The sequence below is a fragment of the Camelina sativa genome, chromosome 13 (assembly GCF_030686135.1).
Source record: "Camelina sativa cultivar CO46 ecotype springtype chromosome 13, ASM3068613v1".
Taxonomy (NCBI): domain Eukaryota; kingdom Viridiplantae; phylum Streptophyta; class Magnoliopsida; order Brassicales; family Brassicaceae; genus Camelina; species Camelina sativa.
In genome coordinates, this window is record NC_141892.1 from 25,880,645 (window position 1) to 25,933,603 (window position 52,959).

Sequence of the window (52,959 nt, forward strand, 5' to 3'; positions counted from 1 at the left end):
TTTTATCAAGCTTGAACAATGTGATTTCTGATCGTTAAAATTGACATATGTCACGATCTGATGAGTTATTAACTTTGAGATGTGATTTTAATCGTTAAAATTGACACTTGTCACGATCTGATGAGTTACTAACTTGGATATTTAATCGTTAAAACTGACACATGTCACGATCTGGTAAGTTTTTAACTTTGATTTCCTTAAAACTAACAAATGTCACGATCTGGTGAGTTACTAACTTTGAGAACCAATCTTTATATAATAAGATTAGATTAAGACCCGCAGGAAGTGCGGATTTTAAAATTATTTAATAAAATTAAATTTTTGTAAGTTTAATATATTTTCTGAAATAAAAAGATAGATATTTTTAGTTAGAGAAAAGTTTTTATTTTAATTCACTAATTTATATTTTTATATATTAAAATTATTGTTACAATTCTTACAATAATCTAACCTAAATTATCGACCACCAAAATGTTTTTCAAATAGTAACCATTACAAATATTATTATTGTCAAATTTCAAAACGTTCAACAACTTATTCACAAAATATTTTACATGCAATCCACCGTCAAATCGTCATCTTATTAGCATCCATGTACAATTTTACTCTATGTTTTATCACTAATAATGTGTTCTTACACACTAAAATATTTTATTGTTAAAATGCGTTCTTTATCACCACCTATAAAATGTATCTGTGAACAAATTAAATAATAATTTCACTTTGACATAGTTTTTTTTCACCAATAAAATTTGTAGCGACAATTTACTTAACCATTAAAACTTTTTACTCAAAAAATATTTTGGATGAAAAACTGAGAACAAATATCTACATGATTGCTAAGGGTGTCAATCGGGCTGGCCCGGTCCGACCCGGCCCGAAACCCGTAAAGACCGCATATGTTTGAGCCTGGCCCGACCCAACCTGAAATATTTCTGAACCTATATTTCAAAGCTCGAGCGCGGCCCTAATAGGGCTACAGGGCTTTTCGGACTTTTTCGGGCTTATCTTATTGATCAATAATTCAAATTATAAGTCTTATAAAGCAGTGTTTAAAGATACACCGTAAAACCAAATCAATCAAAATTTTAATAACTCATCTATATTCACTACAACCAACTTAATTTTAAAGAAAAAGTTTAAAACTAAAATTTTTTTTATACTTTAACCAAATAAAATAATATATAATTTATATAAAATATCATAGATAAAATTTTTTATGGTATTAAGCAAGATTATTAAGTAAATATGAAAACTATGATTAGAGTTTTAAACTTTATTGACAATAAATCATTAATGAAATATTGCAATCAAATAAAATTGTTAACAAAAAAATACAAATATATTTGTTAGAGGGCTTTTCGGACTTGTCCAAACCCAGTCGGGCTAAGCCCGGAAAACCCTGTAGCCCAAACAGGTTGAGCTCGAAAAGCCCAATTTTTTCCGGACATATATATTTAAGCCCGAGCCCGGTCTTTTTCAGGGCCAGGCTGGGCTAACCCGCGAGCTTTGGCCTTAATTGATATGCCATTGATTGTAATGAGTTAATGACCAACCCAATGAAATTTGAGAGATCAAAAGACTGTTAAAAACTAAAAAATTATAACCAAGATGATATAGGAGTTTAGATAATTTATAGATATAAAATATAAACTTAAATAAAAATTCTAAAAATAATACAACATAAGAAATTTAAAATATTTATTTTAAAAGGAATAAATAAATAATCTTACATATATTTAACTGAAAAAATAAAAAAGAAACTCAAAATAATATAGAAAAATTTATTTTAAAATATCACGAATTTCTAAATAATAAAATCAAATTTAACTAAATAATATAACTGAAATCTAAAAATACTATAACATAATTAAATTAAAATATGAAAAAGAAGGAATAAACAAATCCTTTATCCTATAAAGCACAAGTCACATGTCCAATAAGATTAAGCCACATCATATTCTCTTTTCTATTTTTAAAAAATAACTAAAAAATAATACAACAAATATGCAAAACATTAGAAAAAAACCTGAATTTTCTTGAGTAACTGTCCTTCCACTCCTGCAATTTCAAAATAAAACCACTGTAAAATTATAAAAAAAAACTTAACAATCATCCAGACCATTCTATTTTTTTACCAACCATCGACACCATCTTTGTTTATTTTTTCTGCAAAAAAAAGGCCCTCAATGATTTTCACAATAGATCTTTACTCAACCCTTTAAATTCATCCAATAAGATAATATCATAGATGCCTAAGGAATCTGAAGCAATTGACAAGAGCTCAAACTTTTTTACGGTAACAAACTCACGCAAACTTCCTCAACAAAAAAAAAGCAATTACATCAGCTGAATTTATGGTTTTTTAGCAGGTGCGTCAACTAAACATGATGTTTTTTTCATCTACCGGAACAAGAATTGTTGAGTTTGGTAATGTAATTAATTCTGTGTTATTTAAATGCCTACTAGAATTATCCGATCATGATAAACATAAATTTGACTCTAATTTGCAGTACAGTATTTTCATTTTGTAATATGCGTAGGGATTCTTGTTTTTTTTTTTACTTTGCTATACTATTTGTGTATGTACGTTGATCTCTTGAAGGTGGAAAATTAACTGCTACATACATGCAAAGCACAATGGTGTAGATGGAAAAGTGATGAGAGGTTTAGGAGATGCACATGATTCTTATGTCTAAGCTTTTTCCGTTACAAGGTACGGGTCTAATACTAGTATAATATAAGTCTTTACCACCTTCTAAGTTGCGAAGTTGTAATTTGGAAACCCTGTATTTTGGTAAATAATGTTAGACAATAAAAATCAATGAAAATTTTAAAATAATACGATGTTAATTATTCATAGATATGAAAATAGTTAGATAGGTGGAAGTAGTCGAAGATATATGTGTAGCAGTATATAAATATTGTACTTAGACTATCTACAATCTGTTGAACACTTTAATGCCTCCAGTGGGGGTGTTGAATAAAATGAAAAATCTATGTAGATTAATTTCAGTTGAATACATTCAACACGTTAAATGCAAAAGAAACGGGGCCTTCAATGATAATTGTCACGTTGTGATGGGAGAGAGTAGTGAGAGATTTTTTTTTTGTGCGACACATTTTGTTTTAATTTGGTTATCTAGATTTTTGTGTCTTTTTATCTCCTCTCAATTATTTATACTCAATTATTTGGTTGTTATCAAAAATTTTAAAAAAGAAATTTATATCAAAATTCATAATTTTTCAAAGTCCACATATAGAGACTACTTTCGTTTCATTTGGACATAAGAAAAAAAACTTCATTTCTCACTATAACTTTCCCCTATATCTTCCTATCAACTCTTTATATTTTTTTAAACAGTTTTTTTTGTTTATGTGTTAAATGGATCCCAACAATAATCCTTTTAACACTCAAAATTTTTCTAATCATCCGTTCAACTATCCAAATCCCAACAATTATCAGTTTCAAAACCAATCTGCAAATCAACCACAAAATGTACCAAATTATGGGGTTTTACCAAAAAATTTCATGTCATCAACTGTTCCAAACTATCCTCCATATTTTGGATCAATGATGCGATATCCATCTCAAACACCTTCTAGTTCTTCTACTCCAATAGGTAATGTTTCAAATGTTGGTGATATGCGCGGTGGTACTGAAGCCACACCAAATACAGAAGATTCACTCCAACTCACCGGAAATGCCCCAAATGGACGATTTAGTATAACAAGTATGGGCGAAATTCAGAATGTTTCGTGATTAAAGAGATGTTTATTTTTCTATGTGTGATTTAAGAGTTTTATTGTTTGCCATTTGAGTTTTTTGTTCTAATTAAGTTGTGTGTTTTATTAGTTGTCTCGTGTACTTTTATCATATTGCATTTGAAGCATTTTTTAACTTTGTGTCTTTTAATAATTATTGTTTTCATTTTTGTATTTTAAAAAATTAGTTACAAAAATAAATTAAAACATAAATAAAATTATTAACAACAATTTATGTATTTTCTAATTATAATTTTAAAAGGTGGGTGTAAAGGTTAAGACTGAAATGAGTGTTGAATAATGAGGTGGAAGAGAAGATTATGTGAAGTGTTAAAAAGAAAAGGTGGGTGTTTAATCTTTCAACCATTGTATATAGTCTTACACATTGATTTAGTTCGATGTAGTTAAATCTAGCCTTATATGAAGTTGATCTGCAAGTGTCTTTTAGATCATAGTAATCTGATCATCACTCATGATATCCTGTTTTCTTTTGTTACCAAGGTTTTCTGATATTTCATGGTTCGTATTTGTTTTTTTTGTTGTTTATGATTTTCTAGCGTACTTAAGTTTTTGATTTGATATAGGATACCACTTAATATACATCTTTATAGAATAAGACATATGCTCTATTTTCTGACGGTGATAGGTAAATATTTTCATTTTGTTTTTGGATTAGTTTTTTTTTGTTTGGTAAATATTTTTTTAACTTTTTTTTTCTAGCGATTAACTTAGACATGTGTCAAAATCTAAGATCGTTAATTTGACACATGTCGCGGTCATGTTAAGCAGTAATCTGGACACATGTCGACATCTTATTGATACTATTGACACGTGTCACGATCTCGCTAATGAGTAACTTTGACATCAAGCTTTATATAATAAGATTAGATTTTAGTTTGATTTAATTATTGAGTTAAATCTTGTTAATTTATTTGGACATTGGTTCGGGTTGGTTCAATGGATTAAATCATGAATATTGATTTGGTATATTATTGAGAAATAATATTCGACTGATCTAAACCATCGCAGACCGAGGTTGTTGTTAAAGCGAAATTTATTGTCGCAAGTGCTAAGCCGAGGATGTGGCTAAGGCGAGAACTAGTTGGTGTCTTCTACATAATCATATGTGTTAGGATAGTTGTTTAGTCTAAGGTTAAGCTGAGTATACCTACGAGTTGCATATATTATGAGTAATTGTATTTGTTTGTTGAGTGTACTAATATTTATATGTATATAGAATATATTTTTTTATAAAGTATAAGAAACAAAATTATTATCTTATATGTAACACTTCCACCTGAGATTAATTTCTTTCACAATTACTAAGTTGATAATGTACTCTTCACTTGTAACTCATGTTATACAATTAGCTGGATAACAATTGTACGTTGATTATGAGATTTCAAAGGCTAATATATGGAAAGTTTTCTAGATTAGTACAATTCTAAGACTTTTGCAAGCATTTTTGCAACAGGTTTTAAATGGGTTTGTTTCTTTTTACCAGTTTCAACAGTAAGCTTAATTGTTCTCTGTACCTTCATCTTTTCAACTTGGAAGCTTAAAGTATTGTGGGTTGCAAGGGTCAATTCCTGATTTGAGAAGGATACAAGCAGTGCAAGAAGCCTCACTTGGGAAACAGAATGGAAGAAGCCTCCTAAAATTATATATTTAAATTACTTAATTTCATACTCCGATTTTGGCTCATAGTCGGTACTACTATTTTGGTTTGGGTGCAGTATCAAATTCGTGTTAATTATAAATTTGGTAAAAAAAAATTTAAAAACTCAACAAAACATGTATTGACCCATGATCTGGTATTACAAATCGATGTGATCATGTTTAGAGATTTGAGTATACCAAATTTAAAATAATGTTTATTTTTAATATTAACATCATTATAGTTATTGGTATAGCATGTTAGTATATATTAAATTTATATGTGAAAATACAATTAGATTATGTATATGTATATTGTCAACATTATATACTTAGTATTGTTTATATAGTGAATATCGTGTATAAAAAAATAAGTTTGAGCCAGTTAAATAGTTTGTTATTGTTTACTAAAGTTTCTGAAACAATAAACAGAATCTGTTAAATTTCATTCAATAATTGTGAAAACATTGTTTTATTATTTTGTAAACAAATATAAACTTTTACTTTGTTAGTTATTAGATTAATTAAAATGCAATAACATTTTTCATAATATGCCACATCAAAACTGGTTAAAGTTCTAACAGCATTGCTTAAATAAGTATATAAAGATATTTTTAAAATATAAGCAATATTGTATCTTAGTTTTAAAATATATTTGTTATTATTAAACGATTTAGATATGCGAATATTTAATCTTAGTTTTATAAATAAAATTAAGTTTATAATTGTTTTAAATAGTTTGTTATTGTTTCCTAAGATTTCTGAAACAATAAATAGAATCTGTTAAATAATTTCGAAAATGTTATTTTATTATTTTATAAACAAATATAAGCTTTTCTTTTGTTAGTTATTAATAAATTAAAATGTAATGGTATTTTTAGTTATATGACACATAATAGTAGAGTTAAACTTTAACAACATTGCTTAAATAAGTATATAGAGATATGAAAGCATTCAATTAAAGCTATAATATAACAACTTACGATAGCATACTGTAACATCCGCGAACCGGAATCCCGGATTAAGGGATCCATCGGTCGATGCAAGGTTGGTTCTTTGCGGACGCGTTTAAGTAAAAGGCTGCGTTTTGGGTTAGGAAACTTTTAAATCGTGTTTTAAAAGGGAGTTTTGTCGCCATTAGCTAGTTTAGCCGGTTTTGAGAGAAAAGAAAGAGGAAAAAAGAGTTCTTGATGTTCTTGAGGTTTTTGGGAGTTTTGAGGCTGTTCCGGTAGAGATTTGTACATGGGATCGTTGTAGGAGCTTCCTAGGAGTGTTGTTTTGCTTGTTTGGTGTTCAGAATCTTCTTGGCAAAGGTAAGTACTTACAAAAAAATAGTTTATTGCATCATTTAAATAGTATCACAAATGTAAATGATATTAATTTAAATGACTTACTGATAAATGATGCATAACATGTGGTTTAGTATCAATTGTAATTATTGATGTGGTAATCGAATAATTTGACATCAGTTCAATAAAAGTGACACAATTTTATTTTTAACTTGCATCACTTCAAAAATATTTAGCAAAAATATAAATTTACATCACTTAATATAATGATGCAAATTAAATATCAATTAATAAATGATACAAAATTGATCTCATAATAAAATATTATTAAAACAATAAATCAAGATACCACAGATCATTTCCATAAATTCATAATTATAAACATATATTTTTTGTTTGGATTCCAGATGTGGTTTTAATATTTAAAATACCGAAACCTGTTTCTTTTCTTTTTTAAATTCCTCACTTTTTATTTGTTCCAGATGTGTTAATTTTTTTTAAAAAAAAAATCTGAAATTCATTTCCATATTACTCACGGTCTTTGTAACTTCCCAAAAAATATAATCTTTGTGATTATTTAAAGGTGAAAGTGGTTATCCATTAGCATAAGTTCTTCTTTGCATAAGACTACTGGTGAAACAAATTATGCATCTACAACACATCTTGAGCATATTATCATCACATCTAAGAACATTTGAAGGTAAGTGTAATTTTCTTCTCCATATTTTTTTTATCAATTTTTTATTATCTCATGTAGAATTATAACTTTTTCTCTGTTATTTTTGGTTATATACTCAGAAAATCTCAAGATGAAACAACAATGTTATCAAGAATCTTGAAAAGAAAGGCATGGAAGACAAGTAAATGTGTTTCATATAACACTTAAGCATGGAGAAATACATATAACACTTAAGCAAGAAAAAACCATAGCTAGGTTATGAATTTATGATCTAAGTTCATCTTACTTTTTTTTTTCTTTTGTAAATCGATGATGAATCTATAATATTTGGGTTGTTATTTGTTATTTGTTTTTACTATTTTTGTAAATAACGATTTTAATAAAAGATATTAGTAAAAATTTGAAAAGATTTTAATAGATATCGAAAACAATTTCTGCATATTAAAAATAATTTCGAAAATATTTAATGTAAAAAATCTGTTATTAATTTTTGTATTACTAAAACAAATTTTTTTTATTAGTATCGGTTATTCATAAATGATTCCAAAATTAAAAATCATTTACAAAAAACTGACACAAATAATTAAAATCATTTGTTATAACTGATTTAATAGAGCATCAATTTGAAATAAACTGATACAAATTATTTGCATCAACAAATAGTAAATCATTTTTAAAAGTGATATAAGTTATTTTTACATCATTTAAATCTGATGCAAAAATATAAAATAAATGATTTAACACAATAGTTTTTTTGTAGTGAGTGCATGACCATGGTCTATCTAAGCTTGAGATTTCTCTGATCTGCTTGTTTATGTGTTGTGTGGCTTGTTAGAACGTTAGTTGAGGCTTTGTGAGGCCTTCTTGTGGCTTCGGATCGAGTTTGTTGGTTGTAGGAATGAATATCCGGTGAGAAGCTTTGGGGAAAACGGTGCTCGATATGTGTGTCGGTTGATGCACTTTGTGCGTCGGTTGATGCACTTTGTGCGTCGGTCGATGCAATTCGAGGATGGCGCGGATTGACTTAGGAACATCGGTCGATGCCATGTGGAGGTGTCAGTCGATGCAATTAGGGATTTCATGTAATGTTGAGCATGCGTCGGTCGATGCAAGTGAACATTGTGTCGGTCAATGCAAGCTTGTGTCGGTCGATGCATGGTTTGGTGTCAATCGATGCAGAGTCCTGGTTTGTTGTTGTTTGATTATTGATTGTTGGTTGATGGTTAGAGATGTCTCTATTGCTTGTGTGTATAGCCCAATAGATGGGAGGATTGCCTTACTGAGTGGTTATAAAATACTCGTGCATCTCAATTTGTGTTTGTGGTGCAGGTAAAGGCAAAGTGTGATCGTGAAATCAAGGCAATGGAGAGAAGGATGTTCTAGTGATTCATTTGGTTGCTGTCTGGCTTGCTAGGTTGCTAGAGTTGAGTCATTAGAACGTCGTTGCTTAGGTTGCTAGTTCTTTTATTCATGATGTTTGGTTAATCGTTATGAATTATTATTGGATATTGGTATTGGTTATTAATTGGTTTGATGCTATATTTTATGGTTATCTGTGGTGGTGTGGTTGTGGTTAGGTGGCTAGTGGTTATGAGACAACTATTTTAGAGTATTTATTATTATTATATTTATTATTTATTATTTAAAAAAAACGGATCGGATCGTTTCACATACAAAAAATGATATTGTATGGGTGACCCTATAGCTAGAGCACCTATAGCTCTTGATAATTCACTATCAATGATATATAATAGTATTTTTTTAGAGTTAACAGAACCCATATTAAGTCCTTGGGACAATTGTTTTTAGAGTTGGTAAGTATGTGAATCTTCCTCCTTTAGGGCAACTATTCTTTTTAAAAATTCTTGATGATTTTTGTTCATATTTCCCTTGCTAGGACTAGAATTTTTTGCGTGATCTTTTTTTTTTGCTGGGGAACATGTATATTTCTTATCTCAAGCACTGGAATATTTTATATTCTATTTAAATGATGGTTAATTTTGAGATCTGTTATAACATTTCATTTTGTGATGGCTTTCGCAATTCAATCGCATGTCCTTCACAATTTGTTATAGATGTGCGAGAAATTTTATTTTCTTTGATAAATTTGCAGCAGTTTTGCATAGACATTTTCCTTCGCAATTTTTGCGAGAATTTGCTAAGGAAGTGACATTTGTAGTAGATGCCTTGCAACTCCATCACAAATTTTTCAGGAATCATTTTCTTCGCAAATGTCTCTAATAAATTGACTATTTTCTTGCAGTGTAATTGATATTTATTTTTGCCATAGTCTACTATGAATTTAAAATATCTATAATCTATACTATTAATCGGGGAGTACAAAAGCCAAAAAAAAAAAAAAAACTTTGCAAAAAATCCCATATTATACCCCTACAGATTAAGCAAGGAAGAAGAGAAAAAAAAATTAAGGGCAACAAAGTCATTATATTAGGTTATGGGACGCGGATCCTTATGGTTTGGTATTATTCCATTCGGATCCTAGATATAAAAGATGTGTATCCAAACACTATCTTTGCCTTCCCTTAAACCTGTATTAATTACAAACGACATTAAAATCTGCAACTACTAAATAAATACCAACTAATCATATGCAATCCCTTATTATTCTCTACCGTAATAGATCAATCATCAAAATCATATCAAAACATTAACTACAAATATTAACAATTTATCACAAATATTCTCTTTTCAAAAAATCACAACAACCATTTAGTATATATTACCTTTTGTTCTTCGTTATGTAATGGTGTATATCAATCATCAGAACAAAAAACAGAAACAGTTGGATCGAATCCCGGTTCTTAATATATTATATCGTATAAAACCCAAAATCAAATCAACAAGAGAATATCTTATATTCATTGCATCGAATATTCTACAATTCTACCAAACCCAACTTCAAATACTATATAATCTATAGAATACATTGGAAATCTTTAAACTCATCAAACATACGAACAAAGAGAATAGGAATTCACCTTGGTATAAGTCATGGCTGCCACCGATGGGTTCACACAGCTTTCTGATCTCAAGGCCTTCAAAACAACATGGAAAATCAGAGTGAAGATCGTCCATACATGGAAACAATACACGACATACACTAGAGAAACAATTGAGATGATTTTGGCTGATTTTGAAGTAAGTTTAGATTATTCTCCTTATAACTTATAAACATATGTTTACCAAAGTTTACCAAAGTCTACCCAAGTTTTAATTAATATGTTTATTGTGTTAATATAGGGTTCTCTCATTCATGCTACTATTAAGAAGCAGCATTGGAACAAATTCCAAAGGCTTATTGTTTTTGGTGAGTGGCGAATTATTGAGAACTTTCAACTGTCAAGATCAACAGGGAAGTTTCGGGCAACCAAACATCAATACAAGATGACCATCATGAACTCAACGCACATAACCCGATGTGCTTGTGTTTCAAACGATTTTTATTTGGATCTAGCTTCATACGAGCACATACTCGCTGAAGATGGTTTGAATGAAAATATTTTGATTGGTACGCTAATACATTGTTTGTTTTTATATAAATAGTTTGAATTTTTATTCTATGTTATTAACTGCATAACATAATTTCCCCCTATTTTAGATGTTCTTGGACAGGTTGTTTCCATTGGCGAAATGAAAACATCTGAGCTTAACGACAAACCGAAAAAAAGATTAGAGGTCATCCTGCGAGATACAAGGTAATGAAACCATACTATCTCATATGTGTACTAACTAATCATCTCATTGACTAATCACATATTAAGCACTAACATGTGTATTTATTTTGTTGTATTACAGTGACCAGCGGTTGTCATGCACTCTTTGGGGTAAGTTTGTTGACAAAATGTGGACAGCATGTCATGAGGCAAATCAGGGAATAGTCACCTGTTTGATCCGCTGTGGAAAGATTAACACATACAATGGTATGTATTTAACGAATTGTATTTGGTATTTACATTGTTATGTGTAGGTTTCTAAATGTTGTCTACATAATATGTGTAGGAGATAGAAGAATTTCAAATGCCTTTGATATGTCGTTGCTGCTCATCAATGCATACTACCTTGCTGTTCAATGTTCAAGATTTTGTTATCCAATACTATTTTACATCCCCTAATTTATACTATTCCATGAATGTACTATATTTCATACAAAAACTAAAATCACTGTTTATGCAATTGTTGACTGACTACTAAACATGCTGCCACAAGATGATTTAAAGATTACTTTCGGGGAAAGGAACTGTGATTCTCTAAAGTTTAAACATGAGAATGATGATTACGTGAACCAGTTCCCACGAAGCACTATATCAGATATGCTTGAAGTTACTATGGTAATTATGATAGCTTAATAACTATATGTAGTTCTGATTTCAAACATTTCTGATTTGTTATTCTGTGTTATAGGAGGGGAAATTCAAAATCTATTGTAGTATCTACCACATGGATATGGATTTTGGGTGGTATTACTTTACCAGTGTTAAGTGTAAGGGAACATGCCTTCTAATACCGAAAAAAGAGAATGAAATCATTACCAAAAACAAAAAAAAAGTCTCTTTGAGTGTAAAAGTTGCAACCAAGATGTGTCGAAGGTTGTATTGAAATGTCTATATTTTGTCTCTGCTAAACATGTTTTTGTCATGCATTTAGTAAGGATAGCTAATTGTTTTGCATAAATTTCTAGTCTCTTTTGTACACTTTGCATATTTAGGTAGTTCTTGCATTATCTTCGCATACATCGTGCATTTTGGAGTATTTCAGGTATTTAGGAGACTTCGGAGTCGTGCCGATCGAGTCGTGCAGTCGTGCCGATCGAGTCGCGCAGTCGTGCCGATCGAGTCGCGCAGTCGTGCTGTTCGAGTCGTGCCGTTCGAGTCGCGCTGTCGTGCCGTTCGAGTTGTGCCGTTCGAGTCGCGCCGTCGAGTCGACTACCGTTCGAGTCGACGTCACTCCACTCGAGCCAACGCCATCACTCCACTCGAGCCAACGCCATCACTCCACTCGAGCCAACGCCATCACTCCACTCGAGCCAACGCCATCAGTCACTCGAGCCATTACTCATTCGCACATGTCAAGAAGACGTTCCATCTTACACGCTTCAGGAGATTCCCAAACCGACTCCTCATCTTGTCGTTTTAAGTTTTAGGGATTTTATGTCTTTACTATAAATACATTTTGTTAAGTCTTGGCGACATCATCTTAGTTTTTATCTCGTTTTCTTTTGTAAGGTTTCCCTAGCCACCAAAAACGTACTCTGATTTTGTATCCTGAGATCTTTGAACTTATTCAGTATTTTGATTTGATTCCTTCTACAAAGTTGTTCTTCACATTTTTACTTATCTAAGAATGCTTGTTTCAATGTTTTCTGAGTTTGTATTGTTGATGATGATTTTCGGATCTGAGTAGTGCGTTAGTTCTTGAGGATGGGATAGATTAGGTGGAGGATCTTAGGATGTAGAGTGTTTAAGCGTTGATTGTATGATTCTCTTCTGGACTAGAGTAAGAAATACTAGTTTTTCTCTGATCAATTGGGACTAGGTTTGAGACATTTCCACACCCAAAAGGTGTTTGATGAAATGTCTGACCAACTAGTGCCAGAGACTTACGTTCCTAGCCTAAGAGATTAGTTGTCTAGGATGTTTGTTGATGTGAATGAACTTGTTTTTCATGCCATGCTTGATCATGTTTCTCTAGCGAGAGCTAGGTTTGGAAGTGGTTGAGTTTGAGTAGCTTTTGTCAAGAGATTGGATTAGCTAAGAAGTGATGTTCATTGTCTAGGGATAGATTGCTTGTGGCATGTTAAACACTTTGTAGACTAGGATACTCCACCGACGTCAATTACTCCCATCCTTAGGACTTCTTTCTTTCTGATTTTTATTACATTCCTGGAATTGTTTCGTTTCCTGCTTTTTAGTTCATGCTTAGACTCATTTATGTTTTTATTCATTTTCGCTTCTTGTCATGCATTCTCGTTTCTAGGTCTGTGACTCATTTCCGTTTTGCATTTTGATCATTCTAGGATTGTTACATAAAAACACTCTTTGAATTGGCTTAACTTGTGACTTCTTGATTGCATCTTGAGTGATAGTAAACTTTCCCAACTGGATTGACACCTTAAGTATTACAACGCATAAGGTTAATTGAGACCTACTAGGAGACACAAAAATCTTAGTATCAATTTGGCGCCGTTGCCATTTGGGATTCGTTTTGCTACATTTAAGATTTCAAGTTTTGCAAGATTAAGTTCTTTTACACATATCATTCTGAGTACTGACTTGTTTTGGTTGTCTGCTTGTTTGTTTTGCATCTCAGGAACCTGTTGATTGCAATGTTGCATGCACACCAGATCAAGAGGACATCAGAACCTCCTTCCTGCTATCGACGATATCAACCGGTTACAAAGACCACGACAAGTTCGTCAACTCACTGATCATCCCGCACCAGTCAATATGGACCAACATAATGGACCAAATCCAGGACCGCGAAACATTGGTGCTGGGGATGTACCGAACACTCACACTCAGCGTGCTGGAATCGTCCCTCCTGCAGTGCAGAACAACAACTTCGAAATCAAAGGCAGTCTAATCTCCATGATCCAGGGAAACAAGTTTCATGGGTTGCCTATGGAGGATCCACTAGACCATTTGGATGAGTTTGACCGTCTGTGCAGTCTCACCAAGATCAACGGCGTGAGTGAGGATGGTTACAAGTTGCGCCTCTTCCCATTCTCCCTGGGAGATAAAGCTCATCAATGGGAGAAAAATCTCCCCAAGGGATCTATCACCACTTGGGACGCCTGCAAGAAAGCCTTCTTGGCCAAGTTTTTCTCCAACTCCAGAACAGCACGTTTCAGGAATGAGATTTCCAGTTTTACTCAGAAGAGCTCAGAATCATTCTGTGAAGCCTGGGAGCGCTTCAAGGGTTACCACAGCCAGTGCCCACACAATGGTTTCAGCAATGAGTCACTGCTGAGCACTCTCTACTGTGGTGTCCTTCCGAAGATACGTATGCTGCTTGACACTGCTTCCAACAGTAACTTCCTGAACAAGGACGTAGATGAAGGTTGGCAACTGGTAGAGAATCTCGCTCAGTCTGACGGCAACTACAATGAGGATTATGACCGCACAGTTCGCGATGACGCTGGGTCTGAGGAGAAGTATAAGAAGGACCTCAAGAATGTAAATGAGAAGCTTGACCGTATCTTGCTGAGCCAGCAGCGGAGCGTCCACTTCGTATCTGAGGATGACCCTTTCCAATTTCCAGATGGGGAGGGTGAGCAGACTGAGGAGATAAGCTATGTCCAGAATCAGGGTGGATACAACAAAGGTTACAACTCCTACAAGACGAACCCAAATTTGTCTTACCGAAGTAACAATGTTGCTAATCCACAAGATCAGGTGTACCCTCATCAGCAGCAACAACAAGGTCAACAAAAACCTTTTGTGCCTTACAATCAAGGATTCGTGTCTAAACAACATTTCCAGCAAGGTTATCAAGCTCCCTCCGGACCCCCACCAGGATTTCCATCTCAACAAGTTCAGCCTACTCAAGCTCCTGACCAGGAAATGAAGCACATGATGCAACAACTTCTTCAGGGTCAAGCTAGTGGCTCTCTGGATACTGCTAAGAAGTTTGCTGAACTCAGTCAGCGGATGGAATTTTCTTACAATGATCTGAACGTCAAATTTGAAGCTCTGAACTCGAAGCTGAAGTATATGGAAGGCAAGACTGCTTCTACCCCAACACATGGCCAACTACCTGGAAAAGCAGTTCAAAACCCCAAGGACTATGCTACTATCCATGCAATCACCACCCAAGTTGTAGATGTACGGCTCACTGAGGACACTGAGAGTTTAGATGGGGAAGATTTTCTTCAAGATGAAGTTCAGATAAATGATCCTAACGAGGTGGTCAAGGATCCAATTAAGTCAGCCAAGCAATATGATCCTGAAGCTACTAAAGAACCCATTGCTTCCAAGGATAAACCTATGAGATTCATTCCTCCACCATACAAGCTACCTCTACCATTTCCAGTGAGGTTTAAGAAGCAACTTACTGAGACGTATAAAGCTCTGTTTGAAAAACAAGTCAAGGAGATTGAACTTAGGATGCCTTTGCTTGATGCATTTGCACTTGTGCCTCAATATCAAAAGTTTTTAACTGATTTGGTAACAGAAAAGACCAAAGAGAGGGAGGAGAAAGCTAAAGGAGCTCAAGCTAAGGCTCTGGAAGATGAGAGGGTTGTGCATGTCGTAGGTGGAGTTATTCATGAATGCAAGGCTGTTATTCAGAAGATGATTATCCCAAAGAAGCTAGAGGACCCTGGTTCTTTCACCTTGCCCTGTTCTCTCGGTCCATTGGCCTTCACAAAGTGCTTATGTGACCTTGGTGCTTCAGTCAGCCTCATGCCACTCTCTGTAGCTTAGAGGCTAGGATTCAACAAATACAAGTCATGCAACCTCCGCTTAATATTGGCTGATAGGACTATTAGACTGCCTCATGGTCTACTAGAGAACCTGCCCATCAAAATTGGACAAGCTGAGATTCCTACTGACTTTGTGGTGCTGGAAATGGAGGAAGAGCCTAAAGATCCACTAATCCTGGGAAGACCTTTCTTAGCTACAGCTGGAGCAGTCATTGATGTCAAGAAATGGATGATTGATCTCAATCTGGGTAAAAACTTTAAGATGAAGGTTGATATCAAGGATTCTAAGAAGAAACCAACTATTGATGGACAGACCTTCGTGATTGAAGAGAAAGATCAGAAATCTGGGTTTGACATCTTTGAGGATGTGAATGAGGCAGAAACAGAGGTTTTGGTAACCAAAGAGAAAACTCAAAGTGTCACTCGACCATTCTCCAACTCGAGTGCAGTCGTTACCCTCCCTAAGCGTCGAGACCTACTTCCTAATCACCAACCGCAAGAGACAAGTCCTCCCGCGCTTGATGGTTTGTCTGAACCCCAAACAACCAAGATTTTAAGGGATACAGTGACGGAGTTAACAACCATGTTGGAGGAGTTGAGAGGGCAAATCATGCAGCTCCAAGATAAAGTTAAAATCTCTTCTCCAAGAAAGCAAGACAGAGGTTGGGGTTAATGAAGAAGAGAAGATCTTTTCTTATTGTACCTGGGCAGAATGCTAAAGAGTATATGGTTAGACAAGACATTCTAGAGGGGTCAACAAAACCTCTCTATGACCCTTCCAAAGCATAAGGAGTATGCAAAGTCAAGCTCAGAGACTTTAAACAAGCTCACTTGGGAGGAAGTCCCAAAGGTATCACTGTAAATATTCTTTAGGATCTTTGTGTTTTTAATTTTCGTTTTTAGTTTTCTAGTGTTCAGGAATCTGCAGAAGGGAGTATGAGCAATACAAAAGAAAAAAAAGTGAAAGTAACAGTCAAAAGGCCCAATCGACCAGGAAGCTCAACACGCGCGGAACTCGACTCGACCGATAACAGCACATCACGCTCCCGACTCGACCTTTCCGACTGCCTCACTCGAGCCGCTGTTCTTGCTGTTCCGAACCGACCTTCCCAACACCCTCAATCGAGCCACTCTCGATTATCTCCTCCGTCAAACAAATCGAGCCGACCACCACCTTGTCACCCCCGCCGTGTTGCCGAACTCGAGTCGCCACTCCATCCGCTAGCTCAACTCACATCCGCGAAGTATCAATCGAGCCACGAATGAACTCTGAATCGAGTCACGACCCAGCCACGAATCGAGCCACCATCTCGGACCATCTCAATCGAGCCATTCTCACAATCCCTCTCGAGCCACACTCTCATCAACCTTCACCCACTCCTTCACGCCACTCGTCACACGAGTCTAGGGAGAGACAAAGATGCGGTTCGCGAGGTTCCAGACCCTCCTCTAGTCGGTGATCTGCGCGTCATTCTGCAGCTCAAGATGAGCATGAGGTTGAGATTGAGGTTGAGCAGCGAGTTGAACATCAGGGTGATTATCAGCCTACCGAGGTCATTGTGTTGGTATCAGACCACGGGGAGTCCAAAGTCGATGACATGCAGTGTGACGAGCAGCCGAACATGTATCAGAACACGTAAGCGGTTGAGCAGCAAGTCGACCAACCAGCTGATGTCACACCCGCGGATCCCGAACAAGGCGAAGGGCAGAGCCAGTATCACGAACCAACTCCTTGGGCGAGCTCCGACTCCTTCTTCAACTACTGAGGTACTCCGACCTTCCCTTGTATATACCATTTCGTTTGTGCATTGTTTCTGCTGTGATTCTTAAATTCTCCTGCAAATTCTTCTTACACAGGAGTCTGTGTAATTTAAGTTTGGGGGAGGGTTTGAGATGATGTATCTGATGACGTTTTCTGTGATTCTTATTTCAAATTTTTGCATCATATCATGTTTGAGTCTGCATTCATCTATTTGCATAGAAAAGCCATAAAAATTTGAAAAATTTCAAAAATTTCCACAAAAACAGAGTGTTCATGTAGTTTGCATTTGCATATTAGGATTGAGTCTAGTGTTGTTCATTTAGGAATGTTGCATTTAGCATAAGGGTTGATGATGATTGTAATCTTGTTAACATGATGAATTCAATAGGATAGGATCAAGGCCCTTGTTATTAGTTCTTTGATGCATGTTGATTGAACTTGAAATGTAAGACTGAACCAGGTTTTGAATTCTCGAAATTGCATTCTAGTCTTGATTGAAGCCTGTTTTGAATTGACATCATTCCCTATCTACCTGAACCTAATCCTAACTTGCAATTATCATGTTATGCATTGAAGTTGAACTTATGGATACCACATACATACTTGGATTTTCTTTCACCGTTTTAGCACCCTTAATAATCCAAGTAGCTGATTCCCATCTTTGGAACAGTTTCCCGCACCCTTAACCAACTGTTCTTTCAAGCCAATTGTATTCTTGAGTGTGAGGTCTTTTCCGAGTTGAGCTTGTTAGAAAGTGTTAGGTTCTAGCCGACAAGAGTAGGATCCTGTGTAGTTCTAGTTCGCGCTATCCGAACTAGTAGGACTAGGTGAGAACTCGATTTTGGGTTTTGGGATTGGATTTGTTCTGAAAAGAGAAAGAAAAAAAAATGGGTAAAGAGTCTTTAGGAGGGGGAATGTGTTTTCAAGGTTTACAAGTCTAGTAAAGGATGTTGGTTGTGCAATGTAAAAGAATTATTGGTTCTGGGCATAGAAAGAAAAGTTTAGACAAGGAAGAGAAAGCAAAACACTTAAGAAGTCTGAAATTCTAAGAAGAAAAGAAAGAGAACCATAGTGATAAAAAAGTTTCCCATCCGCTAGATTGAAATGAAGTAACCTCCTCCTAAGGCTAAGTTAAAAGAATGAGAGCATGGGTTTCAGAAGAGATATCGACGAGGGGTAGAGATAGGACCAACTTCTGGGTTAGAAAGTTAGAGCTAAGTTTTCTTGGGACCTTTGGGTAGACGGGGCACTGCTCTTGTATGTATCAGTTGGTTTCAACCTTTAGCCTTCTCTTAAGCTCAACTCATTTTCGCGAGAGATCCCTGTTCTATATTGTTAACACCACTTGTAAAGAAGACCAATTTTTCTCTTTACCGCTTCACCCCAGCCAAATGAGTTCGATGACATTGCATAGCTTGATTCATGGTTCTTTGTTAATGAATGTTAAAGGGAATGATAGAAATGATGGCATGTGTAGACTAAGGTTCGGAATCGTTTCAGGTTGAGATGAGCTTGTCTAAAGTTTTTAAATAGAGTTCCTTCACCATGCATCATAGAACTAAAAACAAGGACCTTGATTCTAACTACTCTATTCAGCATGTTTTAGGTTCTGAGACCCCCATCTTCACACCTCTTCTCCATACTTTGTTCTTGATCGTTTGCTTGAGGGCAAGCAAAGAATAAGTTTGGGGGAGTTGATATGTCTATATTTTGTCTCTGCTAAACATGTTTTTGTCATGCATTTAGTAAGGATAACTAATTGTTTTGCATAAATTTCTAGTCTCTTTTGTACACTTTGCATATTTAGGTAGTTCTTGCATTAGCTTCGCATACATCGTGCATTTTGGAGTATTTCAGGTATTTAGGAGACTTCGGAGTCGTGCAGTCGTGTCGATCGAGTCGCGCAGTCGTGCCGATCGAGTCACGCAGTCGTGCCGTTTGAGTGGTGTCGTTCGAGTCGCGCTGTCGTGCCGTTCGAGTCGTGCCGTTCGAGTCACGCCGTCGAGTTGACTACCGTTCGAGTCGACGTCACTCCACTCGAGCCAACGCCATCACTCCACTCGAGCCAACGCCATCACTCCACTCGAGCCAACGCCATCACTCCACTCGAGCCAACGCCATCAGTCACTCGAGCCATTACTCATTCGCACATGTCAAGAAGACGTTCCATCTTACACGCTTCAGGAGGTTCCCAAACCGACTCCTCATCTTGTCGTTTTAAGTTTTAGGGATATTATGTCTTTACTATAAATACGTTTTGTTAAGTCTTGGCGACATCATCTTAGTTTTTATCTCGTTTTCTTTTGTAAGGTTTCCCTAGCCACCAAAATCGTACTCTGATTTTGTATCCTGAGATCTTTGAACTTATTCAGTATTTTGATTTGATTCCTTCTACAAAGTTGTTCTTCACATTTTTACTTATCTAAGAATGCTTGTTTCAATGTTTTCTGAGTTTGTATTGTTGATGATGATTTTCGGATCTGAGTAGTGCGTTAGTTCTTGAGGATGGGATAGATTAGGTGGAGGATCTTAGGATGTAGAGTGTTTAAGCGTTGATTGTATGATTCCCTTCTGGACTAGAGTAAGAAATACCAGTTTTTCTCTGATCAATTGGGACTAGGTTTGAGACATTTCCACACCCAAAAGGTGTTTGATGAAATGTCTGACCAACTAGTGCCAGAGACTTACGTTCCTAGCCTAAGAGATTAGTTGTCTAGGATGTTTGTTGATGTGAATGAACTTGTTTTTCATGCCATGCTTGATCATGTTTCTCTAGCGAGAGCTAGGTTTGGAAGTGGTTGAGTTTGAGTAGCTTTTGTCAAGAGATTGGATTAGCTAAGAAGTGATGTTCATTGTCTAGGGATAGATTGCTTGTGGCATGTTAAACACTTTGTAGACTAGGATACTCCACCGACGTCAATTACTCCCATCCTTAGGACTTCTTTCTTTCTGATTTTTATTACATTCCTGGAATTGTTTCGTTTCCTGCTTTTTAGTTCATGCTTAGACTCATTTATGTTTTTATTCATTTTCGCTTCTTGTCATGCATTCTCGTTTCTAGGTCTGTGACTCATTTCCGTTTTGCATTTTGATCATTCTAGGATTGTTACATAAAAACACTCTTTGAATTGGCTTAACTTGTGACTTCTTGATTGCATCTTGAGTGATAGTAAACTTTCCCAACTGGATTGACACCTTAAGTATTACAACGCATAAGGTTAATTGAGACCTACTAGGAGACACAAAAATCTTAGTATCATGTATGCAGGTACATGATTCCGCATTTTTTTTTAATGTATGTGTTAAAATTACTTAAGAATTGTTTATTAATCCTTTGGTTATTGATTTGGCCTACGCTAGGTATAAACTGGTGCTTGATGTCATGGGACGAAGCTCCAATGATAATATGGGACCAAGCTCCAATGATGAGCAAACATTGTTTTGAATCGTTAGATAGAAGTTTGTCGGATATTATAAAAGGACCTGGTAATCAACTTTTTGGTGGAAAAGTTGTTGTATTTGGTGGAGATTTCAGGCAGGTGTTACCCATCATCCCAAATGCAGGAAGAGCAGAAATATGTATGAGTGCACTAAATGCTTCTTATCTATGGAAGCATTGTAAAGTATTGAAGTTGACCAAGAATATGAGGCTTCTTGCGAATAATTTGAGTCCTACAACAGCTCAAGAGATAAAGGATTTCTCAGAATGGATACTAAAATTTGGTGATGGAAAGATTTCTGAACCTAATGATGGTGAAGTGATGATAGATGTTCCTGAAGAGTTTTTAATCACAACTGCAGATGATCCTATTGAGGTAATAAGCAGAGAGGTTTATGGAGATCCTAAATGTTTGAAAGAAAATGATGATCCTAAATTCTTTCAATAAAGAGCAATCTTATGTCCGACCAATGAGGGTGTTGGGATAATCAATGAGTATATGCTTGATCAGCTTGAAGGTTAGTAATATTTGTTTTTTAATATTCATATTTCAAAAACATGTTACGTTTTATGAAAGATCTAATATATATACAAACACTTTATTATCTTTCAATTTACTTTGTAGGTGAGGAAAGAACATACCTAAGTTCTGATTCTATTGATGCAGCTGATAAACGTTTTGAAAATAATCCAGTGCTTACACCCGATTTCTTAAATAGCCTAAAGGTATCTGGAGTTCCAAATCATAAAATTAGATTGAAGGTGGGTTGTCCAGTAATGTTGTTGAGGAATATTGATCCAAGAGGAGGGCTAATGAATGGAATAAGGTTGCAGATCACACAATTGGCTGAGTTTGTTTTGGAAGCTATCGTGATTACAGGAGACAGACTGGGCGATAAAGTACTCATTCCAAGGATATTGCTCACTCCTTCAGATACTAAACTACCATTCAAAATGCGGCGAAGACAGTTACCGTAAGTTGTTGCTTTTGCAATGACTATTAACAAAAGTCAGGTATAGTCTTTGGATTATGTTGGGTTGTATCTGCCGAGGCCATGTTTTTCACATGGTCAGCTTTATGTGGCAGTTTCAAGAGTTACTAATAAAAAAGGATTGAAGGTTTTGATTGTAGATAAAGAAGGAAAACCACAGAAGGAAACAATGAACATCGTATTCAAGGAAGTTTTTCAGAATTCAAAATGAGTCGTTTCATGTAGGACACATTTTTGAAGGTACCTATTACTGATAAACTCTTTTGTGTATTTTTAAAATCTATACTATTTTGTAAGCTCTGTTTCTGAAATTATATTTTGATTTGTGCTATAAAAACAAGATGTTTTCAAATGATGTGAAGACCGTCGAGGATGGTGAAGTGGTGGAACGAAATGAGTGAAAGAGTTTCATGTGGCAAGTATGGTTCTAAGCAAACATTTTGTTTTAAAACTTAGGATGTTGTTGTAATAATTTAGTATGGTTTTTTTATGTTTGTGCTAAACCTACTGTCTCATCAGTAGGTTTATTATAAATTGTTAACAAAAACTATTTAATTTATATAATTAATAAACATTATAAGGAGAAAGTTAAAATTTTGGTTGAATTAAACTTTCATACTACTTACCTGGATAGTACTTACCAGGATAGTGTACATATGTCTTCATTACTACACGTTCCATTGTTGTTTACGTAGTTGAAAATTTGGTCGAAACCAGAATTATTAACCGTGACAAGTAAACAAATTCGACATTAGTTTTGTTAAACGAAAATTAACCCTATAATCTCTGTTAAACCAAAATTTATTTCCTTTCTTACCTTTCATTTGAAATATTTTTTGTAAAACCATTATGTTCATATGTCTCCTTCAATCCAATTGTCGAGTCCAATGAGAGTCTATTTGGGGAAAAAATTATCCTGAACAGACAAAACAGAATTATTAGAGTTTCCAATTCATCAGAGTAGACGGATAAACAGGATTCAAAAGGGTTTTTTTGGCTTATCTTTCATTTAGGCTTGATGGGATTATCCTGTTTTGTGATAACAATTCAAGAAAGAAGAAAACAAAAAATTAACTATGGATCGTAATATTGATTCAATTTCAACAACAAATACAAAAAATACAATTGGAAATAGATTTAAACCTGTAGAAGAAGATCCATATTCGATTCAATTCTTTTGGAATCCAGATCGACGCACTATGTGAAGAAAATAGAAAAAGAAAATTTAAAATCTACAACGAATCTTCCTAATTGAAAAGGCAAATATATAAATCAAAGATCGATCTATTACCTTACTTTTCCTTTGAAATCGAAATGAGAGAGATACAAAAAGACAGCTTTATCAGATTATTCTTGAATAAATCCGACCATGTTATAAACTAGAAGATTCAAAGGTTGAAATCTCTTATTCTTATTCATAATGTCTCAACGAGGTTACATATATATAGAGTACAAAGACTTAGACTAAAACCGACTAAGAAAAAGAACAAGGCCGATGGGCCTATGACCGATGGGCCGTACATGTATGGGCTGTACATGGCCCGTTTATGGAGTCCACCATCCAGTGTTTTACAACACTCCCCCTTGGATGACATAACCGTGCACGTGCAAGAAGAGGATCCCTGTAATGCGCTTAGGGATGCTGCCTCATTAAAACCTTACCAGGAAAACCCAATGGGACAAAACCTTGGTGAAGGAAAAAGAGTACAGCACGCATTACTCCCCCTGTTCCAAGCATCACTCTAAGTCCTTAAGCCTCCGCATTCCAATCTGGTGCGTGAGCTTCCTGAATGTTGTTGTCGGCAATGATTTGGTGAAGAGATCGGCTGAGTTGTCGCATGACTGAACTTGCACCACTCGAACTTCTCCGGCCTTTTGTAGTTCGTGTGTGAAGAAGAACTTGGGTAGTATGTGCTTCGTCCGATCTCCCTTAATGTAACCTTCCTTGAGCTGTGCGATACAGGCCGTATTGTCTTCATAGATTACGGTTGCTTCCTTATTGTCGTCCATGCCACTATCGGTCCGGATGTGTTGCATCATGGACCGTAACCACACACACTCACGGCCGGCTTCATGTATTGCTAGGATCTCCGCGTGGTTTGAGGATGTGGCCACGATGGTCTGCTTCATGGACCGCCATGAGATTGCTGTACCACCGTGCGTGAATACGTACCCAGTTTGAGACCTGGAGTTGTGCGGATCCGATAAGTAACATGCATCAGCAAAACCAACTAAACCATCTCTGTTATAGTTAGTATAAAATAAACCAAAGTCCGTTGTTCCTTGTAGGTAACGCAGGACATGTTTAATACCGTTCCAGTGCCTTATAGTCGGACAAGAACTAAATCTTGCTAGGAGGTTCACGGCAAAACATATGTCCGGTCTAGTGTGGCTAGCCAGGAACATTAACGCTCCAATTGCACTGAGGTATGGCACTTCAGGTCCGAGAACTTCTTCATCGGCCTTCTTTGGACCAAATGGATCTTTATCCAAGTCTAAGCTTCTAACAACCATTGGGCTGGTCAATGGGTTAGCTTGGTCCATTTTAAACCTCTTGAGTACCTTTTCTGTATATGCCTTTTGATGCACAAGGATTCCATTATTTATGTACTCAAGCTGTAGCCCCAAACAGAATTTTGTCTTGCCTAGGTCTTTCATTTCAAACTCTTTCTTGAGATATTCTACTGTTTGGGCAATTTCACCAGAAGTTCCAAGGATGTTTAAATCATCCACATAAACTGCTATTATAACAAATCTTTTGTTTGCAAACTTCTTTATAAATAGACATGGACTGATTGGGTCATTCTTATAGCCTTCTTTAGCTAAATACTCACTTAATCGGTTATACCACATTCGACCACTCTGTTTCAGTCCATAAAGGGATTTGTCCAGCCTTATGCAATACTGTTCTCGAGAACTACTCTTATCTTTGAGCTCAAAACCTTCTGGTAATCTCATATAGATTTCATTATCCAGTGGACCATATAAGTATGCGGTTACAACATCCATTAACCGCAAATCCAGTTTTTCTCTAATAGCCAAACTTATTAAGTACCGAAATGTTGTTGCATCCATCACAGGGGAGTATGTCTCCTCATAATCTATGTCTGGTCTTTGAGAGAATCCTTGTGCTACAAGCCGTGCTTTGTATCTCACGATTTCATTCTTCTCATTTCTCTTTCTTACAAAGACCCACTTATGTCCAACTGGTTTAGTTTCAGGTGTTGTCCTTAAGATCGGACCAAACACACTTCTCTTCTTTAAAGAGTTTAACTCCACATCAATGGCTTCTTTCCATTTTAGCCAATCTTTACTTTGAGTGCACTCTAATATAGACATGGGTTCATGATCCTCATTTATTTCAAGTGATACCTTGTATGCAAATATATCATCGATGTCGACATCTTTACGGTTCAGTTAATTCCAGACATTATATAATTTATTGAGATCTCATCATTATCTATACCTTCAGGTCCTTGAGGTTCAGCGTCCCGAACCTCACTTGGTACCTTAGGACTTGCCGCGGCCATGTCTGTATTTTCTGTAATTCCCTTAACCTCGGTCTGTTTTGCACCTTTAGTTTTCCGAGGGTTCTTATCTTTGGAACCTAATGGTCTACCTCGTTTTAAACGTGGTTTAGACTCTGTAGCAACTTGATTATTGTGTTCCTTCTGAACATCAATACGTACTGGTGCATTACAAGCTGGTATGTACGATTTTGTTACTCTCTTTGGGTCAGCAAAGGAATCTGGCAATTGTATAGCTAGCTTTTGCAAATGTATAATTTTATGGACCTCTGCATCACAGGCTAGAGTCCGAGGATCTTGCCAATTCAAGGATGTTTGATTCCATGTTAATTCTTTAACCAGCTTGCTAGTCTCTCCACCCAACATAGGGAATTTGGATTCTGTAAATTGACAGTCCGCGTATCTGGCCTTAAATAAATCTCCTGTGGTTGGCTCAAGATACTTTATAATGGTGGGAGACTCATATCCAACATATATTCCCATCCTCCTTTGAGGTCCCATCTTAGTTCTCTGTGGTGGAGCAATCGGTATATAAACGGCACAACCGAATGTTTTGAGATGGGATATGTTTGGCTCATGACCCATTAATAGTTGGGATGGTGAATATTTGTGTTCACTAGATGGCCTGATGCATATAAGTTCTGATGCATGTAAGACTGTGTGTCCCCAAGCCGACACAGGGAGCTTCGATCTCATTAACAATGGTCGAGCTATCAATTGTATTCGTTTAATGAATGATTCAGCTAATCCATTTTGTGTATGGACATGTGCCACAGGATGTTCCACACTTACCCCCATGGACATACAGTAATCATTAAATGCTTGGGATGTAAATTCACCAGCATTGTCTAGACGTATAGTCTTAAGTGGAAAATCTGGAAAATGTGCTCTTAATCTTATAATTTGAGCTAACATCCTAGCAAATGCTAGATTCCTTGTGGATAACAAAAAAACGTGTGACCATCTGGTTGATGCATCGATCATAACCATAAAATATCTAAACGTCCCACACGGTGGGTGTATTGGTCTACATATATCACCTTGTATCCTTTCCAGAAAATTTAAAGTCTCTTTATGAACTTTGGCTGGTGATGGCCGTATTATAAGTTTCCCTTGTGCACATGCTACACACGTGAGATTTTTAGGGATAACTTTCCTTCCTCTAAGGTTGTGCCCATTTGAACCATCAATTAGTTTACGCATCATGTTCTTTCCCGGATGGCCAAGCCGGTCATGCCATAGAGTGAACTGTTCATTGAACATTTTGTGCTTTGCCAAGTTAGCTTCTATCATGTTCATCTTAGCATGGTATAAACCAGTGGCTAGTGCAGGTATAGTCTCAAGGATCTTCTTATGGCCATTCACATTTTCTGTAATGTATAAAAATTCTTTGCTTCCTTCACCCTTTGTTTCAATATGATAACCATTCAAACGAATGTCTTTAAAGCTCAATAAGCTTCTCTTAGAGCTGGGTGAGTACAATGCATCACATAATTCTATATGTGTGCCGTTAGGCAATAATATGTGTGCTTGGCCGTAGCCTTCAATTAAATTTGCTATACCCGCAATTGTACTAACATTGGCATTTTTCAATATGAGGTTTATAAAATATCTTTTGTCTTTCAAAATTGTGTGGCTGGATCCACTGTCCACCACTAGCACACTCATTTCCTCAGCCATTTCTAAAATGACAATAATTTTTATTTTAATCTTTAATAAAATAAGCAAAGAAATATTTAAATAAAATCATTGAAATTAAACCAAAATAATTATCCAATACATAGAATAAAATTAAAGCATGAAAGCATAGAAATTAAACCAAATCCATAACTAAAATTAGTTATCTTCCTTGAAACAATCGGAAGTCTCAAAATCTAGTGAATCATCATTCTCATGGTCGAAGTCTTCTTCACCATCGAGATGCACATAGTTGGCCTCTGGATTCTTCTTCAAAGTCTCTTGATATGCATCAATGAGATGTCTGGGCGTTCTGCAGTTCTTAGCACAGTGGTTGGACATACCACATCGGTGACAAACCGATTTAGCCTTGATTTGCGGTTTAAAGGACCCACGGCCCCTACCACCGCGGCCACGACCACCACGGCCGTAACCATCAAAACGGCTTGCCTGGCCCCAACGACCACCATGTCCTCTGCCACCACGGCCATGTCCATAGGTCTTTCTCTGTGAACGTAGTTGGTCTCCTTGGGCTCTTTAGGATGTTGAGGCTCATTCTGATTTGCCACATCAACCTTGTGTGCTTCCGGTAATGGGGTTGTATCGGGAGGTCTCATAGCACTATTCATCAACAACAGCTCATTGTTCTGCTCAGCTAGTAGCAAACATGAGATTAAGTCCCCATAGGTTTTGAAACCTTTTTCACGGTACTGTTGCTGAAGTACTATGTTGTGAGTATTAAAAGTAGAAAAAGTCTTCTCTAGCAACTCTTTCTCCGTGACTTCAGTACCACACAACCTAAGGAGTGAGACAATCCTAAAAAGCTCAGAGTTATACACATCCACAGATTTGTAATCCTGGATCCTTAGGTTCTTCCAGTCGAATTGAGCCTTTGGTAGGAGCACCGTTTGTTGGTGTTCGTATCTGCGTTTAAGCTCTGTCCAAAGGTCAAGAGGATTCTCTATTGTGAGGTACTAGTCTTTGAGACTCTCAGCAAGGTGATAGCGCATGTGTTGAATGGCCTTGTCCTTTTTCTTTTCGGTCGGATCGTAATCCTCCTCAATGCATTCAAACAAGTCCTTTGACTTCAAATTTATCTTGGTGTCCAATGCCCACTTCAAGTAGTTGTTTCCAGAGACATCCAAAACAGCATAGTCTAGGTTGTTCAACCTTGCCATCTGCATAAACAGAAATAGACAACCGATTATTAGCATGCGGTATTTAAGACCGAACCATGCATTCAAACAATAGGCCATGCGGTATTTAAGACCGAACCATGCCATCAATTTAAACTTAGGTCATGCGGTATTTAAGACCGAACCATGCCTTGTCTCTCTTAAATTTTCGTGGTTTAACTCCATGCAAACAAGACAACAAAATCAAATAGATTAAGGCATGCAATAATTTCTTTTTTACTAGAATTTCCTTTTCTTAGATAATTTTAGAAATTTTCCTTTTTTTTCTTAACTTAGATAACAACAAAATATTCCTTAAATTTTAGGATAATGATTATAATTAATTTAGAAGTTATCTAATTTATTTTCTATGCAAACATAGAATAATTCCGATTTTAATGTTTTAGTTTTAGGGTTTGAATTTCTCAAACACCTAAATCGATTTTAATTTAGGATTTTAGGGTTCTTATGCAACCTAAATTTACAGGAAAATTCTATGCCAAATTCGATTAATAATTTCAAGGATGCATGCAATTTTCGGATTTTTAATCTTCCTAGAACAATCAGATTTAACAATCGATTTTAACAGCTTAAGTTCTAGGTTCTTATGCATCAAACAATCAAGCAATAATTTTAAACAATTTCAAACAATCCGATTTCAAGCTTGATATAATTTTGGTGCAATTTAACAAGTAATCTAACAACCCTAAACAATCCGATTTTAAGTTTTAGGAATTAGGGAATTTAAACTTTGTTAGATTGTGTACTTGTAAGTTTTATGGTTCAATAGATTTAATGTCCAAGTTCGATCTTGTGGTCCATAGAGTTCGATATTACCTTAACACCAAAAGGGGTCTGACCGGATTTGATTTGGGAGCTAAAGACCTCAGATTTCTCTTACGAACCTCGAACTTGGATGGACCACGAACCACGAACAGATCCGCAACAGCTTCCCACGAACAGATCTCGAACCGCTCTTTGTACCGCTCTCGAACCGTACTTATCCCGGAACCGCGAACCACGAACCTCGAACAAGTTGTGGATAGAACTTGATCACGAGCTAAGGTTTGCTCGTGAACACCAAGAGATCTTCGAAACAAGGTACTTAGTTTCGAACAGAAGGAAGAACAACAGCGGTTTAGGGTTTTGTTTGAAAGAGAGAGATGAACGGCAGCGGTTAGGGTTTATAGGATTTTACTCAGCGGGATATAGAAACTATCGTGCTGATAACGTGTTATAAACTAGAAGATTCAAAGGTTGAAATCTCTTATTTTTATTCATAATGTCTCAACGAGGTTACATATATATAAAGTACAAAGACTTAGACTAAAACCGACTAGGAAAAGGAACAAGGCCGATGGACCTATGTCCGATGGGCCGTACATGTATGGACCGTACATAGCCCGGTTATGGAATCTACCATCCAGTGTTTTACAACAGACCATGATTCTTAAACTGTGAATCCGATCTTGAATATCATTGCTTCGGAGATATCCGATATGGATTAGGTGTCTTGATTCGATTTTTGCTCGATCAGACAAAATACTCTCTTTTTTCCTTTGAATATCGAATGAGTATTTTTTTTTTGTTCTCTTTATTTTCCCGAATACATGTTTACGAAGATTGAGAGTGTTAATGGGCCACCATCGGATTTATATAAATGCTACTGATCCAATTAATAAAAGTTTTCATCTTATGGCCCATTAAACTCTAAACTACAATGTGATTATATTATTTATGTATAGATTATTATATGATACCAAGTATTGGTATAATGCCAAAATAATACAATTTCTATTTTATATTAAACTATAAGGTTTCATAAAGGAAAAAAAAAAAAATTATTCCCCAGGTATGTGCCGGTCTTTTCCTAGTTAGTATTAAAATATTAAAGCTACTAAACTTTTCTAGGCATAGAATAGAAATATAATTAAAAGGATGAGCATTAATCTCGCTGATTTTAAATTGAATTAGTTTTAGCCTCTCTTTTTTTCCCCTAATTTAGTACAGTAATGGCTATATTTAAAGTGAATTTACACATAATTATTACCGAAAGTGTTATAAAGAAAAAAAGAATTGTATAATTTATATTGATCAGTCATGAAATCTGCTAATTTGTTCATGGTTTCTTCAATTTTGATATTACTCGTTGTTTGGAGTCACGTACAAGGTAAAATATTAGTATCCCTTTAATTTTAGTTTTTGTTGGTGACTTGAAAAACATTTAAAAAAAAAGAATTTTGATTATCACTAATTGCAAAAAATAGTTGTTTTTGCCACTAAAAGAACGAATAAACTTTGAGTTCTACCAACAACATTACAACTTTTCTTTCATGAACAATATAAAAATGCAAGATGTGAAAGCTCGGTCCGATCCTAAGAAGTCTCCTCCTCCTCCTCCTCCGGTGTGTGCCTTTGATGACAGGAAACCAGGCAATACTTGCAATGCAAATAATAATTGCAGAAAGACCATGGCACTTATACCAAAAGGAAAATTTATTCGGTGCGACCCTTGCCGAGTATTTCTACACCCCCTTACAAACACAAATTATTACGGATGCAAATGTTATAATTATTGTAAATAGAAGAGTTTATCTTTAGCCCATCGGTCCTTGGACTTCCGACGAGGCCTCTTCTTGCCGGTATTGGACTTCAACCGTGTGTATTCCCACCAGCGCCCGACCTCTAAAGCTCTCCAACCTTAGTAGCTCTGGTATGTGTATCCTTTACACCTTTCCACAACTAATCTAACTGCCATGTTTCACCTCCCTACCCGTGTATAACCCTACTGAGACTTGAACCTGTATAACCCTCCATGAACTGCTACTTGCCAAAGTGTTTGACATCCCTCATATCCGAAGGTGAAGAACCAACCGAAACCATGGAAAAACGAATCCCGTACCACCTCAAGGGCAAAGGAGTCGCACCAGATACCTCCCCTCCCCCCCCCCCCCCCCCCCTCCATTCGCAGAAGGATCCGAGCTCCAGAGCTTGATACCTCAGCACTTATTGAGGAAAACTCTCTCACCCTCATGGGTCGCCTAACTAACCCGGCTGCGCAGAGGCTATGGCTGCTGTTCCCCTTCATGGCTACCCGCTGGAACCTAAAAGGCAAGGCCATAGGATCAGATCTGGGTAGAGGATGCGTCCAGTTCAGATTTGATTACGAAGAAGACCTGCAGAAAGTACTAGATAACAGGCCATACCATTATGACTTATGGATGGTCATACTCCAACGGTGGGAACCTGTAATATCCCGTTCTGGATTGAGATCCAAGGTCTCCCCAAACATTACTGGCAACCTAAAATGCTCCAAACCATTGGAGACGAACTTGGTGAACTGGAAGACATGGAAATAACAGATGTCTCTGCCAAGATTAGGGTTAAAATTAACGGACTGGAGCCTATCCTGAAAGAAACCATTGTTGAGTTCCAAAATGGAGAAGAAGCTCTAGTTACCTTGGCGTATAAAAATCTGAAGAACCACTGCTGTAGGCTCACTCATGATGCTAAAACTTGCCCTGAACTGGTAATAAAAGAAGTGGACCCATTACTGAACCAGAAGCCTCCACCAACTGAGAACAAGGAAGTATCCAGAAACTACTATACCCCTCAGGATAATTTTCTGCCTCCTCGAAATAACTCGCTCCTATCAGATTCCCGGAGACATCCATCAACCCTTCACAGAACCCACATACCTGATTCAGGACTTGAAGGAAGTCACAGATCCTACCCCTCTGAAGACAGATATGCAAATGGTACTCAATCAAGATACAGAAGAGAGGAAAGGAGACCACACCCCTATAAGAGCAGAAACACCAACCTAGGATACTCTCCAAGGCATCACTGCTCCAGAGAAGCAAGAAACCAACAGAGTCCACATCTACAATGGAGAGAAAAACAGACACCCTCGTCGGATTCCCGGTTGGAGGGGTCTGATTCCTCAAGACCAAGAAGACCACCTCTGGAAAGAGAGGATCAAAACTCGGACCCTCCTACACCACCCCCCACCTCCCCCTAGCTCTGTCGCAAAGGCCAAACAGCATAACATCGAGCTGACAATCCCAACACCAACAATACCTACAAAAGACCAAGTCATGACTGAGTTACGGGAAGTCACAGTCCAGTATCTATCAGTACCAGACCCCACTGAGAGTGCAGCCCGGAGACAGAGAGTAACATATGGGGAAGCAAGGAACCTGATGTCGCTCACTGCGGATGAGATAATCCAAGCTGCAACTGCTACTATCCCCAGCCAAAGCCTAACGCAGGCCCAACCATCGGATCATAGAACCTCTGTTACCACTGAATCTGACCAAATCCCACCAGAGGCTGAAGAACCCGGGAAATCAGTGAAGCGAGGAAGGGGTAGACCTCCGCAATCTAAATCTACAACCAAGACAACCATTCGTCTTGCGGGAGCTAAAAGTCAAAAGAGAAACCTCACAAACAGTTCACCTAGGAAGTCTAGTTCCCTGAAATCAAACTACAGTAAAAGAAACAACCAAGCTGGACCAAGTAAACAAAAGATGTCAAAGGAGAGGCTACCTATTCGCGGCACCCTCTGACAGTACCCCGAAAGGTAGAATGATCCCGGCTATGGTAAAAAAGAGGGTGGATTTTCAAAATCCACCAAGTCCTCTTCCTTAAAGATACTGAGATGGAACTGTTGGGGTTGGAGAATCCCACAACAGGCCGACGATTGCGTGAGATGCACTCCAGTATCTCACCTGATATATTATTCCTCATGGAGACAAAGAATGGTGATGAGATGGTTAAAAAGACAGTGGAGTGTATGAATTTTGATGATCACCTCTTTGTTCCTCCACACAGCCCAGGAGGAGGTGGCTTGGCTTTACTGTGGAAACAACATGTGGAAGTCACCATCCTCTCGTCCTGCAAAAATCTCATAGACACACAAATCAGAGTAGAGGGAAGGACTTTCTTCTCTACCTTCCTCTATGGAGAACCAGAGAGAGACAAACGGAAAGAAATATGGACCCGCCTCACCGATATAGGCAAATCCCATGATGAACCCTGGTTCCTAACGGGAGACTTCAATGATATTATTGATGGATCAGAGAAACAGGGAGGACCACCAAGACATGAAGGTACCTTTGGTGATCTATGATCCCTCATGGCGGAATGCGACTTATATGACCTTCGACACTCTGGCAACTTCCTCTCCTGGAGGGGTAAAAGACATGATCATATTGTATTCTGCAGATTAGACAGAGCAATGGCAAATGGACTGTGGGCAGAAGTATATCCAAACAGCCGCAGTGACTACCTTAGATTCAAAGGCTCTGACCACCGTCCTCTGCTCACCGCTCTCGATCTATCAATGAAAAAGAAAAAAGGAATTTTTAGATATGATAGACGATTGAAGGAGAATGAGGAGGTTAAAGATCTTGTCCAGAAAGTATGGAATGATGTAGACTCTGAAGGAATAGAGGAAAAACTTATCCAGTGCCGTAGAGAAATCATACAGTGAGCATGAGCGAAGCACCTAAACAGCCAAAAGACCATAGAAGTGCTACGAGGGAAAATAGAAGAAGCCATGACCAGCTCGGAACCCAATGGAGAACTCTTATCGGAGCTCAACAACAATCTCTTGATGGCATATAAGGCTGAGGAGGATTTCTGGAAGTAAAGGAGCAGACAACTATGGTTAGCCCTGGGAGACAAAAACTCGGGATACTTCCATGCCATCTCAAGGAGCCGACAGGCCATTAACAAGTTTGCGGTAATAGAAGACGAGGATGGCTTATCTGTGCATAAAGAGGAACTTATACTCGAAGTCACTACGGAGTATTTCCAGAAACTGTTCACATCTGAAGAGGGAGAACATGTCAATATTATACAGGAAGCAATTGAGCCATGTATCTCTGCAGAGACAAATCAAGCACTTACCTCGATACCGTCCCATGATGAAATAAAAAAAGCTTGTTTTTCCATCCATGCTGACAAAGCTCCGGGACCCGACGGGTTCTCAGCTAGCTTCTTCCAGACTAATTGGGAGACAGTGGGTTCTACTATTATCATGGAGGTACAAAGCTTTTTCATCTCAGGAACCATGCCTACAACTATCAACAAAACACATGTACGACTCATCCCCAAGATACAAAGCCCCCAAAAAATGTCTGACTACCGTCCCATTGCCCTCTGCACGGTGTTCTATAAGATCATATCAAAGATCTTAACCAAGAGATTACAACCCTACCTGCAACATGTGATTTCAGAAAATCAATCAGCGTTTGTTCCAAATAGAGCAATCACAGACAACGTCTTGATAACACATGAAACTCTCCATTACCTGAAAACCTCTGGAGCTAAAAAGAGATGCTACATGGCGGTGAAAACTGATATGAGCAAGGCCTATGACCGTATTGAATGGGGATGCATAAGAAGGGTTATGGAAAGAATGGGTTTCAACCAAACTTGGATCAGATGGATCATGACATGTATCACCACTGTGTCCTACTCTTACCTTTTGAATGGTTCAGCTCAAGGAGACGTAAAACCACAGAGAGGAATCCGACAGGGTGATCCACTCTCGCCATTTATATTCATACTATGTAGCGAGGTGTTATCTGGCCTATGCTCCAAAGCTCAAAAGGAGAACAAACTTCAAAGGATTCGAGTATCAAAACATGGCCCCAGGTTTAACCATCTTCTCTTCGCCGATGACACCATGTTCTTCTGTCGTTCGGACCAACAGAGTTGTAACGCTTTGAAGAACATCCTACACAAGTATGAAAAAGCATCAGGCCAAAAGATTAATAAAACCAAATCCGCAGTTACATTCTTAGCAAAGACTAATGCACAAACAAAGGCAATGGCTAAACAGACCCTTGGTATCCAACAAGTTAGGGGACTTGGGAAATACCTCGGATTACCAGAGTCATTTGGACGGAAGAAGAAGGATATGTTTAATATCATCATCGACAGAATCAAGCAACGCGCTCTAAGCTGGTCTACCAGATGCCTGTCCACAGCTGGGAAAACCACCATGCTCAAAGCAGTATTAGCAGCAATGCCAACACATACGATGTCTTGTTTCAAATTGCTCGTCTCCTTATGTAAACGCATCCAATCTGCCCTAACTCGGTTCTGGTGGGACTCTTCCCCTGAAAAGAAGAAGATGTGTTGGATTTCGTGGGAAAAGATGACAGAGTCAAAGAGAGATGGAGGTTTGGGGTTTAGAGAAGTCGATACCTTCAACGATGCACTAGTGGCCAAAATCAGCTGGAGAATCCTTAATAAGCCATCCTGCCTACTAGCGAGAATCCTGCTAGGGAAATACTGTCATAACTCCTCATTCCAGCTTCAGCATCCCACGGCTGGAGAGGAATTTGTATAGGACGCGACCTGCTTAAGACACAGATGGGCAAAGCAATAGGCTCAGGTGAATCTACTCAAGTATGGAATGACCCATGGATCTCCCTCCAGGAGCCAGGAACAGCATTGGGGCCAATCCCTGAACGGTACCAGGGAATGACAGTCTCTAAGCTTATTTGTCCCAACTCCTCGACCTGGAATATTGAGAAAATCAAACAGACCATCCCTATGCATGAAGAACAAATTCTGCTGATCAAACCTAGTACCTTGGGGGCAAAGGACTGCCACATCTGGCTCCCAACCACGTCAGGTGAATACACCGCAAAATCTGGCTACCATTCTGCCAGGACAAAGCCCGCAGAATCAAATCAACAAACTCATCACATGGAGGGCTTAAAATGGGAAAAGGAGATATGGAACACAAACTGTTTACCAAAGATCAAATTCTTCCTGTGGAAAACAATGAAAAACGCCCTTCCTACTGGAGAAAACCTATGTCAGCGTGGACTAAACCAAAACGGAGCTTGCCCCTTCTGTGGACTGGAGGAATCTACCATCCACCTTTTCTTCCATTGCAGGTTTGCACGTAACCTATGGACCCACGCACTGTTTAAAGACCAATTAGAGCCATCTAACATTACTAGCTTGAGAATGAGAATTGAAACAATCGGGAAGATAATTTTCCTACCACCATCAGGTATCACGGATAGCTTCCTCGGAGCTTGGATTCTATGGACCATTTGGAAATGTCGAAACAAGCTGATATTCGAGCAGAAATGCACCTCACCGGCCGAGGCGCTAACCCAAGCTGTGGCACAAGCGCGGGAATGGTCGGCAGCCCAAAATCAGAACCCCCATCCACCCCAACCGAGGGATAACCAACAAAATCGAGTGACAGGAGCAGATATGACCTGCTGCTACACGGATGCTGCGTGGAGGGAAGAATCGAAACAAGCTGGACTCGGCTGGATCTTCAGGGATCCCATGTCAGGAACCGAGATAAAGGGACGTGGTATTGCTAGAAAAATCAACTCACCGCTCCTAGCCGAAGCAACAGCTATGATCCAAGCCCTTCACCACGCTTCAGATCTGGGCTACCAGAAACTTATCTTTGCCTCAGATTCGCAGACGCTAATCAAGGCCATAAACAAGGATCTCCGCCACAAGAAGATCCACGGGATTCTCCACGATATCCTGATCATAACGAGGAATTTTGATGAGATCCGCTTCACCTTTGTTTCTCGAGAGAAAAATCATGAAGCTGATAGAATCGCGAAAGACGCATTAACTTCTCTCTCTATTTGTAATCAGTGTAATATTGAACCACATCAACCGATTGAAAACCTTGTAAGTGGTGAACCGGCTCCCATTACCGGTTTAACCCCCCCCCTCCCCCCCCTTTTAATTTAATATAAAGATCGGGTTTGACGAAAAAAAGAAGAGTTTATCTTTCTAGCTTTTATTGCGTTTAAGTAAAAAGCTAAAATATTTTTTTTTGGTCGCCCTAATTCTCTCTGACACGATAATCGAGGCGCCTCTCATCTCATCATCTTTCGACGCCGGTAGAGCTCCGGCTCGCCGGCTTCGGGATCTCTCAGTATCTCCGATCCCTCTCTACTTCTGTCTGCAAATCTCGTTTGTGTTTTTGGTTTTTTTTCACCGGAGTCCTCTTGAGAATTCAGATCTCTGCTCCGGCTATGCATCAGCTTCATCCACTGTCCATCGTTCCTCTACATCCACTCTCCTCTCTCAGCGTAGCTACTCGTCTGAGTACCCTACTGCCTGAACTCACCCCTCAACCCCCTGAATGGCCTGATCTCCTTGGTGTTAATCTCTCGATCTGGCCTCTTCCACAATCAACCATAACATCTCACCGATCCTCGGATTTAGATGCTCTCTCCAAGTGGTTTACTTGGCTGCAGCTGGACGGGAGCTCTGTGTTGACGTCGGATCCTTTAAAGATCTTGACGAAGAACATCATAACTCCGGCTGCTTCTGTCCCAACCTCGATATCTCTTTGGCCCAGGTTTGCTCCCCAATCTTACTTTGGAACCCTGGTAGATAGTCTACTCTACTTAGGCTATGATGCATCCCTGCACTGGAATCTCCCTCGATCCGCCTATACTTGCTTTATATCAAGATCAAATTGCTTAGTACCGGTATTATCTACTTGGTCAAGACGAGGTTCCCTCGATAGCGGAACATTGGCTTCGTTTAATTTGCTTGAGAACCCTTTGTGTCGAGTTCAGTGTGATTCTAGGGATGATCTCTTTGAGGAAGACTGCTTGGTGAAGCTTGGCATTATGACCCCACCGTTACAATGTTGGGGTTACCTTGCCTTCACCAGCATCTTCTATCCACCTCACCCGACTCCTGAACCCAATCATGAACTTTTTTGCAACTCTATGGAAGTACCGCTTATCTCTGCTTGGTCAAGACGAGTTTCTCTCGGTAGCAGAACATCGATGACTCCAAAGTTGTTTCTTAGATTATTTTGTCGAGGTCAGTCTCTTAACCCTGTCCGGATGCTTGCGTTGTGTAGACATATCTTTGAATCTGATCCGACAGCCTGCCTGAACACTATCTTTGAACCCTTTGAACCCCTGCTTCGTTTACCACCATTAGATAGAAAACTTGGGTATGTTGATCTAGTCCAGGAACAAACTGATTACAAGCTTTGTGTGGAATTCATTTACCTCCATTGCCATGAGAGGGATGACCCACCTGTTTTGTTACGGCATGTTACCCTCCCAATGAGAGCCCCGTTTTCATCTTCTTCAACCGCCATGACCACTCTGCAACCATCTCACCTCTTAGTCTCCTCTATGGAGCACACTTTCAAAAGCTCCAATGCGTCTACCGTAAGAGCGAAGTATGACCACCTTTTGGTCAGGGATTTCCTGAAGCTTGCCTTCAAATTTGAATCCTACAAGACACCAAAAGATCTTCCACTTTTTGCAAACTCCTCAAGGTTGTGCAGCTCTTTGGAAGACTCATGTAGTCTTTATCTTTACCTTTCTTGTAACCGTTTGATTCTAAGTTGTAAGAACATCCCTCCTTTGAGGTTTTAAGTTTTTAATGAAAGTTGTTGTGTTCAAAAAAAAAAGTAAAAAGCTAAAAGATAATCTAAACATAAGATAAATAATATATATTAATCTATATAATAATAGCAATCTGAATAAATGCGAATAACAGTTGTATCTTTTCGTTATATATGTTTCATAAAATATTTTATTTATTTATATTTTGACAAAAAGTTATATGATTAGGTCTCTTTAAAATATTGCATCTGTTGAATTTAAAGTTGTGTCTTTTACAAACAGTTGTGTATATTCAAATATTCACATCTTTAGAAATATATATATAAATATATGTGTTCTTCTTTTGTGAAAATTTCATACTTTCTTTTCAATTTAAAGGTACACATCTTTACAAATTTATATATTTGTTTCTCTTTTACAAAATTTTCGAACTTCATATTCAACAAAAACAAATTCATAAATCTGAATAAATTGCGAAGAACAGTTGCATCTCTTCGTAATACATTTTCATAAAATACTATATATATATATATATATTAGGCAGAAACTTCTACGGTTGCGTCTCTTTAAAAACTTGCGTCTATTGAATGTAAAGTTGTGTCTCTTGCAAACAGTTGTTTCTATTCAAATGTCCACATCTTTTGAAAACCATATATTTGTTCTTTTTTTAGAAATCTTTAAAAATATATACATATGTTCTTCTTTTGTGAAAATTTCAAAATTTCTTTTCAATTCAAACATACACATCTTAAAAAAATTATATATTTGTTTTTCAATTTTCAAACTTTCTATTCAACACAGTTTTTTTTCCATAAATCTGAATAAATGTGAATAACAGTTGCATCTTTTCGTTATACATTTTCATCAAATATTTCTACGGTTACATCTCTTTAAAAAATTGAATCTCTTCATAATATGATGAATCAAAATAATTTGAAATTCAATTTTCAATGTCATTCTCTACTCTATAAATTATTTATCAACATACATAATTTTAACAATGATGTAAAAATAACTTCTCATCACTGTGAGAAATATTGCAATTTTGATTTATTTTATGAATCGTTGTACTCCCATTGTCTCTAATAGATTAATGTTTTGACCATTTCACATATATTAAGAAAAAGTTAAAGTTTTATCTATAAAAAAAAACTTGAGATAACATGCCATGTGGAAAATATTATAAAGTAAAAAAAATATTTTAGATTTTTAATGTACAACATCAATTTTTTAGGAACAAGAACAAATATTAAAACATCAATCTATTAGAGACAGAAGAAGTAATGTTTAATTATATTCAGTATCTGAGTTTAATTCTTCATAAATTATGAATTTTTATTTATTAAAATATATTAAACTAAATTATTCTAACCTATTGAATTGAATCATTGCAACATTTGCTAGATTTAATATTTAAGATAACATCACTCAGATAAAATCTTCATAAATTATTATTTATTAGATTTTAATTACAAAAATATATTTAAATAAATTATTAAAACCTTTTAACTAAACCACGACCAATTTATTTTATTTCATGAACCATTAAAACTTTCTATTTCTATTGTGAAACGTTGCAACTTTTGGAAAATATGATATTTATGGTTGTGTCTATGATACTAAATTATAATTAAATAATTTTTGTTATCATTTAATTAAATTAAAGTTATTTGTCGAACAACTGCAACTTTTGGTTTGTTTTTATAGTATACTAGAATTTAGACCCGCGCACGCACGGGATTTTAATTAATTTTTTAATCAATATAAGTTGTTGAGCTCAAATATAATTATTCAAACTTTTTAGTATAAATCTATATAAACACTAAACTTACTTTACTAAGTGATATATTGTTGAAGATAATATTTATTTGTTATATCTTTTTGCGTGAGATTTTATTTAAATTTTTTCTTAATAAGAATCATTGAATATAAATATAATCATTTCAAGATTAAAAGATAAATCTGTATAAAGACTGTACTTATTTTACTAATTTATATATATGTCATATATTGTCTAGTGTCGAAATAATGTTTTTCTGACAAATCAACAATATATCACGTGATAACAAAAAATGACTTAAGAACCTCACTGGAAAAGTAAACAATATTGTCGACAATCTTCTGACATTTTATCCTTAGAAGAGTTCATTCTATAATCATATCCCATGAAAACATATTTTTAAAAGTTCTAACGTCGAATGTCGATTGTTGACCTAATTATATAGACCATTTAAACATATTGATATCCCACTTTAAATGCAAATATACAAAGTTTGATGAACAATTTTAGTGCTATGTCGCTACAATGGGGTTGTCCAAGTGCATCATCTGCCATAATAGAATTTCGACCCAAGTCAAGAATGTCTAAATGGGGAAACGTTTAAACCTGACATGAATATCCGTTCACTAAAAAAACATGTTCATACTAAAATTGATTTTTTCTTAAGATGTTCAATTTTCTATATTTCTGACCATTGATTTTGTTTTTTTAGATGGATTATCTTTTCCAAATTATTTTTCATAGTTTTCCCAAAAAAAAAATGTGACCCTTACAATATCTTTGTTTTAGATTAAAACTTTTAAATTTAGATAAGTAATTAATTTTTTTGTCATCATTGAATCGACAAGACCAATCTCTACTACGCAGGGTAACACGAATTAGTGGGTTCGAACTCTGGTGGGTTCGGTCGCAGAAGTGGTGCTGTAACCACTTGACTAAAGATATTTCTCTAATTTTTTTATTTTTTATAAGTGAAATTTAATAATAAATTTTTGTAGTATATGTTTCTTAGAAACTAATGTTCCACTTCAATTTTATTTTTCTGTTTAGATTTTTATAAATACAATTACATAAATTCTTTTTTTACTCCACCATGCATTAAAATCTTACTTTCATTCTAAAACTCACTAACCCATTATAAATTTTGGAATATGATCATTTTTTGGTTATAATTTGAATAATAACACTATTACTATAACAAATTCATAGTATTATTTTTAATATTTTAAAATTTTCATTTATTTTACTTAATTCATTTTTATATAGTTATTATTTTTATTATTTACTAAAAAAAATTATGTTATTGTATATACTATTTTAAAATTGAATTAATTTTATTTAATTCGTTTTTATTTATTTTTAAGTATTATTAATTATAAATAATAAATAAGCAATTAATGATTATTTAAAATAGTATTTTTTAATGCAAAAACAAAAAAAATATTGATTAGGTGGATGATGATGTGGAGGAAGGAGAAGAGAGAAAATTTAACTTTATATATATATATATATATATATATTTATGTTATGATTGTTTATATTTATAACTGTCTAACATTTTCTTTTATAAAATGTCATATTTTCATTACAACTCTTTTTTATGTTCTTTTTTATTTAGATATGTGGATTTAAGTACATCAGTTTTTATTTTAAAAATGCAATTAAATGTATTTTTATAGTATTTTTACTGTATCATATGTTTATAGTATTTTTTTTTCCACAATTATGCTTCGACCTATCATATGTTTATAGTATTAATCATTATTTATTTAATCATAAAGATTTTTTAAATAATATGTCTATAGTATTATTTATTTATTTAATTACATATGAAGGTAAAAAAATTTTAAGAATATTTATTAGTAAATATTTGAAGAAAGTTTCAAATTTTTTTATTTTTTTTGAGTTTATAACAAAATAACTTAATAAAGAGAAATAATTAAAAAAAATTTGTAATGACGATTTTATTAAAATGAGTTCCCCACAATATCGTGGGACTCAATACCTAGTATATTTAATAATATACAAATACAGAGTTTTTTTTGTTCTTCTTAATATCTAGAGTTTTCTTTATGTTACATCGAACCAAGTTATTGCGTTTGTCTTTAATAATGATATACATCGAATTAAGATTCAAGTTATATGCCTTCACAGCATTTAAACCAAAGTTATAATGTTTTTTTTTTCTTAAAATTTCTGATGGTATTAATCTTAGAACTTCATATATATAGAGTATTGCTGATGCCTAAACAACATCGAAACCGGGGTGAACAAACCCGAAACAAGAACCGAAAGATATATAAATAAGAAGAAAAGATTAGGGATAGAGGGAGCGAAACCAGAGCATGAGCAAGTCTTTGAACTTCGGTAACAGTCTCCTGGCCAAGCAGATGTTACGGATTCTTCTGTCGAGGTGAGAAAAGAGGGCTTTTACCGGAGTGTGTATACCTGTAAAGATGCGAGCGTTTCTCTCATGCCAAATTGTGTAAATGCCTGCTTGAGTTACCACAAGTTTCAGCGTTGTAAGATTTGGGTCGTTCTTAGCGAGTCTTAGCCATTGGAGGAAGCAATCCCAGGAATTGAAACCCATGAATGGTAATTGAAGCTTTTGAAGGCACCATCTCCAAAGTTTGTAAGAGTAAGGGCATCGCAAGAAAAGATGATCCCTTGTCTCGAAGTAAATTTCACAAAGGGAACAAGAGTCATCTTCTACCGTCCCCCAGTTTCTTAGTCGTGACAAAGTTGGAAGTCTGTCAAGGCAGCTGAGCCACATAACGAATGAATGTTTGGGGACAGCACTAGAGAACCAAACTTGGTTATGCTAGGGCACTTTTTGGTGTGGAGGCTTAAGGAGTTCCCATGTCTCAGAGAAGCTAAAACGAGTGTGCGGATCTGCATTCGGTCTAGCCCACAGGCGTCTTGTGTATATTCTACGAGGTGAGTGTTGTTGAGGTGGGTAAAGAGAAGTTCCATATTCTGGCTACGAGCTCGTCGTCGGAATATACTCCCGTTCCTTGTATACGCCTTAGCCACTATGGAGTCCAGTGATAGGCCAATTCTTTGGTGTCCATTGGTTCCCAGGTAAGTAAATAGATCTCCGAAAGGAGTCCACTTATCAAACCAGAAGGAGCAAGTTCTACCATCACCAATTTGACAAGACAAGAAAGATTTGGCAGTTTCTCTCAACTTCAGAAGTTGTTTCCACATCGAGGATCCCTTACTCGAAGCAGGAAGTCTCCAAAAACATTTCCGGCTCATCTTGTTTTTTCTACACCATGCAACCCACAAAGAACCCGAAGCAGAGAAAAGTTTTCAAATGAGTTTGAGACCAAATACCTTATTCCACGCTTTCAGGTCCTTTAGACCAAGTCCTCCTTCTTCTTTCGGAGTACAAACTTGTCTTCAACTGACTTTGGCTTGCTTTGGGATTTCACTTGCACCCGACCATAGGAACCTTTTACAGATCTTCTCAAGGTCCTTTATACACTTAGCTGGTAGGATAAAGGCTGCACACCAATAAGCTATAATGTTCTGGATCACTGAAGTTAAGAGTTACAGACGCCCTACATAGGAGAGATGCATGTTTTGCCAAGTCTGGAATTTTCTCCTGATTCTTTGGATTAATGGTTCGCAATCAGAGAGTGAGGGGGTTCGGCAGCAGAGGGAGACCAAGATACTTCACCGGAAGGCAGCCCAGGGAAAAGCCAAAGGAAGAGCTACATCTGTTCTGATCAGCAACAGAAGAGCCAGCAAAAAAAGCTTTGTTTTGTTTCTATTAAGGATCGACCCAGAGATATTCGAGAAATACCCTAACAGATTAACGATAGCTTGCAGGGAAGAGTGTTCTCCATCAAAAAACACCATTACATCATCAGGAAAGATCAGATGAGTCACAGAGGGGTTTGACGCATTATGGTGGTACCCGATTTGGCCAGCTTGGTACCTCAAGTCGAGAAGTCTCGAGAATATATCCATCCCAATCACAAAAAGGTAAGGGGAGAGCGGATCTCCTTGTCTTAGACCATTTTTCCCTTTAAAATAGCCACATAACTCTCCATTGACAGATATAGAAAACCGAGAAGTTTTGATACACTAACTGATCCATTGAATGTACTTGCTTGGGAAGTTTGTAGCAACCAGGATGTCTAGGATGAAGCTCCACTCAATTGAATCAAAAGCTTTATGGAGGTCAATTTTGAGCATTCCTCTTTTAGAGATCCCAGAGTTGTTGTACCCTTGCACTAGCTCAGAGGCAAGGAGGACATTTTCCACTATTTGACGGTCCTTTATGAAGGCGTTCTGGTTCTCTTGAATCATCTCTGGTAGGAGGTTCTGAAGTCGTCTAGCCATGAGCTTCGAAATAACCTTATAGATAGCATTCAAACAAGAGATGGGCCGGTATTCAGAGACTGTATCAGCAGGTGTAGACTTGGGGATCATCGAAACAGTTGTGGAATTCCAACTAGGTTCCATCTTACCGTGGATAAAGAAGCTCTGAACTGCAAGAGTTACTTCTGAGCCTATGATATCCCAAGTATGCCTAAAGAACTCACCCGTATATCCCGTGGGAGGGCAAAGAATTCAGCCTTGATTTCTTGGGCGGTGAATCCTCTATTTAAGGTTGTGCGCTGGACCTCTGAGCACCTAAAGGGGTGAATGGACTAGATACAAGCCTTGAGGCAAGGGGGACTACGCAAGGAACCAAAGAGGGACGTAGTAATCGATGCAAGCTTCCTTGATAGCAATTTTTTCTGTAATGACTGTTCCATCTCCAAGACGCAGTCTCTTAATTCCATTGAAGGCGTTTTTTATGACCACACTTTTGTGGAAAAAAACTTGTATTTTCGTCACCATCAGAGATCCACTTGAGACCAGATTTTTGGTGCAGGAATGTTGCTTCGGCTGCAGACAATTTATGCCATATAAGATATGCATGACGTTCTTCAGCTGCAATCTCTGAAGAGGGGAAGGAAAACAACATAGCTTGTGTCGTCTTGAGATCCTCAAGAGCACCTCTCACTATGTTTTCTATCCCTGAGTAAGCTTCTCTATTGAGCTCTCAAAGCTTACCTTTGAGTTTTTTAAGTTTTTGGGTTATCTGGTACATCAGAGAACTTGCCATTGGGGTAGAATTCCAACACTCTCGCACGATCTGAAGGAAATTTTCATGTTGCAAAAGGTGGTGGTTAAACCTGAAGGGCCTGATTTTCCTCGGTCCCCTATCCTGGAATCTGATACAACACGATGCATGATCTGAGAATAGAGGTTCTTCGAAAGTGGCAATGGAAGTCGAGAATTCAGCAAGCCAGTATTCATTGCCAAGCATTCTGTTGAGTTTTTCTGTAACCGGAGTAGCCTGTTGATGGTTCCACCAAGTGTAGAGAGGACCGTGAGCTGGGAGATCTATCAGACCGCATGTATCCATACAATTTTGTAGTTCACGTGATCCACCTGAATACACCGCAAATTCATCTCTTCGAGAATGCTCCTCCGGGAGAGAATCTGATTGAAGTCCCCAATTACTAGCCACGGGGAGGAACGCAGAGGTGTGTTGGTCGCCATATCAGTGAGATCATTCCAAAGAGAGATCCGCTCATGTCTCAAATTTGCTCCATAAATAAACGAAACTGTGAAGCTAATCTCTTTTTCAGGCCAAGAAATACCGCAGGTGATATGCTGACGAGACTTCTTGTAGAGAGTTACCTTCATTTCTTTACTGTACACAACCCAAATTCTCCCAATATGAGAGTGTTCGTAGTTTGGTATCAGACTCCAACCAGGCAGAATTCGTTGCAAGACGGTCTGCGCATTATGTTCCAAAACGAGAGTCTCCAAAAGACAACCAAAAACTGGTCGATGTTGTTTAAACCACGATACAAAATTCTGCTGCTTATCAGGATCGTTAATCCCACGAATATTCCAACAAAATATCAGCATCACAAAAAATATTCTACCAAAAAGTGACTAGTTGCGGAAGGAGACCCTTCCCGCATGGATGTGGCCTTTCTTAAGCATGGTCCTGATCTTTTTCTTCTAACTTTTAGATAAAACCTTGATAAAATCACCTTGGTCTGGGTCAGGAGGCATGTAAGTAGGTTCAACTGGATTAGGAACAGACTCGGGGGTTAAGGAAGCTTCATTTGATAGAGGTAGATGGCTCATAGTTTCCTTGACTGGGTCGGGTCCGGGATCAGAAGCTACAGAGACTTGGATCACTTCCAACTGCAGCTCCACATTGGTATCAGTGGAAGGATCATGAGGCTTAGTCTCTTTAGAGTTACTCTTCGAAGAAGAAGCTTCCTCTGAAACTTTCTTGACCCATTTCTTTGCTTTGGGAGGGGCCTCTGGGGTCACCGAATCTTGATCCGTTTGGTTAGTCACAACCTCTTTATCTTTGATCTTCCTTCATGGACAGATAATTTCCGCATGGTATGCTTTCTTACAGTATTTACACAGCGGAGGGGCGTTGGTACAATGCTTACACGAGTGTCCCGCCTCATCATATAGTGGACAGATGGGTGGAAGATGGGGGCAAGAGACAGCAACTCTCCGAGTATCGCCTGATTTAAATTGAGCACAAACAAATTCTGGTAACGGTTTGTGTAAATCAATTTCTGTGAACACTTTTGCTACCTTGAAGTTGGTCATTGACTTAGTTTCTCTGTGGAGGCAGATAGGATGACCCACAATACTAGCAATACGACTCAGAGCTGGCGGATTGTAGAATTCGTATGGCACATGTCCTAGTTCAATCCAGATAGGAGCTGTCTTCAGCGCCGGTTTAGATGGTTGAACCCCGGTGTCCATTCAGCTACAAACATCGTCGAGACGTCAATGGACCATATTCCTTCTTTAAGAACACGCTGTCGATTGGAGACATTGGGTAACTTGAAGAATAATGTGTTTGACGTGTCGAGCTTCGTGACAAAGATGTCATGATGCCATTTGCTCCAAATTAGGTTAACCACTGCTCGGATCTTGCCGAATGAAGGGGCTTTTCGATAGAATTGACCAACAACAAAGCTCTGCCAAACAGGCTTGCTGTCTTCAATAACCTTGTTTGGGATCTTTACACAAAGTTCTCCTATGTCCAAGAGGAAAGGAGAGCCACACTTTGTCAATGTGGATGAGCCACCATAGGTACGCTCAGCCCAGTTAAGCGGAGTGGAGATTCCATCAGAATATTTCACCGGTGTAGACGAGGGAGGCCCTGCTCCCGTAGAAGGGGATAGATCTACTGCTTTCTCCAGAAGTGGGAGCAAGGAGCCACTAGATCTGGAAAGGGGAGGACCCGAAGTTTTCGAAAGGGGAGGACCCGAAGATTTCGAAAGGGGATGATCCGAAGTTTTTGAAGGGGTGGTAGGGAAAGGAGGCTTTTGTTTTTTCTTGGCCATGGTAGAAGAGAATCGCCGATGGTGGCCGCCACCTGCTCAGGAGGAGCAAAAGAGAAGGAGAAACGGCGAAAACCTACCTCAAAATCCGTGCCAGAGAGAGTTTGGTTAAGAGTTATTTTAACAGTCCAACACTTAATAATATGCCAAAGTTATAATGTTGCATCCAGCATCTTTACAAATCAAGATATTACGAAAAGATCAGTAACACATGCAAGACTGAAATAAATCATTAGTTTCACCGTAATTGCTAAGAATATAGTTTACAAAAGAGGAACTAACTAGTGCATAAATAAATATTACAATGTCAAAGGGATCAATAAAGGAAATGACTAGGGTTTTGGGAGAGAGTGATGCCACTATGATGGACGTGGGTGAGCGAGAACGACCGGCGGGAGATCCTCCGGATTCTCGAGGAATATGGGTGGCGAAGGTTGTTGGGGGTAGTGTGGGAGGAAGGTTAAAGTCGTAGGAGATCTTAGATGATGTGTTTGTGGAGTAGAGAGTGCGGCTGGAGTTTCCAGTAGGTGAGGACGGAAAACATGTGGTTACTATTGAACCGGAAGTTTTGGAGGTTATGAATGGTATGTGGAAGCAGTGCATGTTGGTGAGGGTGTTAGGGCGTCATGTTGAATCTCGGTGCTGGTGAAGAAGTTAAGAAAGTTGTGCAAGTCGAAAGGGGCGATGTACGTGATGGATCTACCACGCCAATTCTTTATGGTACAGTTTGAACTGGAAAAGGAGTACCTGGCAGCACTTACAAGGGGCCATGGCGAGCGTTTGGGAGCTATCTCATGGTTCAAGCATGGTCGCCGGATTTTGACCCATTGGTGGATATATTGTCAAAACCCCGGTCTGGATGAAGGTTTCCAACCTCCCGTTCAATTTTTACCATCGACAGATTCTCATGAGTTTAGAAAAGGGATTGGGAAAGCCAATTAAGGTGGACCTAACAACTTTGAAGTTCGAAAGAGGTCGGTTCGCTCGTATCTGTGTGGAAGTAAATTTACGGAAACCGTTGAAAGGGACAATCATGATCAATGGGGGTCGTTATTTTGTGTCTTATGAGGGGTTGACAAACATTTGTTCAACTTGTGGTTTGGTTAGGCAAACCGTGCATAATTGTCCCAAGCGGGTTGTGGCGAAACCAGTGGCGGTGGTCACTCGTGAAACAAGAGTGAATTTGTTAGTGGTAGCTCAGGAGGAAGATGGGTTCACGCCAGTTCGTAGATTGGGAGGGAGAGCAAAACCACCACCATCGGCGGTAATCTTTACGGCTGGCGGGTTGCTAGCGAGTTCGGGTCAGACCAGGGAGGATCTTTTGATCTTATCAGATCTCGGGAATATTGCACTATCAATAAGTTTTGTAAGGTTGATGGAGACGCGGGATTGTTGAAAGCAAATAAGGAAAATTTCCCGATTTCAAATATACAGCATGATTCGTAAAGGTAATGAGTAGAGTTTGAAAAGTTTAGGGGGTGTCAAGGATGGCCCAGTTAATAAGAAAAGTGGGGACCCATTACGGAAAGTAAATAATTTGCCGAAGCCAAAACATGTTACGAATAGGCCCATGGGGACTTGTCTATGGTCCAACATGGGTGAAGTCGAATTGTCGGAGTCTGGGAAGCATTTACGAGTTGAGGGTGCTCGTGTTGGTCGTTTTGGCAGTTTGTTTGAGAGGATGGGGCAGATCGAGGGTGATTGTGATTCTCTATCTACACAGGTGGCGACTGAAGAAATGCCAGGAGTAGAACCAGCGGTCGTAGCGCCACAGATAGCCATGGAGCTCACCATTGTTGCTGATCCACCGGATGGGGTGGTGGGGGATGTTCGAGTTTAACAACTCGCCCCGGTAATTCATAGTCTTTGTTATATATTCATGATGAATTGCATATTTTGGAATTGTCATGGACGAATAAACTCAATTTCCGACGATCCATTCGATATTTGTTAAAACGCTTTAAGTGAGTGGTGATAGGGCGCAAAGCATTTGTCAGGGGCTTGGTTTTGATAATTGTTTCAATGTTGATGTTGTTGGGCAGAGTGGAGGAGTTTGGCTTCTATGGAGGTATGATGTTGGTGAGGTCGAGATTATATTGTCGTCTAACAAATATATTTATGCTACGGTGACAAAGGATGCTGAGAAATGTCATCTCATTGTGGTGTATGATGCTCCTTCGGTTAGCAGGAGAAATGGATCCTGGAATGATCTTGCGAGTGTGATGCAGAATATATCAGAGCCGTTGATTGTTGGAGGTGACTTCAACACTATCTTGAGGTTGGATGAGCGTTCTGGTGGAAATGGGTGTTTGTCTGCAGATTCGCTTGAGTTTGGAGCTTGGATTAACAGTTTATCTTTAATTGATATGGGGTTTAAGGGATCTAAGTTTACTTGGAAAAGAGGCCGTGAGGAGAGAAATTTTTTTGCAAAGAGACTTGATCAGGTACTCTGTTGCAGGAAGATTGAAATGGCAGGAAGCTACAGTAACTCATTTACCCTTTCTGTCATCGGATCATGCTCCCCTGTTTCTCCAGTTGTGTCCCGTGGTGAAAGGGGACCCAAGGAGGAGACCGTTCCGGTTTGAAGCGGCCTGGTTAAAGCATAAAAGCTTTAAAGATCTTTTGGATGCCTCTTGGAAGAATGATATATCGAATCCAGAGGCTTTGAAGATTTTACGGATTAAACTTAAGCGGTGGAATGTGGATGTGTTTGGGGATGTACAACGTAAAAAGGATAAAATAGTGGAGGAGTTGCAGAGTATTCAGGACCAATTGGTATTGTCTCAGACTGATGATTTATTGGAAATGGAAGTGGTGTTGGCTAAAGAGTTTGATGCGATATTGGAACAAGAGGAGTTGATTTGGTTCCAAAAGTCGCGTGAGAAGTTAATAGCTTTGGGGGATCGTAATACACAATTTTTTCACACATCTACTATCATTCGTAGAAGAAGAAATCGCATTGATATGTTAAAAGGGGATGATGGTTGGTGGATATCGGACCCCGCAAAGCTTGAGGTGTTGGTTGTGTCGTATTTCAAATGCTTGTATTCACTGGAGGATGTGAAACAGACGGTTAGCAAGTTGCTTGCGGAGGGTTTTATGTGTTTTTCACAATCGGATATGCAAAGACTTAACATGCCATTTACTGCACTGGATGTGGAAAGGTCTTTGAGGAGTATGGGGTAGTTTAAGGCTCATGGTCCGGCCGGGTTTCAACCTATCTTTTATTAGGAGTGTTGGGATACAGTTGGGGACTCTATCATACAGTTTGTGCTAGAGTTCTTCGAAACAGGTGAGTTACCAGCGCATACAAATGATGCCTTGGTCGTTCTGATAGCCAAATTGCAGAAACCAGAGACAATTGAGCATTTTAGACCGATTAGTCTGTGCAATGTTCTTTTCAAGACGATCACGAAGACTATGGTTATGCGACTCCAATCTGTGATGCTTCTGTTGATAGGATCAGCGCATTCTAGCTTTATCCCTGGTCGCCTTAGTACTGACAATATTCTTATAGTACAAGAAGCAGTACACTCTATGAGAAGAAGTAAAGGCACCAAAAGTTGGATGTTGTTCAAACTCGACCTTGAAAAAGCTTATGATAGAGTCCGCTGGAATTTTCTTGAGGACACACTACAGGCAGCACAGTTACCAGAAGCGTGGATTGGGTGGATTATGAAGTGTGTAACAGGACCGTCGATAAGTGTGTTGCTGAATGGGGAATGTACAGAGGCGTTCCAACCTTCCCGCGGTCTTCGTCAGGGAGATCCTCTCTCACCGTACCTTTTTGTGTTGTGTCTTGAGAGATTATGCCACCAGATAGATAGTTCTATTGGTTCGAAGGAGTGGAAACCAATCAGCTTATCAAGAGGGGGACCTAAGTTATCTCATCTATGTTTCGCAGATGATTTAATATTATTTGCTGAAGCCTTAATAGCACAGATACGAGTAATCAGGAGAGCACCAGACACTTTTTGTGTGGCATCAGGACAGAAAGTAAGCTTGGAGAAATCCAGGATTTCTTTTTTTGCAAATGTAAGTCGAGGTTTGGGGATCCAGATAAGTGCAGAGAGTGGCATCCAACGTACAACTGATCTTGGGAAGTACTTGGGTATGCATATCCTCCATAAACGGATGAATAAAGATACTTATGGAAGTGTTGTTGAAAGGGTGTCGACAAAACTATCAGGTTAGAAAGGCAAACTTTTAATTTTGGCGGGTCGTATCACGTTGACTAAGTCTGTCCTTAGTTCAATCCCAGTTCATTCAATGAGTTCCATTCTACTGCCAAAGTCTACTCTGAAATGTTTGGATCAACTCTCTAGAGGTTTCATCTAGGGTAGCACCTTGGAGAAAAAGAGACAACATCTAGTGTCTTGGAAAAAGGTGTGTTTGTCAAAGGAGGATGGCAGATTGGGAATTAAGTCCCCAGAGGTGGTGAACAAAGCTTTGGTTGCAAAAGTTGGGCGGAGAGTGATTCATGATACAACGAGTCTGTGGGCACGGGTGCTCAGGAGCAAATATAAAATTGGGGACTATAATGATACTTCCTGGACTCGAGTGAAAGGCACATGGTCCTCTACTTGGCATCGTGTAGGGACGGGCCTGAGAGACGTTGTATTGCCCGGTTTACGGTGGGTAGTGGGAGATGGAGGTTCCATAAGATTTTGGCAGGATTGGTGGATGGATGTGGGACCTTTGAGTAAGGTGGCTTTGAGCGACATACCAGCGGAATTAGTAGACCTGCGAGTGAAGGATCTCTGGATTGAGGGTTCTGGCTGGGACTTCACGCGTTTTGAGCAGTTCATTTCACCTTTGGGTAGGCTACGCATCTGGGCTATGGTAGATGATTCGATTATTGGAGCAAGAGATAGAATTGCATGGGGTCCGAGCCAGGATGGGAGATTTACTGTTAAGTCTGCTTACTCTTGCTTAACTCAAACGAAGGATCCCAAAGTGAATATGGCGTGCTTTTTTGGGAGGATATGGAAGGCGGTGCTCTCTG

General features: G+C 37.8%; 3 protein-coding genes, 2 long non-coding RNA genes and 1 other non-coding gene across 6 annotated transcripts; 2 read left to right on the top strand and 4 right to left on the bottom strand.

Moving 5' to 3' along the window:
- The first annotated feature begins 10,527 nt into the window (after positions 1-10,527).
- LOC147930025 (uncharacterized) lies at positions 10,528-11,109 on the top strand. The gene is made up of 3 exons (XM_087480466.1): positions 10,528-10,548; positions 10,651-10,918; positions 11,009-11,109. The coding sequence occupies exons 1-3, from the start codon at positions 10,528-10,530 to the stop codon at positions 11,107-11,109; spliced, it is 390 nt and encodes a 129-aa protein (XP_087336592.1).
- A 3,140-nt stretch (positions 11,110-14,249) lies between these two features.
- On the bottom strand, positions 14,250-14,356 carry LOC147930026 (small nucleolar RNA R71). The gene has a single exon (XR_015579057.1). It is a non-coding gene; the product is annotated as a small nucleolar RNA R71 (small nucleolar RNA).
- Positions 14,357-20,849: 6,493 nt separating this feature from the next.
- On the top strand, positions 20,850-22,008 carry LOC104738531 (uncharacterized). The gene is made up of 4 exons (XM_010458694.2): positions 20,850-20,859; positions 20,952-21,406; positions 21,542-21,548; positions 21,656-22,008. The coding sequence occupies exons 1-4, from the start codon at positions 20,850-20,852 to the stop codon at positions 22,006-22,008; spliced, it is 825 nt and encodes a 274-aa protein (XP_010456996.2).
- Positions 22,009-22,965: 957 nt separating this feature from the next.
- On the bottom strand, positions 22,966-23,390 carry LOC104737642 (uncharacterized). Its single transcript, XR_002034857.2, has 3 exons — positions 23,314-23,390; positions 23,166-23,219; positions 22,966-23,051 (listed from the first exon to the last, which is right to left on the bottom strand). It is a non-coding gene; the product is annotated as an uncharacterized LOC104737642 (long non-coding RNA).
- A 7,489-nt stretch (positions 23,391-30,879) lies between these two features.
- LOC147930027 (uncharacterized) lies at positions 30,880-32,080 on the bottom strand. Its single transcript, XR_015577466.1, has 3 exons — positions 31,861-32,080; positions 31,608-31,741; positions 30,880-31,505 (listed from the first exon to the last, which is right to left on the bottom strand). It is a non-coding gene; the product is annotated as an uncharacterized LOC147930027 (long non-coding RNA).
- Positions 32,081-44,241: 12,161 nt separating this feature from the next.
- Positions 44,242-47,211, bottom strand: LOC147930028 (uncharacterized). Its single transcript, XM_087480832.1, has 7 exons — positions 47,048-47,211; positions 46,615-46,966; positions 46,015-46,365; positions 45,634-45,919; positions 45,400-45,519; positions 44,661-45,083; positions 44,242-44,594 (listed from the first exon to the last, which is right to left on the bottom strand). The coding sequence occupies exons 1-7, from the start codon at positions 47,209-47,211 to the stop codon at positions 44,242-44,244; spliced, it is 2,049 nt and encodes a 682-aa protein (XP_087336958.1).
- Between the last annotated feature and the right edge of the window lie 5,748 nt (positions 47,212-52,959).

Excerpts from the sequence above, each read along its gene's own strand:
- LOC147930028 (XM_087480832.1), bottom strand. The coding sequence starts at position 47,211 with ATGACCAACTTCAAGGTAGCAAAAGTGTTCACAGAAATTGATTTACAC. Across the intron at positions 46,967-47,047 it reads TATGATGAGGCGGGACACTC|GAAGATCAAAGATAAAGAGG; the intron begins GTGTAAGCATTG and ends CTGTCCATGAAG. Across the intron at positions 45,920-46,014 it reads TGAATTTGCGGTGTATTCAG|GCTACTCCGGTTACAGAAAA; the intron begins GTGGATCACGTG and ends AACCATCAACAG.
- LOC147930025 (XM_087480466.1), top strand. The coding sequence starts at position 10,528 with ATGATTTTGGCTGATTTTGAA. Across the intron at positions 10,549-10,650 it reads TGATTTTGGCTGATTTTGAA|GGTTCTCTCATTCATGCTAC; the intron begins GTAAGTTTAGAT and ends GTGTTAATATAG. Across the intron at positions 10,919-11,008 it reads GAATGAAAATATTTTGATTG|ATGTTCTTGGACAGGTTGTT; the intron begins GTACGCTAATAC and ends CCCCTATTTTAG.